Source organism: Strix uralensis, chromosome 3 (assembly GCF_047716275.1).
Source record: "Strix uralensis isolate ZFMK-TIS-50842 chromosome 3, bStrUra1, whole genome shotgun sequence".
In the NCBI taxonomy this organism is placed as follows: Eukaryota; Metazoa; Chordata; class Aves; order Strigiformes; family Strigidae; genus Strix; species Strix uralensis.
In genome coordinates, this window is record NC_133974.1 from 64055193 (window position 1) to 64126538 (window position 71346).

General features: G+C 42.0%; 2 protein-coding genes and 1 long non-coding RNA gene across 8 annotated transcripts in view; 1 reads left to right on the forward strand and 2 right to left on the reverse strand.

Moving 5' to 3' along the window:
• Window positions 1-6163: 6163 nt before the first annotated feature.
• Window positions 6164-20825, forward strand: TBPL1 (TATA-box binding protein like 1). 4 transcript variants are annotated; one of them, XM_074862555.1, is made up of 7 exons: window positions 6164-6356; window positions 12787-12973; window positions 13629-13711; window positions 14611-14674; window positions 16386-16489; window positions 16590-16684; window positions 19574-20825. In XM_074862555.1, the coding sequence occupies exons 2-7, from the start codon at window positions 12839-12841 to the stop codon at window positions 19642-19644; spliced, it is 552 nt and encodes a 183-aa protein (XP_074718656.1). In that variant the 5' UTR covers window positions 6164-6356; window positions 12787-12838; the 3' UTR covers window positions 19645-20825. The 4 variants fall into 4 exon arrangements, with proteins under 4 accessions (XP_074718656.1, XP_074718657.1, XP_074718658.1 ...); XM_074862556.1 differs by lacking the exon at window positions 6164-6356 and adding an exon at window positions 6550-7061; XM_074862557.1 differs by lacking the exon at window positions 6164-6356 and adding an exon at window positions 7094-11952.
• Window positions 20826-26743: 5918 nt separating this feature from the next.
• Window positions 26744-57049, reverse strand: SLC2A12 (solute carrier family 2 member 12). 3 transcript variants are annotated; one of them, XM_074864779.1, is made up of 5 exons: window positions 56809-57049; window positions 47758-49080; window positions 31315-31395; window positions 28888-29020; window positions 26744-27040 (listed from the first exon to the last, which is right to left on the reverse strand). In XM_074864779.1, the coding sequence occupies exons 1-5, from the start codon at window positions 56939-56941 to the stop codon at window positions 26944-26946; spliced, it is 1767 nt and encodes a 588-aa protein (XP_074720880.1). In that variant the 5' UTR covers window positions 56942-57049; the 3' UTR covers window positions 26744-26943. The 3 variants fall into 3 exon arrangements, with proteins under 3 accessions (XP_074720880.1, XP_074720879.1, XP_074720881.1); XM_074864778.1 differs by having other exon boundaries at window positions 31273-31395; XM_074864780.1 differs by lacking the exon at window positions 31315-31395.
• Window positions 57050-69346: 12297 nt separating this feature from the next.
• LOC141940874 (uncharacterized) overlaps window positions 69347-71346 on the reverse strand; it is an 8849-nt gene continuing 6849 nt past the window's right edge. Inside the window, exon 2 of the long non-coding RNA XR_012628151.1 lies at window positions 69347-70625. This is a non-coding gene — a long non-coding RNA (uncharacterized LOC141940874). The remainder of the gene's footprint in view (window positions 70626-71346) is intronic.

The window sequence follows — 71346 nt, forward strand, 5'->3', positions numbered from 1 at the left end:
GTATATACACACGTAGAAAAGCCTCCATAAGAATTTCTCCCTACAGCCAGCGATTCAAATTGGCCATGTTCATTGCTGGCCCATGTAGCACTGACTATTCCCGCGTTAAGGCTGCGCTGCTAAATGCAGGCCCACAGGGTAGATACAACTTTGTGCTCACTATTCAGCTGTGGATTGCTTCATGCTCTTCAGCCCAGTGTGCTTTATGGATGGGAAGTGGCACAACCAGTAATAATGGCTTTTTTTGTCTCTAGTGCTGCAAAGCTACTGGTGTGTTATGGCTTGGTGAATTTCTGCAACCCTGAGAAGATAACTCTGACCTAAATTCCTCCGGGAGGAATGGGGAGAAAAATCATGAATTACCTTTGCAAGGACTGCTGCCGGCAGACTCCAAACCCAGTAAAGTTCTGCAAGTAACTGATTTGTCTTCAGTTCACTTCAGACACGGGTGTATCTGAGCTAGCTGTATAAAAACAACTTTGAGTAGGCCTAGGCATGCAGTCATCGCATTTCCCAAATGCGGCGTGGACATACCCTAGGGTCACAAGAATCCCAAGATGACGCATTTTCTTGCCTTAGGGTTTTGCCCTTAAACTGAAACTTGTAAACAGATGAAATGCATTTTTAAGCTGATGCGCATGCGTGCACACAGCTACACCGTCCTTGCATGGGGAGTGGAGAGATCCAAACCCCCCTGCAAGGAAAAAAAAAGATCATAACAAAAGTAGGAGAATAAAAACCAATGTAAATCATTCCTTCACTTTAAATTCTAAGAGGCCAATTTCCTTAAGCAAGGAGAAAAACACCAACACTTATTTACATCTCAGACTGCTGTGTAAACTATAAGACCATATCTGACTGTAAATATGGATTATCCACACATTCGAGTTTTCTCTCCGTTGTTTACACACTGTTTAAGAAACGGAGATCAGAAACACTAGGGAAAAAAGGGAAAGGGACAGCTACACATCCAGGAGACAAAAGGAAAGGGGGGAAAAGGCATAGAATAATTCCTCTTCCTCTGACTACTACTGCTCAGTGCTTGTGAAAGGATGGGCTGGGGAAGGGACAAACTATCAGCAGCTCCATCACGGCTGGGTGGAGCCAGACCACCGGGGAGATGGAAACCAGGAGGTTGAAAGCTGCAGCTGCCTTCTCTGGGAGGAACATCTGCGAAATCCTGCACAGCAGCAGCAGGGGAGGCGGAGTGGGCACAGGCAGCAAGCGTTCCCAGGGATGTGCTCACACAGATAACTGTCCCACCGGATGGCTTCCCAGGCTGCTGCGGCAGCACTTCCCTCCCCCGTCAGGGATGAGGCAAAGACCATCGGGTGCGACAAGCAATCCAAGTGTCAGTGCGGCCTCTTGCTTCAGCATCCTATTTCTTGTGATGCTTTCTGACGGCCCGGCTGACCAGAATGGGAACAGTTCTTCCTCACCAATAACACGTTGTTTTTTTCTTACATAGGGACTTTTGTATCACTGGCACCTCAGAGTCAACGCAGAAATTAAACAGGACAGCAGTTACCTTGGAGCACTTGCCGCCACCTCATGACCAAATGTTTTTCTATAGGAGGTTGTTATCATTATACAGATGGGAAGAAAAAGAGGCTCAGAGCAGACGGCTGTCTGGCTGAAGGGTCACACATAAGCTTGGTGTAGGTTTAGGGCACCAGCTCTTCTGCTGCACAAACTTATGAGCTGTTCTAGGCACGCTGAAATCGCCAGGGCTCTTTGCTCTTTGGATTCAGTGTAAAGATAGGAATGAGAAGGGTGTAGGGAATGATCCTCTCTCTCAGGCTGTATATCTATATCTACACTTGCTCGTATAGCTAAAACAGGCTGTGGACCATTATCTGGCTCTGAGAGCCAGTGCTGTGGCCGGGGTCACATCCACACATACCTGCGTTTTATTCTACTCTCACCAAAGGGTAAGAACAGTCCCTGGCACATGCTATTCCCAAACTGTGCTTGGACACTTTGTGGGAGAAAGTTAGTCAGACAGGCCAAAGGCATGCTAAGGACCCTGCTAACAACCAAGCACTATGAGAAATAAGCCTTGACCCTCTTTTATTTATCAGTGTCACTGCAGCCTTAGAAGCTAGAGCGATAAAGGTACTTGATGCCTTTGTCTCACCCCACCCTTGTTCTCGTTTTCTCGGTCAACCTGCTATCTTGTTTTATGGGTCAAAAATTTTTAGTGGGGACCCCCTTTCCTTTTGTATCTCATAACTTAATATATTAAGACTAGAGGTCACTAGAAGCAAGAGGCCAAGTTCAAGAACAAACATAACATGAGATTTAAACAACATTATATTCTAAATTATGACACTGAAAACCCCTATTCATTTGTTGCCCAACTCTACTAGGCTCTGCAGTTCCCCTTTTACCTGAGTTCTGAGCTCCCTGATGCCAAAATTTGATATATGCTCTCAGAGTATCTCTTTCTCACCATTGCCAAGCAGCTCCATGTTACTAGTATCTTTTTTAATATAAATACAAATATAGAAAATAATATATATTATAAAATTAAGCAGAATGTTTGAATATTGTGGAGCTGGTTGAAGTACCACTTACGGCAGGGAGATAACAGTTTAACAGTGCTGGCATGAGTTATCATACTGTACATCATCAGAGAAGTGCGAGAAGGCACATCTGAGTTCAGTTTCACCTTATAAACTAAGACCTGGAGCAAAGGGTTCCCCCCCGACTGATCTCCTGCCACAGGTTTAAGTTTGTTCCCTGCTGGCTGCCAGCTTGGGAGATGTCTCATAATTAACCTGCAGTATTATACACATGTAGCTGTTGACCATTCCACAAAATGTCATTTCTATGGAATGTGAGAGATACAGCTTGCTCCTAGGTACCTCCTCTTCAAAGACAAATACTTCAGTACAGTCCTCTGCACAGAGCCCACAGTACTTAAGATGCAGCTGTATAAAACTCCTCATCTAGTCTTCACTGTGGGCTGCCTCAAGGGGCCATCCAGCTTTCTTCTCTCACCCCTACACTTTCCCACAGTCTACCTTGCAACTGGACCTTACACGACTGAAAATGAATCATGTGAAAATGCAAAAATCCAGATAAGCAAGCATTTGCTTCAGTTTGATGAGTGATTTTTTGACAGAACCCTGCAGTCAAGAGCTGAATAACATAATGAAATTACATCTTTGTTCACTCTCACTGATATAATTACAGAACAAAAATATATGCAGTGTCCTAAACTTTGGATATCCTTATTTTTACTGTACTAGTACTGATGGTCGCAAGCAGCCCACAAATCCACTCTGCAGAATGTCCAAGCACAGGAAACAGCCTCCCCACACCTCCATCTCCTCTTTACTTCCCAAACAATGGATTTGAGAAACAAAGGCATAGGAAAATGAAATCACATAGTAAGGAAGCAACAGTGTCAGAAATGGCCTCTGTGCCTTCCCTGTTTGATGTCAGCACAGCATCTGGTAAGTTAGAACAAGCAATAGCGAGAGGCAGATGAGGACACAGTTCCTGCAGGTGGGAAATCCTTAGCATTTCAGTCATACTAGTGGTGGAAGCCACGGAGAAGAGAGTTGCACAGAGAGATTCAGACCGGGAGGGGGAGAACATAAGGACAGGATAACCAGTTTTGTAACTAGATAGGTGTGGAATAAAATTGCACACACAACTGATAAACTTACACGTCAAATTAAGTAGGTGCCCAATCACCTTATTTGCATTCCATGTTAATGTGATCATAACTACTTGCATACATTTTCACATTTTGCAAATATATATTTAAAGAGGCAATCTTCAGAACATGTCCTAGACTAAACAGGAAAAGCTTGGATTGACAAAGCAGTCAAAACTTTGAAATGGTAAGGGTTCATCCCTCCATCAGTAAAAAAATTTTCTTTATGTCCAGTGATGACTGCACATTTCTGTGGAACACCTGCTAGAAAAAGTTATATCCTGAAAAGAGCAAACATGTGGAGATAGACAATGGATGTGTATTTGCTAGAAGACATTTTGTGTTGAATTTATGTAGACCTTTATGAGCATGATATAAATACAGAAGCTCAGAATTCAAGCAAAATCAGGGTTTTCTTCATAGATAATCAGAAAAAAAAATCAGCATCAGTTGTGATACAGCTATATAGCTCCTCGAAAGAACTGTCAGGGAGAAGACATCATAACAATCTACCCATATTAGCAGTGTTAATTGTAATGACTCAGAGCCTTTAGGCTGAAGCGCATACAGAATTAAAACAGCCTTAAGGCACTCCATAAAAATGCTGGAGATCCCGTGCAGAGTTACTTAACTGTGGTAACAGTTGCTCTAAATCCAGACTCCCTGTTTCCAGAGGCTTGCCTCACTTGACCACCTTCACCAAGCTGCGGTGGATGCGTTTCTGTACGAAGGCGCCGGGTGGCAGCGCTGCCGCACGCTGCTGCGAGGCCGGCCTAACAGGGAAGCAAAACCGGCGTTAACCAGCGATGCTGCCGATTTGAAGTGAGAACCTGAAATAATTATTCTTGATAAGTGAACCTGGTAATGCATTTCAAGGATTAAATTGAATCTAGCAGAGGAAAACATCCCAACTCTGAAGACTTCAAAATTTAAATTTCATATTGTTTCCCCTATCATAATTAACGCTATTCTGCTATCACTTCACACACAGAAAGTACATAATGACAGAACCTCAATTTCAGGTCAATACAGTGAATACTCTACACTACACACATATAAATATACATATGATATACTTCTTCTCTAAAGATTGATGTGTCTTTATAAACCTAAAATCTACCTGGAAACTTTATTTCATTCTTCAGTCTGGGTGGTGGGTCTTTAATTGGCCACACCGCAGCCACACTCATTTGCTCCTGGGTTCCCAAGTGAAGCACAACAAACAGCTCTTCCAACAGAAAATGTAAGTATAGCTGAAAGATATCAGAAGCTCTATTCCCTACCGACAGCATACGTGGGACAGTGCCACATTTGGAGGACTGTCCTGGACAGAGAGAACCAGTGCCATCCCAGCCACTCTGTGTCCTCGTGTCCCTTTCTGCTCTCCTCAAAGTGTGCACCATGTACTCTTTTTTCAAATATTAAACAAGCTGCATATTGGAAGAGTGCACAGTCTTACTTTAGTCATTTTAACATTAAAATCACAAAAAACTGCTGAGGGCCATACAGTCCTCAGGGGACTTGGGAATATTTGAGGCTTCTCAGACACCTGCTTCTACCTTTGTTTTACTTGGCGTCAGTACTCTGCTCACACACAAGGTACCACAGTTTAGTGCTGTGGACTATCCCTTCAGCACCAAACAACGTTGCTTTAAATTAAATTTAAAAAAAAAATCATTAAAGCATTTGTAAGAGGCAGTGACCAGAATCCTGCTGCAGTGCAACACACATATACACAGCAGCAACAGTGGCAGCATGTTGCTGCTGAGTCCTAGGTAACGATTGCTGGATTGTGTCAGACCAGCACTGACCGCTCGGTTCGGTCAGAGCGCGCACGGAGCTGCCCAGCCAGCCATCGAGTGTGTGCCGCAAGCTAAAGAGGTCTGAGGGCAAGTGGCCTCACAGAAACGCCAGATATGTGGAATGAGCGTTCACACCGTCTGATTTGCAAACTGGATCCGATCTCCTGCCGGTTTGCAGAGAAAGGTGCTCCCTCAGACAACGCGGTTGGGATCAAGCCTGTATCAGTCGGCCAAAAGCCGCGTACCACGGGCCCACCGGCAGCAGGCGTGCAGGCAGGGGCTTCCAGGGTGGCCCACACCCAGCCCTCCTGCTGCACAGCCGGAAAAAGTCCACCAGAAAAATTCCCCGCCTGCTACGCGGCCTCCGAAGCTCCCTGGGCGGCTCTGAGGCAACGCGGCTGCTAAGGGGGAGCCTCACGACGGGCGCCGCGGCAGGTAAAGGCCTAGCTGCGCCCGGCCTGGGCCGCTGAGGCAGCGCCGGCACTACAACAGGCGGCAGGGAGCAGCGGGCCCCAGCGCCGGGGAACGAGGGCCGGCGCCGTAACTGCCCGATTATGCCACTGCGGGGCGGCCCGGAGCCGCCACCCGCCCCAGGCGGTGCCACCGCCCGCCGCGCCTGGGGGGCGGCAGACGAAAGCGGAAGTGCGCTGCTAGCGCGGCCCCTTCCCCCCTCCACCCTCCCGTCGCCGTGACTTCCGGCGGCCGCTCTAGCCGGCGCCGCGTCTATGCCCGCGGCGCTGGGGGATGTTTATTGTCGCGGGGAGTCGGCCCAGGACCCGGAACGCCGCCGGGCGCCAGCGGCGGGGCGCCTAGCAACCGGCACCCCGCTCCGCCCCGCCCCGACCGCCGCCGCCAACCGCCCAGCCGCCCGCCCGCCCGCCCGCACGGTAACGGCTGCTGTCCGCCGACGGGCCGCGCTCCTCTTCTTTCTCGCCGCCGCCTCGGGGGGCCGCGGCCCGGTGGACCCCGCAGCCCCTGCCCCGGGGGGACGCGGCCCCGCCGCCCGCGCGCGCGCGCCGGGGGGTGGGGGTGGGTGGGCGCGGGCCCCCCCCCCGCGTCCCTTCCCGGCTGAGGTGAGGGAGGCGGCGCGGAGCCTCCCCCGCCTCGCCGCGGGCCCGACGGCACCTCCCGTCGCGGTGCCGTACCCCCCCTCCTTCCTCCCCGGGACGGGCGGTGCGTGGCTGGGGCCGCCGTGTCCGGGAGGGGAAGGCGGCAGAGCATCCTCCAGGGGAAACGGCCCGTTCCCCGGCAACCGGCGAGGCTTCCTAGGGGGCACCGGCTGCCCCGCGCCCGAGTCCCCGAAATTGCGTGCCCGGCCCCGGGGGGATTGTAACGGCCGGGGCCGCTTCGGGCATAACCCAGCGCTGCCGAGCGGCGGAGACCGGCGTGTCTAGGCCGCCTTCTGCCTGCGCTTTGTTTCTGATGTGCTGGCCGGAGAAGTTTTTGGCAAAGGGGCTGAAGGCGGGTGGGAAAAAAAAAATTATTTGTTAACCCGAGTGTTGTGACGCTGGTGCATGTAGGGCTTTGAGTGAGATTCCCATCTGCATGAGTAGGAAGAGTACTTCTGTTTCCTCAGTCGAGTCACAGAAATGGTAAATGTTTGACTGGGGGGGTGGTGAGAGGCTTACCTGTTGTGTTAAAGTATTTTGTAACAGCAAAACAGATTTCAGTTTTTCTTACAATGTTTTATCAAGTTGGAATGTCCACCTAACCTGTCTACCAAGACTTTGTCATACTTAACAACAATTTTCTACGTATCATAATGACCTAACGGATTGTTCTTAATGCTTGGCATTCCACTATTACTGAATCTTATAAGGGAAAGATGGCACAAAATTGGATGCAAGTTAATCTTGCTTTAAATACAAATGGACCTTTCTGATGAGGAAGATTTGAGGAAAATGGCCTATCTTGAAATACTTAAAAATATGCTTCCTGGTCTTGTTCCATAAACCGTTTGGCTTTATTCCTGCAACTGGATTTGTGCTGGAAGACCCCAGGTCCATGGGGACGCAGTATGCTTAGCCAAGAGATTAGACAGCAGGATCGGGCATTTGTGTCCTTGTTTATGGTATAGCTGGTATAATCATTCTGTGCATTGGTCTAATTGGACAGATCCTTACTTTGGCACTGGTTTTATGCATATTTGGAAATTTTCTCCCTCTCCCAAATATATTTGTTTCATTCTGTCAGAAATAGTCATTACTGTGCAAGTCTTGAAAGGTGAGAATATTGGCTTCAAGATGGTCTTTTGCTTTAGGGACAATTTAACTTGCCACTAGAGACAAGAAAAAGTAAAAGCATGCCCCACTGGCTGGGTGGCTGTAACTGAGAAAGTTGTTCAGACCAGAGGATTTTCTATACAGACAGTAGTAGCTATGTTGCTCTTAGTTCTGGGGAGTCATTCATCTGCCACTGTACTGTGTCGTATCTAAGAATTCAAGCAGATTTCAGAGGTCTGTCACCTCCAGTGTTTTCATACGAACCTGCCTCCTGAGGGGCTGAACACAAATCTAAAAAAATGCACCTTCAGCGCAAGGATGTAGTTGACTCTCCTCATTCCTGATGGGCTTTATTTTGCACATTCTCTTCTCTCATATGGAGGTTCCTGTTAATTTCTTCAAAAATGCTTTTCAAGCATTAGTTTGACGAATGTCTACTGGCGCAGTAGTGGCAGATATCCCTTCAGCTGGGCTGTTGGAACTGTTTGTGGTGTGGGTCAGTTGGTGAACTGCTTTGGAGCAAGGTTAAAAATAACCGAAGTTGCTTATACTTAGGCTGCTGGTGAAAAAGGTGTTTATTAAACTGTTCTGACATTAACGTAACCTTTGTTAGATGCCCCCCATCTACCTTTATAGCTCTGAGTTTCTTGGATCAAAGGTAGCCAAAAGCTTAAAATAATACTTTGTTTATATACCCCATCCCAAGTGCCTTTCCTTCCTCTTTGATGATGATGGTGTGGTTGGTTTGGAACTTTTTGAAGACAGCACTGGCTTTTTTTAGATTGTAAGATTTCAGCACAGGGTGTTTGTCTTCATGTGTGTTTATATAGTATCTAAAATAGTATGGCCGTGGTCCTAACTGGGGATGTATGGGTAATGCTTTGTTTAAGAATTTGAGCGCTCATTCCTTCCTCCTAAGTATTTCTTATTCTGGGAAGTTTCTCTAGTTTCAGTGTAGAATGCATTACTTTACAGTGTCAAATATCCTTGAGTTAGCTTTTGTTGTTGTTTTGCTGTTCATTATCATGCTTTACCTATCTACTTTTTTCCTCCTTCCTCTTTTTTTCCTCTCAGTGTAATATTCCAGTTGTACCCTGAAATCTATGTTGAAAAGAAAGAACAAACTTTTAAAATTTCCTTGATAAAATGAAATAATACAAACTTCTGCAGAGATGTATTGAAGCTTTTCTTTGTCTGTGAGGGTAGATTGTGTACACTGGTGCAAGAGAACTTGAAATCAAAGGCAGCTAGCTTCTTGCGCTGGAGAAAGCTGAATGACTTACATAATTTTAAAGAAATACTGCATATATAGACAAGTAAATGATTTTATTTTCAATTTTATCCTATTATTAAATTAGCATTAACTGGCAAAACATAATTTAGAAATGAGATTTAAGCTGCTGAAGTTCTAAGGTTCAGATGAGAGAACCTTTGGGCAAAATTAATCAACAAAAGCTGAGCTGAACTCAGTAAAATCAACTTAGGCATTTGCAGATCCAGAACTGGAAAGAACCAGATGTTTGGTTTCTACTCAGTCCCTCTCTTCTGCAAGTGTAACTGCATAAATATGGAATAGTAACAGGCTTGTAAGTAAGGCTGTTGCTTGATCTCAAAATGTATTTGTAAAAGCATGGAAGCATCATTTCCCCCATTTTGCAGATATGAGACAGAAATGCAGAAATTCGGGTTTTGAGAAAATACATAATGGGTCAGGGCTACACCACGTGGATACAGTAGTATGTATCAATATCACAGGAAACAAGAGAAAACTGGGAAAGAGGAGGATCATAATGTTGTTTGGGACTCGTGTTCCAGCTGGTTCTGCTACTGTAGATATATATAAATAAGAATAACATAATCTTTTTTCTTTTTTTAATTTTTTAGAGAACATTGTTACACCTTTTTTATAAACCTTCAGAATTTTTTTTGTATAGTGTATCTAGTACTTTATTAAAAAAAACCGTTTAACTTGCTTGTGTTCACATGGTTCCTATGAATTTGGATTTCTTTGAGGCATCCCAAAGAAAGGTAGCAGGATGTCTTTTCTCAAGATTTTTTTTTTCTTTGTTGTCAGTTCAGCATGAGAGGTTAAAATGAATGCTAAGGCAGAGGTTGTAATAGATTATGCGTACCCACTGCTTGGACAGAAGTATCCAAGCCTAGAAACATTTTGGTTTACCCAATATTTCTAAACCACTCCTTGGAAGAGGTTAACATTATATTTGTATATTAAATGGGAATGGGTGTATTCAAAATTGTTGATATTTTGATTCAGGTTCTCAATTTGGGTAGTATTTAGGAGCAGCAAATAGAGTTTTCCCAACACAAATGAGAAAAACTTGTCAATATTTTAATGTTCAATGTTTGAGTGAAAAGTTTAACAGTGAAATGCCTCTGTTAGATCAAGTAACATTAAAGCAGAATAAAGGCAGTTTTCAGTATTTTTACACTGTATTCAGATACTGCTTCTGTAACAAATTATGTCCCTTTTTAACTGAATGTCACAAAAAATTGTTTAGAATATTAGCTACAGCTCTAAATTTCAAATCAAAAAGCTTCTCCCTAAATATCTGTTGTCTTGAACTTTCAGAACATGGCTAATGAAAATGGGGCACACTAATGTTGTGTAATTTTTCTCCCATTACAATCTCTGCAACTAGATTGTACTTCTAACCAAGATAGACCATAATTGCTGAAAACATCCTTACTGTGACAGCTCCACAGCATATTAATGTTCTTTTCTTCCTGTAGATCCTGCTTTAATAATAGATCTTTTCCTTTTAAATTGTAATTTTTCTTTCTTTCAACCACTTTTTCCTTTGTTCTGAATGAACATGTGACTTTTCTCCCAGGATCTGTTTAAGACAAGACATCAGGGTTTTATGGGGACATTATCATTCAGTATTATGGTTTGCTTAGAGGTTAACAACCTTTCAAGGGTGTTATGCATGACGGTGTTATTCTTTCAGAATGTAGAGACTGAGGGTGCCAGTAGAAACTTGCTGATAATTGGGAGACGCTGCTGATTGGAGGTACCTTGTTTTCTTACACAGCAATTGTTCCTGGGTTCCAGTAAGTGAACCCAGCGAGAGACAGGAGTTGGGAGCCAGAGTGGAAAACAAATGCCTCTCTGAAGATGCCACGGGTTCCAGTTCCTTGCTCTGTGCTGGCCCAGCCTGCATGCCATTCAAAATCTGCACATGTGCTATCTTTGGATCTGGTGCCATAAATTGCTAACCCAATCTGTAGTAGTCCATCAAAACCAGATGGGATAAGTCATTTCTAACTTTGAGGATTCATATAATTTTTGGTTCAAAAAAAAAAAAAAAAAAAAGGATCCGGGAATACTAATTAGTTACTGTTTGTTCTCTTCTTTGCCTGCTTTCCCCCCTACCCCCACACAGCGCCTTTGATCTGTTTTTTTCTTGCGGTTTCTTAATCTCTTTTCTGTGTTATCTCTCTTCTTGCCTCGTCTTATATTGGACAAGCCAGCAATTACGGAATAATTCTTTCATCCAGGAACAAGCTGCACAGTAGAAGCAGCAACCGTCACAGCAGTTGACCTAGTACATTATGCACATCTGCCTTGTAGTTTATTACTTCTGTATTGTCAGTGAGTTGTAGTCAAAGATGCACCCTGAGTGAGCTCTTGATTAGAGACTATGACATGATGTTTAAGAAGTCATGGTCAGATGAAAATACTGATAATAACGTTAATTTTTTATCTTGATGATTTCCAATATAGAATGTAAGGCCAAAACACTTAAAGTGATATAAATGCATTACATTCTGTTATGTATATTGTTGTTCTTGATGCATAGTCTCCTGCTTCTTCCATGGCAGTGACCGTGTAGAGCGTTTCATATGTCTGACTATTTTTCTTTGATTTTGCTCTTTGCTTTCTGTTGTATTCATTTTGGATGAAATAATACTAAAATTTTAGATGAATGGATCAAGATAATATTGCCTCTATCTCTTAGGCTGTGCTCTACTTAAACTGATTCTGCTGGAGTAAAATTAAGATTTTTATATTCTTCTACAAAGAAAAGTTCCTTAACAAACTACAGTATATTGATATAAGTCCTTTTCACTATATACCAATGTTCTTTCTCTTTTCCCCTCGCCTTTCCCCAAATACTTCACCTGAGATTTGAGATGTCTGCTGTCTTGGCTTTGGTACACGTACAGAAGAGGTGTCGGGCAGTCTCGGGCTGAGTGGTAGCCCAGCTCCCTGTCTTACGATCCTCCTCACTGAGTTGAGGTGTGTGTTAGGAGGGTCAGCTTCAACATGCATGGGCAGACTGGACCCTTCCTGGCTGCCTTAGGTTTGCTGTGCTTGCATTGGGCGGCCATCCTGTGCCTTCACAGTTACTCGTGCTTTCCCTCAGAAACACTTGATTTCACACTGCACGTACAACATGTTCATTCTATGCAGTTCCTGTGGGCGCTGCAGAAGGGGGTGAGAGGCCACTGCGGCTCAGCCCAGGCTGCTGCTGCCACCTGGGCATTTTACATAGTTCACGTTATCCTATTATATTGGGAGAGATAGGCCAAGAGTGCTGGGTGAAGATGGGAAAGCTGTGGTAGCAGGCCGTCTACAGACAGCAGTTGGTGTAACCGCTGTTAGTTCAAAGTTATTCAGCAGGCTCATCCATTCACAAACGTCAAGCTGTTCAGAATTATCAACTTCAGTCAGAGAAGTGCATTTTCCTGAGGTGTCTAATGACATCCTCAAATGAGCTGAGGAAAGATTATCCACTGGAGCTATGGAAAAAGTTTCAGTAATCTTTACTGTGTCCTAATATAGTTGGTAAGAGTTGTAACATATTTAACTGGCAAGTTTAAATATTATCTCTCTATATATATATGTATATACACTTTATTTCTGTTAAGTCTGGCAACATGGCTTCAAACAAGTAACCTATTTTCTATCATACAGGATGCAGACACCTCCCCTCCCCACACACAGTTAACTTAAATGAGTCAGAGTGTAGTCACTTCTGCTTCTTGTCTCATTTAAGGGACGGATGTATACAATGGCATTAATAGGCAATTTTCTACTAGTATGTTTAATTTTATCATTTTCGTTTCTCAGGATGTGATCTTCATGGTGAGCTGGTGGGAAAACTGAGTTTTAAATCACCCCAATGGATGCAGACAGTGATGTTGCATTGGACATTTTAATCACAAATGTAGTGTGTGTTTTTAGAACAAGATGTCATTTAAACTTGAGGAAGATCGCATTAGAGGGAGCAAATGTGATATACAAGCGTGATGTTGGGGTAAGAGATTCAACATACCTTGGTTATCTGGATTTATGAATGTTCCTTAAGCTAAACATTCTTGTGTCTGATATCTGTGTGTGATGGATAGAGAAAAGCATAGTTTTATTTCTGTCTTGATAGGCATTTAGTCTGTCATACACTAAACATACAGTAAGGGGAGTAAACAAAAAAAGTAGTAGAGGGGTAAATATTGTCTCAGAAGACACCAACTAGTGAGGTGAATACTGGGTATAAGGTATGTGGTGAGACCTCTTACACCTCAGGGTCTATTTTACCTCTCAAAATTTGATGGTTTTGTCAAGAAAATATATCCTGATAAGGTGTCAGCAACATGGGAGTCACTATATAATAAGAAAAAAATTAGAACAATGCTTGTGGCTTTCAGCTTTTTATTCAGAGGAAAATACCTTCATTTAATCTGTTTTGTAAACACTGAATCACTGGCTGACATATTCCATGCTTATTTTGCTCTTCTCCAGAGCTGTTTTTTTTTTAACTACTGAAAGAGATGAAAGAACAGTTCAAGGCTATAAAAAATAAAGGAAGTACTAGTGTAACAGTTGAGTTGTCTAACAGTTGATTTATTTTTTTTCCAGTATGAAATGGAACTATCACTAATTCCCAATTCTTCCATTTTTATTTTTCTTTTTAGAAAGTATTAATGAAGCTTAGGAAACCTAGGATTACGGCCACAATTTGGTCCTCAGGAAAAGTTATTTGCACAGGAGCCACAAGGTAAGTTCATGAAGATTCTTTCTCTAGCTGTAAATTCTTGTGTCTTTTAAAACATAAAGTTGTAAGTGAAGATGGCAAGAGGCAGTACTTGCCACTGTCAAGATTCACTCACACTGGATCACATGTAGATCCTTGCCAAGCTGTGTATTTGGGAGGAAGTTTCCTATGTGAAGTGGCTGCCTCAGACTGAGTTGAAATCTTAAGCAACATCAGTTCAGCCTTCTGGGAGAGCAGCAGGGAAAACTACTTTATGAAGAAAATCCTAGAGATTTTGTTTGAGAACTCTTTTAAGAATTCTGTATTTTTAGCCAGAACTTGAAACTTGGGAAGGGGTGACCTTTTCTGAGGAATATCTCTTACTCTTTCATGAAAACCCACCTGAATTTAATCAAGTTGTACAGTGTTGAGGGACTAGGAAGAAGCAAAAGCAGACTCGCAGTTCAGATACATCTGAGACTTGCTAAACTCTTAACAGCTGAATTCCTTTAAGATATGTCTGCATTGTGGAGTAAGAATAAGTTACAACAGTAAATTTGCATACTTTCTGTATATGATCTCTGTCTCAAAATGGAAAATTATTAACTCCGGACTACCATGATCATATTTGTCTCTTAAGAGTATTTAGTATCATGAATGATCAGAATATGTCTCCTGCTTCACCTGGAGCCAAGTGCCAAGGTATTCTTCAAACAGGGCATAAAGGACTCCATTTTAACTATCTAGATATTCAAATGTAATACATACAGTAGGATAAAATGAAGGCTGTCCATGTGATCATGGTTCATGTGCTACATGATGAAATGGTTTGTTTTGTAGTCTGAGTAGCTATTGTGGTATGTGTGCACACAAATATATACTCTGTTTCTGTTAATGCTAGATTCTTTTCTTTCTCCTTATAGTGAAGAAGAAGCTAAATTTGGTGCCAGACGATTAGCTCGTAGTCTACAGAAACTAGGTTTTCAGGTAATTCTGATGAAAAAGGACTTGTATGACTCAAGCAATGCCTGGTAGTCCCTTTTTTTGAAAGAAACAAAAATGAGAGAGCATAACAATTTAGCAGTGAGCATGTTTTCACTTGGATGCCCCTTTTGTGTTGGCATACGCTTTCCAGATGCTGGTTAAAGAGAAGCTGGTTTATTTTGTGGATTTGAGTTTCGTTTGGCAGCTGACAGTTGTGCTTCTTCACTGGCTAATGAACAACAAAATTTGTTTAATAAATGAACCACCCACAGATGTTTCTTGGATAGAATTTACAATATCTTGAAAGATTTATTTGGAAGGAGTGCTGAAGAGTATGAACATAACTCTCATTTCAACATAAGTTTTCCTCATTTCTGATGGAATAGCAGATACATATCCATCTTGTTAAGGGCAAGTTTGAGCCTCTTTAAAGAGGGGGTAAAAAAGTGCTTCTGAGCTGTTAGGTTGCCCAGTGGGAAATAAGCCAAATGAAATACTTAGGACATGACACCTCTCGTTTTTTCTGGGTTAACGTTACCAGTCAAAAACACCACTTGCATTTCATAGCAAAGGTTGAAAAGCAGCAATGTGAATGACTTAAAATGACATGTCTTAGTACTCCAAAACTTCCTGGTAGTCAGTTGCACTGTTTGCCCACAGTTTCAGTTTACAGATAGACACAGTGGCTACCCTTTGGCAGGGAAAGGCTACCTTTGATTGTAGTACATAAAGGCAGTGGTGACAGGCTATCCCGGTAATGCTGCATCAGACACAAGCAGAAATTAAACACTCTTACTGTTAGGAATGCATACATTAGACCTAGCCTCTTAAACCTGGACTGGAACATTAGATTAGTGAGGTGAACAGTGCTTCCACGGTGGATGCACCAAGTTTTGTAATAAAAGTGAGCAGTTTAAGTGGAATGTATTTTGAAGGTTAAATTGATAGTTGACCTTTTATAAGGATAAGTTGCTTCTACTGGTAGTATCCTTCTAAAAAGTTTTGACTGAGGAATGGTCATTTAAGTTTAGGCAATCTCGGAAAATGATGTAAAGTTTCTTCAGTGATATTGCCAACACTGACTTCTCAGCAGGGCATTTGTTTGTTTAGGAATTGTCTGTTGGCTATTTTGTTGTCATCTAAAATGACTGTGGTAAAGAATAACTGAAAGCCAGTAGTTTCAGCTGGGTTTCAGAAAGTGACGGAGTAGAAAAACAGCTTGCCATACTGGCCACTGGAGATTCGAAACAAAACAAGCTTTGCCTTTTTTTTAGTCTTATCTTTAATAAAAATGGTGTATAGCAGCAAGGCATTAAAGAAGTTTTCAAATTGTGTAAGATTCTTGTAACAATGAAATTTAAGCTTTTTCTCTGTTTATGTTCCATGAGCTATTTAATTTAGTCTAATTTCAATTTGGTGGTGTTTAGTACGGCAATATGAGTTGTTTCTGTGTCTCACTCCTAAACTGTACTATAGCCATGTAATACTACTGTGAAGTATTTAGTTCAACAGTTACTGTACCATAGAAGGATAAAGTGAGTCCTTTAAGTACTGTTTAGATTCCTATTAGAAATGCATGAATCCCAAGGTTTTCATTTTGAAATCTCATCAAAATATTCTAATTAATATTCTTCTAACTTTTTTTTTTCAACCCATACATCTGCCTTGCTGTAAACTGAATTTCTAATGGATTTTTTCCCTCTCTTTTGAAAAGGTAATTTTCACAGATTTTAAAGTTGTGAATGTTTTAGCAGTGTGCAACATGCCCTTTGAGATCAGATTGCCAGAATTTACGAAGAATAACAGACCTCATGCGAGGTATGGTAGAACTTTAAAGAATTATAGTCTTGGTATACTTCTTAAGATTTTCTTTTTCAGTTCTAGATCTGTCTTTTTTACCTTTTATTTTGTTTTCTAGTTATGAACCAGAACTTCATCCTGCCGTGTGTTACAGAATAAAAACTCTCAGAGCTACCTTACAGATTTTTTCCACAGGCAGTATCACAGTTACAGGTATTTTGATGTCAAAAATAAATATTTAACTTGTTGGGAATATTTAACTTTAGGGCCAGTAGGTTTAGGAAAGGAAGATGGTTAAAACAGTCAAAAGATATGTTGAAGGGATTTTGTTTACCACTGCTAGCACCTAGTTTGTTTTTGAGTGAAAGTGCCAGAAGAATTGTAGAGAAAGTGTTATTATTGGTAAGCTCAAAAATTACTTTGAATGTACATAGTCTGTTTTTTTTATAAAAACAAAAGTAATATAGGACTTGAGAATACAGGTATTTATTGTTTATTTAAATATTTGGATTTTGTTCCTTTTTTTCGTTTTCATAGTCCTGTGAACTACACTGCATGTAACGTTAACGTCCCTTTCATAAATACATGTTTCCAAACTGGAGATTTATGGAAACGTGTAGGATAGTACAGCATTTTGTCATAACTGAAGTTGACCAATACTTGCAGTTCTTCATACTTGTGCCCTCTTCTCTTAAAGCTCAACTGAGAGAGAACCACCACCTGAATCAGAGGCATCAGTGATTTTTCCCATGTAATCAGAGACTTGATTGTCCTGGGTCTTGGAGATGCTATGCCATGTTTTTTCCCCCTCTCTTCCTAATTTTCATTTTCCATTCTTTGTTATGTTAGCTTGTGAGGTGTCCACCACAGGTTTCCAGATATGAGAAGTCCGTTTTTCTTAGAGAATACCTGCTAAATGGTACAGAACCTAAAAACATCACTTTATATCACATCAGTGGGAGTTCTGTCGTGCAGTTGTTAGAGCTTAGCTACTGGTTCAGATCTTTCACATCTTAAAGCCTAGGTATTTGTTAAGGAATTATGGGGAACTTTTCTCACAAGATATCAGAAGTGTTTTTTAAAGAAGACAAACTCCATCAGATTTAGTAATCTGAAAATATAGGGCTAAAAAGTATTTCAAGATTGCAGTATATGTTCTGAACAGAGCAACTCGTCTAGCCAAAACTAGAAACTAAATTTAAAATAAAGAAGAAGTTTGAGTATCACTGCAATAATAAAAGGCTCTCAGAGTATCTTGTCAGCCTCCTAATGAGATTGAGCCTTTCTTTGAGATTCTTAATACCCCATATATGGGACAAAATCACTTTCATAGTTCCAGAATTGTCCTTTCAAATACAAAGGCAAATATGGTAAACATCAAACTTTTACTTCCTTCTGGTTTACTTGTTACAGTGCTTTTGAAATATTTCAGACCTGTTTGTTTCAAAGGCTTCTGTTTTGCCTAGGCCTTTCTTCTAGGGGAAAAAAGTGTTCACTGTCTTACACTTCTTGTTCTAAAAATGTTTTAAATTACTTTTCAACCTTACTGTACTCCCTCTCAAGTGCGTTCAGATGAGGTTACTTTTGACCATTCATGTTTCTGTAGTACTAGTACCTGACGTGCCACTAACTCAATTTTATTTGAGATACATAATTAGAAATGTTACTAAAAAAAGAAAGGGTTTTTTTAATGGGACAAGTCTAAAAAGATTTAGAGTTACACTGAGAAAAGAAAATAAAAATAACTGATACATGATAGGAAGAAGTATTAATTTTTTTCCTCCAAAATGAGCGATGAGGGGGTTGTTTGGGGTGGGGGGTGTGTGTGTGTGTTTTGTTTTTCTTTTGTTTTTCTTCTCTTATACTCCCTACAATGATGATCCGCTTTCTTACATCTCTTCAACCCTACAGGGAGTAGCATTTTTTTACAACAATTATTTGTCTACTCATATTCTCACTTTCCGAAGGCTTTCTCTAGAACTTGCATTTCTATAATAGCAGACAAATTTAAGGAAGGTGCAGTATCTGCCCCGAAGGCAGGTATCTCACCAGGCTTGTTTTAGGTGAGTGCTTAACTCAACTTGAAAAGTTTGAAAATACAAGAAGAATCCATTTCATTTTCTTTCTGACTGAGCGTGTAAATTAAAACAGTATTTCCATAATTACTCAATGAAGTAATTTGTAACAAGTTATTTATGATTTTTGGGAACCATTTTGAACAGTTCTTTAGACTTTAAAAGTTTCTTCCAAGTATAAAGTGAGGTAAAAAAACCCCCTGAGTTCACAGTCATTAAAGCACATGAGAAATTGCTGTTTTCATTTATCTGCATCACCAAACTTCTATACAGGATAAATTTCTTCTGGCATGTTCCTGCTTGCTTATTTGCAGTCTTAATTGTTCATTACATAAAATGATCTAGTACCATTAGAAGGCATTGCTAGTTCATCCTACCTTTTTCCCCAATGCTCATAGATCATGTTAGATAACCTTCATATTCTTCATCCTGAGACAATAAGCATTCCTTGGCTTGCAGGTTGTGTCCTGAGATCAGTGGTAGAACTATTTGCAAATTCCAGACTGGAAAGTAATAATCTATAATTCTCAAATATAAAATAACTTTGCTTGAAACATACTTCGGTTAAATCCAGCATTATTTAGCAGTAGTTTTTGTTGGTAGGTTTTTAAACAAAGAGATAAAAATGGCTAGGCTTTGAGTAATAAAGATTCCTAGAAGATTAGCATAATTAGAAGTATTTCTTTTACCTCTGCCACTGAGCCTCTGACTTCTTCTCTGGGCTGACTGCTTAAGCCAGTAAATCAAAAAGCACTCCAGTTGTTATGAAATTAAATTACAGTATTATTTATTTGTAGTCTAGCTATTGACCAGTGTAGAACATCCTGCAGATTTCATGTGAGAGTGTCTTCTTGTAAGTAAAAGTGATCAGAGTAACAGCTTCTTAAGTTGGGAGAAATTATTTTTGTCTGCAGTATAAAGTTGTGGTAGCTAAAAATTCTATTAAGGTTATTTTACAGATACTACTGTTGTTTTAATTTCTGATTTTTCTCTTCCTACCACTTTTTTTTTTTTTAATATGTCTCAGGGCCAAACGTAAAGGCTGTTGCCAGTGCTGTGGAACAGATTTACCCATTCGTGTTTGAAAGCAGGAAATAAATTTTATAATTCACCACTTGATGGTTAGCTTCCCTAACCAAGCACCTTTAAAGACTGCTGCACATTGGACTAAAAGCAAAAAGGAAAACTGGACCAACCATAGCAGAAGAATACAGACTCTTTTACTTGCTCATGGCGACAGTATAAACTCCAGTTCTTTTGGATTTTACTCTTAACAGTGCTGTATTGTAAAAACGGAAGTTTACAAGATATGAAATTGCTGCTTTTAAAAAGACATTCTATTTATTTTTGCAGTAATTTCTGTGTATTCATAAGCAAAGCTGTCACGATGTGCACTACCTTTAAAACATTATTTTTCTTTTTTTAAGTTTGAGCTTGTGTTTTATTTGTCTTTTACATTTTTGTATGCTGAATATTGGGCACCAAAGAAGCTGTAAAAGTTATCTTTTTCACCTGATGAATGTGCACAAATAAAAGTTTGGAAAATATTTCTCTTCATACCTGTTCTGTTATATTCCTTTCCCTTTTTCTATTACAGTTAAAATTGTATAGTTGCAAATTAATTTGAAACAATGTAAGAATAGTCTTTTGCTGATACCTTCTGTTTCTATTTGTAGTATGTGTAAAACTTTGTGCGTGGGTTAGACTGAAATCTATGGTAGTTACAGATGTTTATCTGAGGGTGAAATTTGGTTTGTTCCCATTTCTCTTAACTACATGCCAGACTTCAAGTATTTTCTTGCTGTTACATGAAGAGAAGACATGTTTAAATGTAAAGGTCTACAGCAAGTGCTTTCCTGTAGATGATGAGGAAATCTTATCAACTAAAGAAGCTGCTGTAGAAAAACCAACTGCCTTGTCCACCTACTGGATGCAAAAGGAAAAAAGTTACTATGTGAGCTTCAGTGTTCAGGAAAGTGGTGTTGTGCTTCAACTTAAGAAGATGGTATGGTCACGCTAATCCAGCCCCAGCCTATTGCTGAATGATTAACACAGACCTTCTCTACACTCTTCTTACTGTATAATAGTTTCATGACAGAAGCTGCCAACAAGCAATGAAGCTTGATTCGGGCATGTGTTATTATTGGTATTAATCTTGGACTTGGAAGCCAGTAGATGTTTCTCTCAATAAGTGCACATTTGAAGCAGAAGAGAGGTGAATGCTTAAAAGTAATGCAAATGCTACTTTTAAAAAGATACAATAAATATGTATAAATGTATGTATGTCTTTTTTCCCTATCTCACTGAAGAGAAATGTAACGCTACTATTGTGTGCTGCAGGTAATACGCAGTCTTAGTGGGTGCTAAAAATAGTAAACCATGAGCTGTTACTGCACCAGAAGTCACAGCTGCAAAAGAAAGGTGGAAGAACGTCCTGAAAAAACAAAGGCCTAGCATAATGTATTTAATCTGAGGGGATGCTTTAGAAGTTGGGGCTGCCTCTATTGACTTTAATTGTGGAAAGGAAGGAGTAGTCTGGGAAATGCTCAACCAAACCCCTCAGAACAAAAAGAAAGAAGCAACAACTTGCCACAAGCCTTATGCAATACATTCATAGAAGCCCTTTTAAGCTCAGTGTAGGTAGGAAAGAGGATTTATAGTCATGAAGTTCCTAAGTTGAGTTCAACAGTCATGGAATTTATGATAAAGAGCAGAGAAAGATATTTATATGCAAGAAAAAGCTGTTATATATGCAAGCTTCCCAGTTTGTGTAGAAGATAGTGTGGACCTCAGCACTCCTGACACGAATGAGGATTTTGTGAAAAGTCATAGGGAGCAATGGACAAACCACCATTGGGGAACACTAGTGTATTACTATTACAATTTTAAAAAGAAAAAGCAGAAGGTAACAACAATGAACAAAATTGTAATGGGTTTTCCAGGAACAAAGTGTAGTCCTAAACTGATGAATGAGGATTTGGCCATTATAACTACAATAGCTCTCTTAGATGAGGATTGCCTCTTTTTTTCTGTTGGATCAAATTGCAAAGCACTTGAATGCTACTGGTGAACTTCTGGAGCTTTTATGAAGCATATGTGTCTCCTAAATTTATCTATGGAGAAAGAGGAATGTTTTGCTTTTTTGTTAGCACTGTCACATAGTATGAAATCTGCCTGTTAGAACAAAAATGAAAGGTAATAATAAGCTGCAATGTATTAAAATGGGAACTGTTTCTTCTGAAGCTCGGCTTATATCCATGCTAGTGGTTTGAGGCCTGTGTTAACAATTCGTAAGGGAGGCGAAGAGCACACTGCTAAACTCGCAGGGTAGTATTGAGAAGGAGAGCAATAGCAAATAAAAGGTTCCTTGAAATGTATGCTCACCTATCCTTCTAGCTCCAAAGGAACCTCAAACTGTGACAAGTACCTTTTAAAAGCTCTGATGATGAAGGGCATTTGGCAGTGTACGCATATACTCGGGGATATCGCTCTATTTCCCATCACTGCTCTAAATCAGTGGGTCCCCGCCTCAGTCTGGACTAAGCCTTGCTGCTGCTGCTCATTTTTATGTGCGTGCATGTACACACATCCCTCTTCCCCATCCTCACAGGTTAGTCTTTGTTTCCTTTGCCATGTTGTGCTGTCTCCACCGAGGCTCTCACTATCAACTCCGTCAGTCATGATGTGGACCCTAGGCCAGACAGCATGCCCCAGCATCCTAGCTCTGGCCTCTGGTGTGAGGAGCAGTGCTTTGGATTAAATTCACCTGTTAATCAATCAGCTCTTCCTCAATGGCTGTGTTTTCTAGAGCGCTGTTCATCTATCCCTGGATTCTCTGGGTGGATCCCATGCAAAACTCTGCACAGTGCTCAGCTGTGGCAGTAGCAGTGCCATAAAAAGTTTAATTCATATTCCTTAGAGAGAAGGGTTGATTCTATTTATACAACCTACTAAAGGCTCCTTTTTTCAGTAGAATGATAACTCTGACTCATTGCTAGCTTGAGAGCTGTCATAGCCACTAGATCTTTTCCTGCATTTTCTAGTTCCATTTTACCATTCTCTGACTTGCAATTAGCGTTGCCAGAGAAACTTGCACTTATACTTTCAGAATTGTATCCTGCTTTTTTCAGACCCTTGTCACAAATTTCTGAAGCTCTGAATTCCAACCCAGTCTCTCCCAGTTTAGTATTGCCTGCAAATTTAATAAGCATATTCTATTCTGTAATCCAGTCCATTAATGAATAATTTTAGATCTGTGGCAATTTTTTTTGTGGAGTGCTTCAGAGATCCAGGGATGTGATTTCTAAGACATGTCCCTTTTTTCCCTTGTATTTTCATAGTTGATGAGGTTGTGAGAGCCAGTTCTGCGTCATCAGATGTGCAGGCTTTGTTATAAAAGATGAGTACAATTAGGGTTACATTTATAGGGCTATACAGGGCTAAGTCTGTACGACTACAATTAAGATTGTTATCATGACTTTAAAAGCCCTTGACTACAGCATCATCACCTTTTGGAGGTATTTGAAGCTATTACGGTCTCTGTAGTTAAACCAGTGTGGAAACTATGCGTTCTTCAGAAAGATGGTATTTTTACTTACTTGTTTCTGCACTAGATGTGCATGGAGAAAATTTAGAAGAGCTTGCAATGAACCCAAAACCTGTACGGTGGGGAGACAATTTCTATGGTATTTTCTGAGTTAAATTTATTTTTGTAAGAACTCTCACAAAATGTATTACAGCAGAGGTTTTTTTGGGGAAGATGCAGTGCTGAGAAAGATTTTGCAGAAGCCCCTTTCACTAAATGTGATGTAGTAAAAATTGGAAGCTGGTATGGGCTTGGATTCCATGTGCAAAGGTCTGCTATCTAGGGACAACCAGAGCCAATGGGGATGCTACTGGAAATGCCGGTAATCCACTGCCTGGTAAAGTCATGGATCAGGAAATGGATGAATTTTCTGCTATATAGTCTTTCTAAAAATACATTATATTACTTGATTTAATCTCAGGCACTTTTTAGTATAATAATGATGTTGATAACAGCATATTTGGAAGACTACCCAGAGTCACCTTAATATTTCTTCTTCTAGAGCTGATTTAGTAGAATGCATGATACTGGTAACTCTCCTCCAGCCTAAACATGAAGCAAGTTGAGAGATTTCAGTAAAAATCAATGCTAAAAAACTGAGGAAGGTACTAACATGCAGAAACCCAGAAAATGGTGGATTCAGACTTTGGTTTTTGACAAGATCATTTCACAAGTGTTCAGAACTGATAGTAAAATTTGTAGGTTTTATAAAAAGAAAATATGACTGTTGATTTAAGAAAAAAGCTTTACAGTATTAGCAGGTCCAGCCTGCAGCCCTTTGCTGGCACTTAAGTTCTTCTAGATCTTTTTCTTTACTTCAACAAATGCTTGCTAGGCTTCCAGGCTTGACCCATACTCATTAGGCAACACATGTCACTAACCATGTATCCCATATCTTATTATTCTTTCCATTTCAGTAATAGAAAGTGGTGTTTTCTCTAGCAAGAAAGCATTGATATTTTTTCAAAACTATTATTTGCTTGAGCATACTATGGTTAAAAAAAATGAAATTCAGGCCGTGTATCACAATGTGAACTGTTCCCAAACTGCAAAAATCAGGATGCTGAACTGAGCATTCCAACTTTAAAACAAACAAACAAAAAAAAAAAAACAAAACAAACAAAACCACCAAATCTTGTAGGTTTTGGCCACATTCTGGTTCTTGAATTCCTCACACCTCTAAGTTAAATGTGAAAATTTAAGTTAAAAAAATTCAATCTTCCATGCATGAAACATCTATGCTTATAAACTTCATTTGTCCCTTTCCCCCCACCGCCAGAGTCAATCTCTGACTTCACCTCCCCTTGCATTTCATGTGCCCTCTTCATCCATGGCTTCTCTCTCACTGCTCCAAACCCAGCTCTCCAGCTCACTCCGTTTCACACTGCTATGAAACTTTTATGTGTCTGAGCTCTAATGCATTTTGTGTCCTTTTTCTGACTATTTGTAGAAGTTACAGGAATACTCTTTGCCAATTCCTGCTGCTGCAGCACAGAGTAAACTGTTACCGCTCAGGTCAGGGAAGCGCAAGAAGACTGCTATGGGCTCTCTCCCATGCAGAGGCAAGGGGACCTCTTCTAGTCTCTTGTGGCCGATACTGGAACTGTAGACCTCAAAATTCTAATCAGATCTTCAATTTTTAGGGGAAAATTCCAAGTAATAGAAAACAAAGTTTTCCATGTCTGTGGAACAGTTGGAAGCACCTGAGATCCACAGTGAAATTTTAGCTTGGGATGGGAACCTGTTGATTCCCCGTAGGGAATGAGAGCAAAAGGCTTTTAAGCTTACTGCTTCTGATGGGGCCTTTGGTCTGAGTCACCTACATCTCAAGTGCACAGCCCCACTGTCTGTCCATGTGTGCTGGGTGTGCTTGGTCTCTTGTTGTTTACAGACTATGTCAAAAAGGCTCACGTGGACCCTTATAAGAGGATTTTACTTATCTTTGGTACATTGTGTATGCCGAAAACTGCATCTTGCTGAGCCTTATGCATCCCTGAAAGCTTTGTGGCACCCATGAGGTTATTAGGAGGACTGCTGGCTCGGATCAGGACAGAAAAAATAAGGCAGCCATAAGGTGACCATCTAGCCAGTGGCCTAGCAATTCAGAATTTCACTTGGTTTAGATGACATGGGATATGCATATTTAAAAATCCTGCATTTTGATAACTACTTACCTGACCTTTGTACCAAAAGTCCAACAGGGTTTTGATATTGGTTCCCTTAAAGCTTATGATGCAGGAAAGTCGTGGTACAGATACGGCCAGTAGGTTCCCATCCTGAGGTAGATAAATTTCCAGTGACTTCTGGCAAATCATGTCCTTGGCTTCAATAGTTTTTTTTCAGGTTTTGAGCACATGCTCACTGTCTGAACAGATATGCTTCTATTAAGTTTACAATGTCAGTATCTAGAAGTGTGACCATGCAAGAATCTGATCAGAACTGATCTGCTCTGCTCAGAAGTAAAATGTTACCTAAATCACTAAGTCACTGTTCCTTCAGTGCAGGACACAGTCAGGTGGTTTTAATGCTATGAGACAGCAAATAAAGTGGGATCATGTGCTTAGTTCGAAGTAGTATCTGCACTCCAGCTGACAGTGTCAGTCATGCTTCCTCAGTTAAATGCTGGAAGAAATGCTGCTGTGTGGCTGCTGAGACAGCCAGCATCCTTTAAAGCATGCTTTTTTCTTTAAACAAAGAACCATTTATTTATCTGCTAATAAACACTTATCTACTGGTCATTCTAACAAAATCTATTAACCTTCGTTCTTTTATGGGAGCCATATAGATATCCCTTTGAAGAGGCTTGTTGAGTATTTCAAGATACACTTGCCAAGCAATAACCAAGAAATTGATGTAATTTATGATTGCAGTTTCTGAACTCCCTTTGTGCTGCCCTGTACCACAAAATTCTCACTTTCTGAATCCAAAAGTCAAAGTCTAGTGTGCCCTGTGTTGAGAAATAAAATTACTTTGGCATCAACTCTGGTATCTCCAGCTTCCAACTTTCCTGGGACTGGGAAGCCAAAGAAATCCTATCTCCTCTTCTGTAAATCCATCCTCAACCTAGAGTAATTATTTATGCAAATATTCCCTTATTAAACAATTTGACTCTGTTTCCTGAGGAGCATTTCACTGCATCCTGGCCCTCTCAGGAAACTGTATGTAAAGTTCCTCTTATAAGCTGAGCATGCTCTGTGTTATAAATAATTAAGTTCTGATAAACAAGATCCTTTCACAAGTCTTGTTAAGCTGAAGCCTAAATTAATTTGTACAGAGTTCATACACAGTTGTTCTGCAGTAACATCACCCTTTATACTCCATAGTTGTCCATTTTCGCTCTATAGTGTTGTCTTCCCTAATGTACTGACAAAGAGTTGTTAACCCTTTTCAGCCCCTTTTTTGCTAGGCTAAACAGGTCTGTCTTTGGTGGACACCTCTCGTGAGACTCTTCCTTTGCACCAAAGTCATTCTTTGCACCTCTTCCAGGCCGAACTCTTGTTGAATATGGATAACTAGAATTGTGCACAATATTCCAATTTCCCTCCTGTATGTAAGAGGTGAGTAACCCCAGGGGAGGGGAAGGATGGTGGTTTGAAACAGACAGTGCCTAGATTTCCAGTAAATTATAAACTACAACAATCTTTAATGTTGGCTGTGAACTGCCACTGAAAGAAGCTCTACTAAGAAATTAAAGAGATAATATCTTGTGGATAATAAAGATACCATGTGTCCCATCAGCGTGTGAGCATCGCTGAATGTTTTTTTTCTTTTTAATCAGTCTTTTCGTGAAGGGTGCTTTGATTGCCCCGGGTCTAGTAGAGCTGCTCTTTCCCTCTCTTGGCAAGTTCCACCGGCACCAGTTTCTCTCTGCGCTGGGTCACCCAGCACAAGGGAGTCTTCGCGTATTTCCTGGAGAAGCAAAAAAAAAAAAACCAAACCACAAAGGTTTTGCCATCGAAGACAGCCGGCACACCGCCCTCCCGGCTACATGCGCTGCCACTAAGAGCCCGGCTGCCCAGCAGGACAGCTGCGGGGGCCGAGCGCACCCCGGTAACAACCCCAACGCCCCGGAGATGCTCCGCGGCGCTCCCGCGACGGCCCGCGCGGGGGCGGCCCCGCCGCACGCTCCGCCCGGGGCTCCCCCCGGGGCGGCCATCCCCGGTTCCCTCCCCCTCCGCCTCCCGCGGGGATTTATGTCTTTCTTTAAAGAGGAGGGAGGGGAGGGCAGCGCAAACTGGACCAGAAACGCCAATTTCTCATCCCGCGAAGCAGTGACCGCCGCGAGGGAGAGCCCGGGGGCTCCGGCAGCACAATTAGCTCCGGGCTTTCTGCAGTGGGATAATTGCTCTTAATTAGCCCATAAGAAACCTCCTTCAAACCCGGCTGAGTTGCAGCATACCCTTTAGAAAAAATATTCTCTGGTAATCCTAAAAACCCAAATACAGGATGACCCATCATGGCACTAGGCTGTTCACACGTTAACTACTTCCATTGTCAAAAAGGATGTGTCTTATTTTCAGTTGGAATATTTCTACCTGTGCCTTCAAGCCTCTTTCTCTGGGCATCATTTGTCTTGCCGGCAGGCAGTGGGGAGAGAGGGAAGGAGTCTGCCTTGCCCCGCCAAGCCCAGGTGTGCGGATGAACTGGTGGGTGCTGCCTCGCCTGTAGCAGTGTGCCACCAGCTGTGGTGAGGCCTGACTCTCCCCCCAAGCAATCAACCCTGCAAAAACATTGTCTGCTACATTGTTTCCCCTATAATTTCTTTAACCTGTTATTCACTATGCTGATAACTTCTGAGATGAGTCCAAAAAAGCAAACAGCTGCTGTAGAGCAGCTCTTTGAACAGATCAGGAGAGTGCTGCATTTAAAAAAAAAAAAAAAAAAAAAAAAAAAAAAGGGCTGCTTAGTTTTTTCTATAGCCAAAAACAACTGAAAAGAATGGGGGCAGTAGCAAATGGATAGTCATTTATGGTCAGTGACACCTGCCTTTGGAGATTGTAAGTAAACAGCATGCATATCAGCAGACTGTTTAATTCTGTTCTCCAAACTGATGTGCTACTTTTGTTGAACATATGCAATTCCAAGGCCCACTCTCCTTCTGAAGGATGCGAAAAGACAGGTAGAGTCAAAAGACACAAAACCAGTCAGAATGGGTCATATTAAAGGAGCAGGCACATGGCATTCATGTCACCAACACTCTCCCTTTCATTGCTCCTGTACCTTTTTTATGTGGTGAGGTGGGAACACAAAGCTTACACTGGAAGAACCTTTTTTTGGGTATGAGCTCATAGAGTCTACAGAGCCACAGGACTCAGTAAATGCACCAAAAAATGCACCAAAAAATGCCCATCTAGAAGAGCTATCAAAACTCACATGAAGCCTTGAAGTATTTGAGATAGGGCCTCTCCCCTTCCCTTTTTCTGCATGCAAGCCAAGTCAAACAGCTCTAAGTGTGAGAACATAGTTGACCTGCTCTCGGGGAGTGCCAGTCAGAAAAAGTCCTGGGGAGCCAGGCCTGGCTGCAGGCGTTCTTCACAGGAGTGTTGGAAACCACCATTCCTTTAGGACCAGTCCTTCAGCACCAACAAAATGTTTGCTTGGCCACCGAGATCAATATGTACAAGCTCAAGCCTTGAGAGAATCTGATTTTTCCAGGAAAAAAACAACGCGGTTTCCTTTTTTTTAGCATGTGGCACTGAAAGGCTTTGTCCCTTTGCCACCTGTGGGATGTGATCACACCCTTGCTTGGTACTTACTGTTTAGCTAATTCCATGGATATTTGCTCCAAAGAGCATCCTTTTGTCTCTGGTATAAACACAATAACAAAAGCCAGGGATGCTAGGCTCATTACTGTGTAAATGAAGCACACCGAGGACAAGCCAATGAGCTCTACAAAGGAAAAAAACATGTATTTTTAAATTTTCAAATACTATTTTTTTTTCTGTGGCTGTATTTTTCTAGTATACAGCCCCTAATGCACAGGAGAAGTTAGAAGGAAGCTAGGCTGTTATTGTTGGCTCATATTTTTGTGCCTGGGCACAATTTGAAGAAGAAGAGAGGTTTTGCTTTTTCTAATACTCCTTATGAATGAAAACTGATGAGACCATATTGACCCATTTAGCATGAACCTACTGATTTATTTTGCTTGCGGTCACTCTGGATGAAAACAGTAGTAGCCATTATTACTGGTTTGTGCAAAGGCACCAGAGGTCGCAAGTGCCTTGAATTTCCACCCGTGTCTGGTTTTATTGCACATTCTTTCACGGAGCAAAACCACACATTTTTCACACTGTTGCAGTTGTCTCCAGCAGATCCATCCCATCTGTCAGTTCCTAGCACTTCCACTGCAACTCATGGGTCCTGCACCAGAAAGGATCCAAGAGTGAACTCCTAATGGGGCCAGCCAAGAATCACAGAATCATAGAATGGTTTGGGTTGGAAGGCACCTTAAAGATCATCTAGTTCCACACCCCCTGCCATGGGCAGGGACACCTTCCACTAGACCAGTTTGCTCAAAGCCCCATCCAACCTGACCTTGAACACTTCCAGGGAGGGGACAGCTTCTCTGGCCAACCTATCGCAGTGTCTCACCACCCTCACAGGAAAGAATTTCTTCCTTACATCTAATCTGAATCTACCCTCTTTCAGTTTAAAGCTGTTACCTCTTGTCCTATCACTACATGCTTATAACAAGTCCCTCTCCGGCTTTCTTGGAGGCCCCCTTTAGGTACTGGAAGGCCACTATAAGGTCTCCCCGGAGCTTTCTCTTCTCCAGGGTGAACAACCCCAACTCTCTCAGCCTGTCTTCATGGTAGAGGTGCTTCAGCTCCCTGATCATCCTCGTGGCCCTACTCTGGACTCGCCCCAATGCTAGTGGTTTTCTGAGCCTACAGTCCAGGGGCAGGTAGGTCCTCAGGCTGAAGCATGCACTCTGCAGCCTCTGGAAAGCAAAGCATGTACAAACCCCACAGGCTGCTGCAACCTCCTTAGCCTTTTTCCATGCTAAAACTAAGCCAGACAGTTGAGACATTTCTCAGTTGTGTCGTGAACTAAAAATTGCAGCTGAAGCTGCTAATCCAGCTGGTATCTTCTTCTTCAGACACCTAAGTGTAGGTATTGCTGTCCACCATGACTTCCACATGCATCCATCTGAAGACAGAATTTCCAATTCTGCCTTTCTGCCATAGACTAGGAACACACATTTGCTTGTAGTTACACTTTCATAAATCCAGATTAGACCCAGCTAAGCCAACAGAGTTACTGTGACTTTACATTCATGGACGCTGAGACCACAATAATGGCTAGGTGTGCATTAACAAATAATGTTGCACGATAGGAGGGGACCTTGAGTTGAAACAGTTGATGCTGAGGACCTGAGGTCTGCACTATCTGTTTTTGGGGACATTTCCTTAGAAACAGGTCTAGTCTGGTCCAAGGACTAAGCAAATGTTGGCAGCTGGAATGCATTCACTGTATTTTCAGCACATATTCTCCTCAGAATGAGACTGGAAACTAAAATTTGCAAAACTTCTTGTGAAATAAAATTAGAAAAAAAGTATTTGCCAATCAATTAATTTCAACATCAGCATTTAACCTTTTCCATTGTTTATTATCACATTATAAGTTACTATATGGTAGTCTACTTTCTCACATTAAAACTTGAAACATTTTTACCGTACAAAGACACCTCTTTCTAAAGGAAATTTTCTTGAAGCCAAGATATTCCTGTTAAAAGGAATTATTTCAATGGGATTGTCTTTAAAATGTTTGATCAGAAAAGCTGAGGTCTGATCTAGAGCAGAACTTCCATTGACTTCAGAAGATGCAGGACTAAATCCTAAATATTATGTATTTTCAAGTTACTAAGGCAATGGCTTTTTTAAGAGCTAGGCTTCACAGCCTATAAAATTGATGTGCAAGGTGCTCTGATAGCCAGCAACATGAGGCTGTAATTACTAGCACAAACTTAGAAAGATAGAGTGGAAACGGTGAAGTTACACTAACAAACAGCATCTAAATGGAGATCTAAATTTGGCTCCTGGGGCATCACAGCTGCAATTTTAGCCATGTTGTTTGTATGGGGAAGATTTGTTTTGCCCAGTAGGAGAATATCAGCTTGGGAGGACACAGAGAAATCTTACCAGTTACAGTCAAAAATGTCAAGGAGATGAGGAGATTTATACCCCAGTTCATGCTAGATGTCAAAGCCATGGCCCGTCCTCTGATCCCACCAGGGAAAATTTCACTCAGGACCAGCCAGGACACTGAAATAGAAGGAAAAAAAAAAAATGTTGTCTTCAAAAGGATGGCTTTCCATGCTGTAAATTTAGATAGTCCATGAATTCAGGTGAGGCCACCTGAAAGAATAAGGTGATTTTTAGAGACGTTGTTAGGTTTGTGTGGGCCAAAGCCCCAGAGGACTGCCCATGCTCTACAAGGAGCATGGACAGCAGTCAGCATCACCCTGGGTCATCATCCCTGCCTGGCACCTGAGAGAGGGACGGGTGGCCCCAGTGGCACCAGGGCAGTGCCAGCGCACACAGAACCAACCGGGGAAGTGAGCTCTGACTGCACGTCTGTGTATGAAAGGGAGCTCTGACTAAATAACTCTCAAGTGACATAGCACTAATGGAAGTGGGGCAGCAAACCAAAGTAATCTTCAGCCTCGGAGCAGCACTGTGTGTTTATGCCACCTTATAAATCAACATGCCACACTGAAGCGGGTTTGCTATTCCAGCTCTCCACTCCATATAAATCATATTGCTGAGGTATAAATGAAGAGAGAGGGCCTGGTTTTTGCCTCCCTCATATGACACCACACCACAGGTGATCTAAATGCTGGTGTTGCTAGCCCACAAAAACAAATTCATACACAAAGACCTGGCTGTGTAACCACCTTGATAGCAAGAGAAAAAAAGAAAAAAAGGAAAAAAAAAGACACCACATTTCTGTACCATTCCTGGTTATTAGAAAGCAAAAAAAAAACCCAACAAAAAAAAGCCCTCTTTTTGTTCATGAGCAAGATGTATGAGCAAGAGGTTGCTGCATGGAGAGGTTATGGGTTAGCAGATGACCAGCACAAGAGCAGAGAGGAACATGTGGGTGAATTGTGTTTTCAGACCCTTGGACGTGGCCATTATAAATTACTCCTCTGTGATATTGTTTCTGCAAAATGACAGATGCGAGTATCCTCAGGACACTTGCAGTGGGCAGCCTTAAAGTTGCATTTTAAAAATAGGCTCCTGTAAATGTGAATGTGTGTCATGCTGCAATATCCCTTCGGATACTTGTAGGATTCCTGTGTGACAGTGCTGGCAAAGGTAGAAAAGAAAAAAGTGCTGTGGAAGGAGAACATAAAGGACCAACTGAAAGGGGAAAGAAAAACCCCGAGCCTTGAGTCCACAGAGCAGATTTGAGCAAACTCTAGATTTCTTTGTACCACAGATTTGAATTCAATAATGTTCCCTGGAGCTGGCCCAGCTATTTTTTTTAAGGAAAAATATAAAGTGCTCCAGTTCCACAGTGGGAGTGACCTGGCAGAGTGGTGATTTGATTCCAGAGAATCAAGACCACACTGCGTAATGGCCTAACAAATGGCCTAACACTGTTACGCATAGTCAAGTGGCACACAGTCATAACACAGCCACCGCGCCTAACAGCAGCTGTAGAGAGGCTTTTTTTCTTTTTTTTCTGGCTTGGATCACAGCAAAGTTTAATACACTTGCTGCTGACAAGACAAACGTGGCTGCACAAATGATTATAAACTAAGACTGGCAAGGGGGATATTCATAGCCACGTTAGACAGGATTAAAATAAAGTTTGAAAGAGTTCAAACCCACTTTCTGCTGGGCATAAACCAGCATCCAGGAATAAACTTTTTCTGTGGGTACTTTGGTCTGTGTTTGCTTCTTCTAGAATCTTCTTTTGTTCAAGCAACTTTCAGTGGCTGCTCAGAGAGGCACCGAGCAAGGACGATCGAGTCCCGTGTCCTGACATGGCAGCCCTGCCAGGCTGGGTGAGCCCTGAGCTGGGTGAGCCCTGAGCTAGATGACCCTCAGCAGTGTTACAGGCACTGGGGGACAGCTCATGCCACAGCTGAAGTGTGTGACACTGCAGCAGCTCCAATACCACGTATTTTTCCAGGCTAACTACAATTTGCCTGGAGGTTTGAAACATTGTTTTCCTGTTAAGAAACCAAAATACTTGAGGATCTGCATCGGTCATGATAGTGGTTTGCTGCTCTTATTTCAACCAGTTATTTAGTTCAGACAGATCCCGCCAACGCACCAGATATGTTCATGTTTGCTAATGGTAGCTACTTCCTCTGGCATAGCCCTGACCTCTCTTTAGCTAGCGAGGAGTGGATAGGCTTATTCCCTGCGGACAAAGAACAGTTGTAGAAATCTGACACTTTCTACAGTCTGTTTATTCCTTTCCCCAAGCTGAGGCAGCGATAACAATCGATTCTTTGCTTTTAGCACTTCTCTGGGATTGTTTTTACTATTTGTACCTTTGCCAAAAAGCAGCAGCCACTGTAGGTACGGTGGGGATGGAGCTGGCTCCTGGGAAGCCAGTAACTAGGTTGAGGCTCCCATTCATAATGACTGCTGCTACCTTGTGCACTGTGTGCACACAGCGCTGCAGAAATTTAACCTGCACGCTCCCAAAGTCACCCCAAAGTCACCTATGAGCTCTGCCTTCACCGGCCTAAGCAGTGCCATTTTGTTTCAAAAAGAGAACAATATTAGAATAAGCCTGTTTTCTATAAAGAAATTAAAAGGACAATCAGGGTGTTTCAGTGGTGTTATGGAGAATGTTTAAATTACCTGATTAGAGGCTTAAAGTACGCATACAATCAAATAAAATAGAAAAGAAATAGCTCAGCACAGATAAAAAACTGAATGAAGAAAGCTGTTAGAAATAGAAATATGCCTTCCATAAACATGTACCCTGCGTCCAAACAAAGAAAACACAGTATAATTGCTGAAAAGTTACTTGCAATACAATCATCAGGCAGCCAAGTATTTTCAGAGTCTGCTGGCTGAGAGAACAAGAGGCCAGGGATGGAGGAAGTGACACATGCCAGCACTGAATAAAATGTTCCATGGGGATGCAGGAAGGGGTCACCCAGATAGACTTCTGTACCGAGCTGCTGGCTGGAGCTAGGATAAAGCTAAGTAAGCTGGAAGAAGGAAAGGAGGGTATGTACAGTGTTTTGAGGCAGAGTTGTGCAGTTTTTGCTGAGGAAAGCCATGTCTCTTTGAAAGAGTTAAGGAAAGCCATGTCTCTTTGAAAGAGTTAAGGAACAGGGGGATTGAAACAAATGAGCCACTGTGCTTTTCAGTTTCAGAGAGCTTTGGTGAACTGTCATGGTATAGAAGAGAGGGTATTCATATACATCAATAACTACTTGTAATAGGAAACAAAGGACAAGGCCAGTTTTCACAGTGGAAGATTACTAGATCTGCTCAGTATATTTCCAGATCTCTCAGAAAAGGGAGGTGAATGCCTGTGCAAAATTTACTGATCGTACAAAATTATTTGGGATGATAAAAATGCAGAAGGATCATAAATCACAACAGGATCTCAAAATATTAAGTAATTTGAAAAAATGACCCATAAAATTCCTTATCAACACATGCAAAGTAACACATAAGGAGAAAACCAGCCACCAGTACCCACACCAGCATGCCAGCACTGCTTGGGGCAGAAGTGCTGGAGACTCCCTGGGCAGTTCAGGGACAGCATCAACTCCCGCGAGGCAGAGGTCGTGGATGCAAACAGAGGCTTGGCAATTATTAGGGAGGAAACACTGAATGTACCACTGACATGCCTGTTGAGACTCTGTATTTGTCACGCTGCATGCAGATTTGGTCAACTCAGAACTAGATGAGCCACAAAGAAAGGTGTGCAATGGGTTTTGCAAAGAGCAATTAAACAGACAAGGATTCTTCAGTTTAGACAAGGTACAGCAGAGGGAAACAGGGATGAAGTGGAGATGAACAAAGGAGAGGTTTTCCTTACATTTTTAAAGACACAAACCAAGAGAATCCAAGTGAAGTTACCAGGGACAGCTGTTAGGCGAGGCGGGAGGATGTGCTTTTTCAGACAATGTGTATTTCAGCTACGGAACTCACTTTCACAAGATGCTTCAGATGTGAAAAAATATTAGTGAGTTAAAATGATTAAATGCTGGGTGTTAAAACATTATTTCTCTGAATATGTGGAAAAAGATTCATCAAGAACTGTTGTTCACAGTAGTACAAATAAATCCCCACCATTTTTCTTGAAGTTCTACAGATAGGCAGAAGGACATGCTGTGCATGCTGCATGGGCCTTTTCTTATGTATTTTCCCTCAGCATCTGTTACTGGCTATTGTTGGAGTCAGGGTAACAGATTGATTGAGTGGCCCTTTTATTTGAGGCAACCTGGCCAACTTAATGAGCTTTATATTTGGGCCATAAACAAAGAGTTGTGTCAAACCCTCATGTGATTTCTTCCTTACTTCCTTACTTTATAGCTATGCGGTAAATAAAAAAATAATTTAAAAAAAGTAACAGACACCAGAGAAGCAGAGAAATCTGAGAATATCTGAGAAATACTGTGAGCTTGAGGGTATTCAACATTCAAGTGAGGTACATGAATTAAAAATGTCCTTGTTTTGACCTTATTCCTGCCAGGAGGCAGAAGCAAATTGGAAGCTGCTCAGCAGCTCTCATTAATGAAATATTAGATTCCCTTGGTATTCATTTGCTGCTTAGCATTTTTTTCTTTTCTATACCTGTATTGCGTGAGATCAAGTTCTTTATGGTGTGATTTAGAAAGCAGCTGTTGCAATACTTGAAAGAATTCAAGTTTCTGAAGTATAAACTCTGGAAAAAGATTAAGTGGACTTACAGCTTAGGAGGGAAGTAGGCAGAAGTATGTAAGACTTTGAAAGGGAGGACTGAGTTGTTAGCAACACGAGGTCCAAGGGAAGATAAAGAAGGGATTATCCCACCAGTAATGCAGGCCGACCATCTAAGAACATGTAACAAATTATCAACGTCGGGTAAGGATGCAAGCAGGCCACTGCAAAACTGCCATGAGAGGAAGGAAGTCAAAGGACCTGACTAATGACTGGCTTTGTCAAGACCAGATTCTTTTCCTGGCTTATGAAACCCCACAGGTTTTTCATTTACCTGATTTCTGGCTCTGCAGGTTATTAACACGAATAGCCAGATGGCCAACTACTTCTCACAAAAGTCCAGCTTCAGTACTGGTTTGCCTTAATTTCAAAGGGCATGTTGCAGGGGATGGCACAAACCTTCACGGTGTGCATGGTGATGAGGTGTGTACCAGTGAGGGCGCGCAGCACTGGGGCAGAGCTGGGATTTGGCGAGGGGGGTACCTGCTGCTGTAATGCACCAGCACTGTCCTGTCACTGCTTCCAGTACCCACAGAATGCAGTCCCTGTAGAGGCTCTCACAGCAGCTCTAGTGAAGGAAATCTGGGGGGCTGGCAAAAGTGAGGGATGCTTAGACTGGAAAGAAGAGAGGATGAGAGGGAGTTTGTCCTTTTCCAAAGTAGGTAAAAGAGTTATGACGCATTAAAAGTGAACTGAAACTCTGTCCACGGTTTTGTGCAAGAGGCCAAAGCAAAGGATCGCCACTGGTTAAATCAATGACTCTGCTTAATGAGAGCCATTTGTCTCTCTGGCTCTGCCCCATAACGTGAGACTGAAGTGACTGCTCAAAATTAATAACTGGCAAATACGGAGGAAAAGAGCAGCTATATTGCTTTGGAGAGCGTGTAAGCCTCCAGCAGAGTGCCAACCTGCCAAGGGTCAAGACAAACCCTGTGTGTGCACATTAAAAAGAGTGGAATTGCTCTATTGTCGAGAGATAGGGGAGTCAGGAGAAGCCTCAGCTAATCTAACGCCCCTGGCTGCATCCTGATCTCTGCAGGCAAAGGCCATATATACCTCATTCTACTGCTTCCAAGGCACTTCTCTCAGAGCAGCTTTATGACTACTGGTTGAAAGATACCTGATAACCACTGATGATCCAAAAGGAGCTGATGTGGTGTGGCAAATCTTAAATTATTTTTCTTTCGTTCTGGTATACTACATTTAAGTTTCTAATGGTTAATCCTTTAGGCCGACTCCTTGAAGTAACATATGTTAGGACAAGTGGGATTTAATACTTTTATCTCTGAGGCTGTATCAGAGTACACAAAAATTGTTGTCCAGTGTTTGTACTATTTGCATCACTATCAGATAGACAGGCTGAACACTCACATGCGCTTCTTTAAAGAAGCTTACAGTGGGCCATGGAAATCACCCTTCACTCACGTCTTCTCCAGTTCACGTTAGAGTGGCAGGAGGGTTTTGGGAGAAGAGACTGTGAGACCAACACATTACCTCTTTCCCCTGTTTTCTGGGCCACTTGAGAATGAAGGCAGTGAGATATACTTCACCTCTGATTTTCCCCAGCCATCCTTCTTCCCCTAACCTTCTTCCCCCAACCTTCTCACCACTGTGAGCCTGAATTTTAACGCTTTTTTTTTTTTTTTTTTTACTATTGAATTTTTCGTCTCCGTGAACTTGGAAAAAGTGTAATGCCTGGTATGGATTTTCCTGTTTCAGGCAAGCTGTTCAATATATTCTTAAATCTGTTTTCAGTGATCTTCAATTACTGTCCATTTTCAGCTGCAAAGAATAGTCACAAACAAGAAGAACTTTCTTACAGACATTGACTCCCATCTGAAGGATTACTGGGCAAGAAGTGATAAATATATAAGGATCTAGGAATGGTAGAATTGTCTTAGTTAATGTGATTTGTGGCCCATCTTGCCCAATAACAGTACTCTGCAGCAAACATATCAGTAGAATGCATCATAGCTTTATGTAGGCAGATATGTAATAGTCTGTACCTCTTTTCAGGTCCCCTAATAGAAGTTGATTTGAACTTACGTATGAGATAACAATTCTGTTAGCAACTGGATTTCTTATCCACTGTGTCTCTCTCTCATCCTTTGTTATATAGACACTCAAACTGTCCCATCAAGACAGAACAACTTGCAGGGCAAGCAGAAAGGAAAAAAGAGAGAAAAAGAAAAAATTAAAATGAACTTTCAAGGGAGAATGTGCTTATTATAATAAATCTCATATTGCCATCCAAAAAAGGCCTTTTAATTAAAACCTGAAATGTGTACTCCTGTTTGTAGGTGTTTATTTGTTCAGAATATTGAATCCAGGATAATCCTCTGAGGCATTTGCAGAGGAATGACTACAGAAGCCAGAGGCTCTTATTCACGAGGAAGTTGTGTTTGAATTAGTTCAGATTATTACATATTTCACTTCTAAAGAGATGGAGAGGAGAAATTACCCAGCTGAGTGGGGTAAATGAACCTATTTTTCCAGTATCCAAGGGCTAATGTTGGTCCTTGAGGGGATGCATGAGAAAAAAACTGTTGGGACACAGCAGTTGGGGACAATTTAAGCCTTTGCTCTTGCAAAATAGAGATCTGTGCATATGTTTTACAAAACTCCCAGTGGAAAGGATAAGCAACCTTTTACAACAGTGACTTATGTAGTGAGAGGCCTGCTCTGATCCATTTTTTTAGGTAAGTCCCTTGCTGGTCACTGTGGTTCATGCTTTGCTTTGGTTGCTGCTGGAGGGAGGCAGCCAGGATGAAGGTGTGAAGGCTCTGGGTCCGCCCGCCACAAAGTGTCTTTTAGTTCTCATTCTTTCATATGAATTTTCTGCACTTAGGGTTGATTTTCAATGGCAACAGAAGCTGGGTGCCCTCCTGTGTCCCCTTTCTCTTTGAGAAAATCTTCCTGGCTTTCCTTCCAGAGCTCAATGTGACACAGAAACTGAGATGCCATGGGGAGAAACAGTCTTCACGCACTGCCTTGCCATCCGGCCATGCTCTCTGCACTTTGGCTGCCAGTCTGCACCTTCCTCAGCAGTGGCAGTAAGTTGCGTGATTGCACATTTTTACCTTCTGCCATAATTATTTTCTCATACTTTATAATACATGTTTTAGTTTGATGATGTTTACCAATGAAATAAAATACTGTCTTTGCAAGTCCTACTGACAGTTCTAGCTTTTGCACAAAGCTGGCTCGGGATCAGTATGCCTCTAAAAAATTACTCCCAGCCCTCTCTCCCAAAGGAAAATGACATATGCCCTATAAACTTTTCACAGATTTCAGTGTCACAATGATCTTCTCACCCAGAACTTGGTCAAGGAAACAAATGCAAAATCTTTCACTGTCTTTGATATGATTATCAGAGGCCACTATTATTTACTGAATGCTTTAATGCAACACTTGACCTACAAAGTGAGAAGGGCAAATTTGGCTAATGATAGGCAACCTTGATTATCATATGAAAGCTTGTACAAGATGGTATGCTAGACTCACTTGACAGCGCACCACTTTACAGAAGATAATGTCCCTGTGGAACAAAGGAGGATTGTTAGGCCCGATTACTAGTTAGAATCACAGCGATATTCATTCTCTAGATTTTTTAATAATGTGAGTTTGGAGGTAAAATGCTTTATTTTAGCCAGTGGCTACTAACTAATCTGAGACGAACTTTAAAACTATGACTAACTTTAAGCACACATATTCCTCTCAAGCAGCATCTTTGTGTCAATAGGTTTATTAACATACACCTATTAGTAGAGAGATTATATAATCCAGAGCACCAAATTCAGAATATTGACTCAAATTGCTGTTTAAATGGAGCATAGTATGCCAAAACACAGGTAGTCCTCTACCTTTTCTAGGTAGTTCTTGAAGGGCAAATTTTGTGCTCAGCAACAGCAGCTTGAACCACCATCGTTGCAGAGACACAGAAATATTGGCTGGGGCATGGTGTTGTCACTCCCTCTTTTCACAGTACCAAGGGCTCTGTCTTTCAGAAGGCAAAGAAAGCCCTTGGCCTCATCTGCCAAGACTTTCCCTCATTCACACACTTAAAAGTAAAGTTATGAACAGAAACACAGATGACAGCGAAAATGACATCCCAGATTTCAGGTGTGCACCTCAGTTTAAACCATAGTTTAAATTCAGTCTCACAGTTGAACAAGGATATTCTGCTCTTTGCAAAATTGTGTCCTAAAATAATTAAGGAGACGCTCCCACTGATGTTGCCATGTCTTACTACTAGATCAGCATTTTTTTCCATATTATGACTTTTTTAACACCTAAAAAGCCTCCTAAACTTGTAGGTTCTATCAAGTTAGATAAGATTAACTTGTTTGGCTGGTATTTTAGTGAACACCTCCTGCAATTGGAAATCCTGTAACTCATCATCCAACTATCCAAAAATATCTTAAATTTGCTTGCACTTCACTACTACCAATCAGCCTGTGAAAAGGCAAACCGATTCTTGGGTTAGTTGACGTGTTAACAAGGGGCTTCAGATAAACTTTGTCTGGGGCAAGGAAATAGGGAGAAGTGGGCAATTCACAATCCTTGCTTTATTTTTCATTTTGGCATGCCTTGTCTTTCTACTGCAGCTTGGTAGTACAAAGAGAGTCTGAAATAAAGGCCACATGAGGCACCATTTGCATAGCACAGGAATAATGAGCTAGATAAATACTAGAAGTGTCATATTCAAATCACATGAATGCATGCATTAAAAGATGATTCAGTACACATGAACAGTGCTAGGAATCTTGTAATAAAATAAAGAATCCAAGATAATTTTTTAATTAAATAAAATAGGACTTTCTGTACTGATCCTCAGTGCAACATGCACATTTCCAAGGTTTATTATCCTGGTTCAGATCCAACAAAGCATTTAAGCACTTGCTTATTTTTGAGCACTTGATTTAATCCCCACCACTATCTCCTTTTCCAGACTAAACCACAAAACAATATAAAATTGATGCCGCTCATTTCTGTGAAATTTAAGTCCAGGCCACAGCTGCTCTGCAAAATGTAGAAGCTCAAATATCAAAAAAAAAAAAAAAAAAGCACTGCAAACAAATGTCATGCAAGGCAATGCTGAGCATGAATGCCTGTTAACATCAAATTCATGTGCACTATAAATTAATACAATAACTGCATGCTTTGTAAAAGCCTGAAATACTGCTCTAATGTCAAAGATATTGATGTGAATTCTAGACAGACCTATCTTTTACCAGTATTTTTCAAGCTAGTGCAAGGTCATACAGTTTACAATATTTCAAAACACAGGAACAACCAACTAAAACTATGGGAGGGTCAGAATTTCCACACTGACAGTGTGCTATTTCCCCCAAGATTTTTCAGTTTCAGGTAGAACATTTGATGGCCAAGATTAAGTCCAAAAGCATTTTGGGTCAGAGAATAAGCAGTCTGATGTAATCTGGATCATAATGGTGGCAAGAAGTATGACCACTGTAATCGAGTCCCTGGGCTGTTCAGTGCAACATGTGAAACCAGCTGTTCTGGGTTTTGTTACAGATGCATTTAGTGACTGAGGTGAAAGACACAGAAAGGGTTCTGCATTTAACTGTGCTAATGAATCATACTTTAACTCAGGTAGGCAGTTAATCTAAGAATCACAGGAGCAAAGTCAAGGAGACTAAATTTGTCTCCAGTGTAATTCTCTGGGCTTTAGGGAAATGTTCCAGATCTGGGTTTTAGCTTGCTTAATCTGATGTAATACATAAAGACAGACCACCACAGACCCCATAAAGTTCCATAAGAAGGACAAAGATGGACTGAAAGAGGGATTTATTTCCTTCCTCACCTCCATGGATTTCATTTTTCTTGTGAACCCTTGAGCTTTCTTCCATCCTCCTTGATCCTTCTTGCCTGATCCTTGTTCCATCTTCCCCACTGTCCCCAACATGGGTTTAAGACTGCATTTGAACTACTTCAACAACTTACAATAAGATGTAGACAAAACAAGTGGGCTTTTACATGGGAATAGAATAGAATAGAATAGAATAGAATAGAATAGAATAGAATAGAATAGAATAGAATAGAATAGAATAGAATAGAATAGAATAGAATAGAATAGAATAGAATAGAATAGAATAGAATAGAATAGAATAGCTCAGTTGGAAAGGACCTGCAATGATCATATAGTCCTAAACCATGTTACATGTGGAATGCTATCACACAGTCTAATTTAGCTTCCTGATCACCCTAAACTCCCTCAACAGCTAGTGAGGAAAGGAGGGCTGCACCAAAGGAGAGGTCAAAGAGCAGGAGTCTGAAAGCCACCCTTAGGTGGGGAGAATATTCCTCTTTGTGGATTATCTGAGGAATCTGGCTCCCGCATCAGTTAAATTTCCACACTTGTTGAAACATCTGTTCCATTTTAGGTATAAAATAGCTCAGTTTTAAAACAACCATTCAATCTGATATAAATTTAACTCCAGTAGAGTCAATATGGCAAATCTGCCCAGGTTTAAATTAGAAATGGACATCTCTCATCCCAAAGTAGTCTTTCATCAGTAGAAACTTGCTCCTAAGATTTGCCCTCACTAGAGGCTTGCCTTCACTGACTTCCCTGCATGGGTTTTGCTCCTCACAGGGCCAACAATGCACACAGAGAGCTCCCACAGCAGCCAGATGGTGCATCACAGCAGGGCTTGTTGGAGAGTGTAGTCACTGCATCTTCTTGGGGGTACCCAGGCTGAGGGACACGAAGCCACAAACCCAGGTCCCTCATGTGGGAGGAATTTCATCAGTGTGAAGCTAGTAACCCAAGGGCAGTCAGAGAAGACTTTCCATGGGTATTTAATTCCACTATTTAACAGGTTTTAATCAATACCAAAGTACTGCCAGTCCTACAAGCACCCACTCACAGGAACTGTGCTTCGATGGGACTATAACAGCTATTTGGAAAAGCAGGATTTGCAGTAAGTTCTAAATACCTCCTCCAAGACCATGTTATGCACTTATCTGTCGACCACAAATATGTTAAAATACTTTTTAGACTTTGTATCTGCATGGATTGGTATATGTGGTATTTTTTGTGCCAAGCCCTGAAACAGAAGACATTTCTCCAACTGCAGACACTGATCTGCCCTGGGTGTGTTGTGGCCACAGCTGTGTGTGTGCAAAGCGGGCTCTGAGTGCTTGCGGACGGGGTGTCCCTGCAGCTCCAAGAAGTCCCCTGGAAGAGGAGCCTGTGATGGTCTCCAAGAGAAGAGCTCTGAGAGTTTGGCCATTGGCTTTGGAGAGCTGCACAAAGCTGGTGGCTGCTCTAGGACATGCAGTAATAGGTTGGCCTAAACACCTTCAAACTTTATGCATCTAAATGGTTTTGAGGATGATTCATGTCATGAAACTGCCCCTCAGTCCCACTTGTAGGTGCTTTTGTTGATTTGCATCCCCACACTCAGTATGAACTGCTGTGATGTCAGTGTAGCTGATGTGATTTGCACCAGCAGATTATGCTGAAATTTATTGGTCAACTGCCTAAATGCCTTTGCAGTTACACAGAAACATGGTTAAAGGACTGACAGAGGAGGAAGAGCTCTTTTGTGCAAGGCACCAATGCCATACATGCAGTCCAAATGCAGGCATTCGACCCCCCCCCCCCCCCGCCCCAATAAAAATGTTACCCATTCCACAGCAAAACATCCCCCTGATGTGCATGGATCCCCTTGAACTGCACTCCCACAGTATGTGTAAAGAGGTACTGCTCAAGTCCTGTTTTGCTCACTTGCTTTTTACTTGCTAATACAAATTCAGACTGGGAAAACATTATGTTCTGTTGGGTCCAGACTGGATTTGCATTACTTTCTTCTCAGCCTTGGACTTGTTGGACTCCCTCTGATTTTACTTTGATAAACAGGATTGCTTCCAGGCCACACTGCAACCCTGTATTAATGTGTATGGTGCTACTGCCTCTCTTTTGGCTACTTCTTGTTGAGATCACCCAGTGAGACCTCCTCACTCAGGGGATATATAAGAAAATATGGAGGGAAGTTGTCCCTATTTAGTCTTTGATCTTAAATGGTGCAAAAGGAGATGATCAGGGCAGAGAAGCATATCTTTGGTAATGGGTGCCATCTGACATCTGAATCTGAATTTTGTTCGTCAGGTCCATGAGGAAAGCAGCAGGTCTCTGGGCACCCACTCTGTTTCAGAAAGGCTAGAGATGCCTCACAGTTGTTAATCAAGAGAACTCTCTTGCACATGCTCCATCCAACCCCAAGAGTCCCACATTTACAGCCTTATTTTGGAAAATAAGTCTGATACTCCAGGAGTTTGGCTTTCCTGGTTCAAACATCTCAAAATGTTGTACCACACAACAGTGATGAGTGAAGGAGATGACACCTCTTTACAAGAAAGGACAACAATTTTTTGCCTCTCAAGTGGTTTGAACAAAGCATCTGGCAAATGACATGCTCTGCAACTCTTTCAGTTAGCTCTGTGTCATTTAATAAGTGGTCATGCATGGTCATGACCCTGACTGGAATTTCTCTGTGTGTCCTTTGTGTTAAATTAATTTTCAGGGTCACACTGAGCTTTTAGCTTGGGTGATGAATTGGTGATCTACCTCCACACTGCACTCATCTCATTAGCCTGCACTCACTGCTCCCTGTGTAAGACATAGCAGCATTTCTGCGAGGCTCAGATTTCTCCTGTCCCCACCTCCCCATACAGCAGGTTTGAATGCCTCTCCTTGCAAACATGCACTGAAAACAATGAAGAGCCCCTCTCGCACTTCTCACCCTTCACATGGCAGCCAGAGAGAAGCTCCTCTTGGACTCTGCAGGCATCTTTCCCTGGTGAGAACAGTTGATCCTTGTTTGACCTTTCTGATATACAGGCAAAGGTAACTCAAAACAAGGATGGGTGTTAAGTCCCCTTGGCTAATAACTGCCTTGAAACGCCTCTGCAAACACCGCTGGAGAGATGGCATGTGCTGTTCTGTGACGTGATGCAATGCTGATTTGTTGCACCTACAAAACATCCTCATAATTGTGTGAAATTGAGTGTGAAGAAGCAGTTGAATTGCAGTTCATCAAACATAATTAATCTGAAACAGAGCAACAGAAATACTCCTTTTATCTTGCCTAAGGGTTGATGATATGGATACAGAGCACCTCAGAATCAAAAAAGTGACTAAGCAGATGCTTGCTAGTCTGATGAATTCTTTTATCATGCAAAAATGGCTTTTATCTCTGTCTGTTTTTGAGTGCTCATCACTGTGCTGCCTGGGTGCTTTGATAAACAGCAATAAATATATTTAGCATATGTTTAGTTCATTAAAAAATCCATCTACTTCATGTAATTTGGAGACAAAAGAGAAACAATGAAAAAATACAACATTTATTAATGTCTGCTATGCAAATCTAGACTGTAACTAGCTCTTTGACCAGAATCCCAAAAAAAGGACAAAGAAATTTTTAAAAAAGATGATAGAGCTCAGGTTGCATGATCTCCCCTATAGAGAGTGTGCCATTTTCCTAATGCTGCTACATAGACTCTCCTTTATCCCCACAGAATATAATGCAGCATGGACTCAAAATGAAGTGGGTAAAATAAATAAAGGGAAATAGAGCAATGGAAATAAAACGAAATAGACCAAAATAAAGGGAAAAGAGCAAGATCCTTTCCCCTCTTTGTCCAACAGACACATCTCGAGCACCACCTTCACCTTAGCCAGCAGGACAGGCAGATATTGCACAGAGTATGAGAATTTTAAGTTGAAAATATAGTGGTGTGGGGGTTACAGTGCTTCTGTCCCCAGGTGCCTGGGCATAACCTGGTCACAGCAACCAGTGGGTGCAGCCTCGATGCCTCCCTCCTGTTGCAGAGTAGACAGTGACTAACGGTCTGGTCCAGACCACAGACAGATTTAGAGATGAATAACATAAACATGTTAAAACTGTTTATTTTATATAAGGAGAGGGGCCCAAGTTTTATCTTTACACTAAGAAAGGTACACTGAGGATAAGAAAGCTAGGCTTTTAAAATACATTCAAGGATTTGGACTCCAAGAAGCAGATGTTGAAGGCTGCATATGAGACACAAATCATAACCTTGCATCCAAGACTATTTAACCACAACAGAACCTTCGAAGATTCCAACACTCTCTTGGTTCTCTGACCCTTGCATTTTCTATACATTGCCAATTTTAACTGAATAGTGTACTTTTAAAGGCATGGAACTGTCTTGAAAGTACCTACCTGCAATTTGAAATACCTGTATCTGTCCTAGACCTGGCCTTCACATGCTGCGCAAGCTCATCTGTCAGTTTAAATTGCCTCACCATGGCTTTATAGTACATGACTGGAGCTGAGATGGTGCCTGTTCTTTCCATTTGCTGTTTAAGAGCATTTGTGCTCTTAGTCAAGAAAGAGGTCAGAAAACAAGCGCAGGCCTCAAAGACTTCTTAAATTAGCCGGCAATCACACCTCAGTTTCTGTAGCCCTCCAGTAAGTAGACATCATTATCATTAACTTCACATTAGGCCAACTCAAATGACCAGGAACCCATTTACAGTCAGGTCAACAAGAAAGCAGCTTTCAACAGGAGACCAAGCCTGAATGCGTGCCCCTGCCTTGAGGGTCATTAAATGTGTGTTTGAAACACCCAAGTAAAAGCTCAAGTAATATTTTCTTTTCAGGGCTGAACCCCTGGTTTTGAACCTATGTCATCGAAAGCAGAATTCAGCCCCAAGATGGTCTGCGAGGGAGGGAGCAATGCTGCAATAACACAGTCAAGCTTGCTGCCCTGGCAATGAATGCTTATCTCACGCCGCTCTCCCAGTGAGTAATGTTTAAAATAAATAAATACTGCAGGGGACTTGCTGTTAGTGCAATTGTTGTGTTGTATTCTTGTGGCAAGCTTTTTATCATAATAGTGCAGCAGGAGCACAGTGTGTTTGCAAGGCAAGTTTGAGCCAGGGCACAAAAGCATATAAAGACTGTTAATAAATAATGGACTCTGTGCGTGTGGGTTTTGCAGTGTGGCTTTAAAATATCAACGCCTTCAAAGTACAATAATATTTAAGTGCTATTGAAACAAAACAAAACAAAACAAAACAAAATGGAGAGATTTAATTGCTAGGCCCTGGGAATGGCAGACAAGTTCTCCTCTGGAGACAGCGGGAACCATGCAAGTGTGATGGCAGGTAGTGGCAATAATACTACAGTTTGCTCATGAACTATGATACCTTGAATGTCTTTCTTATATCTGAAGACTGTTATATAATCAGGGGGCCAGATCTTCAGTGAGACCCAGGCATGCTAGCATTTCATGGATTTGTTGGTGTCATACCATACAGAGGTCTAGAGCTTATAATTATCTTGAGTTTATGAGTTAGTAGCAACAAATGCCTACATCTTAACCTTCACAATGTAAGGACACAAAAGACTACAAATAGGAAAGATATCCAGGGGCCCTATAATTTTGCTGTACAAAGCTCACAGCAGTTCTTAACTTCACTGAAGAGGAGCAGCTAATTTCACTGAATTGAAGGGAGATTAGGCCATCAAAAAAAGTACGCCCCAGGCTCTCCAGGACTGTCTAGAACAATACCAGCACATATTAGGAGAACACACTGCTTTGCCCAACTTGGGAACTGCCAGATGCCAAGCTGGGCATGTCATCCCAGCACTTAATCCACTTGTAAAAAATCATTACAAAGAGTTAGAAAAATGAAACACTTACTTGGTCCAAGACCTATGGAAAATGCAGCAACATAAACAAGCAGGCTGCCCAGTGAGAGCCATTTCAGGACAACAGGAACCTCCCCACTTTCCATGTGAGACCCTGTTGTGCTTTTGCCTCCTGCCAGGGCAGTCCTGTTCAGTTCTTCTGTCCTGGCAACATGTGGGCTTTTCTGCGCACCAAATGACAATCTTTCTGGCGAAGCCTTGCTAGAAAAGAGGTCCTTGAGACTCCCATTGGTGACGCCAGTGAGGTTTCCTGGTCTCTGGAGAAAGAAATCCTCTGGAGATTGGCTTCTACAGACGTTGGTGAAATTCACATGTATGTTACGGTTCACTAAACCCATAGTGACCAGCGATACTGCCATAACAGAAGAGCCAATACACAGAAAAGTTTTACTTCCAACTTGATCCACAAAAACCGTGGCTGGGACTGTGCTGACCACTTTAACCAGTCCAACTCCAGTAGAAGCCAAGCTGGCAGCTTCATTGCTCTGGAACCCAACTGACTTCAGAACAGTTGATGCATAAAATAAAATGTTGGGTTGCCCAGTTGTTTGCACAAAAAAGACTAGAGTGAGTCCTACCAACATTCGGGCCCTCATGTTGTTTTTTGAACGAAACAGGTCCAGGAAACTATACTGATGTTCATCTTTCAGAGAAGACTTGATCACAGTAAGTTCTTTAGTAGCATCCGATGTCTCCCGTAGCTTCTCCAGTACTTTTCGTGCAGCTTCATCGTTATTTTTCATTACAAGAAACCGAGGACTTGGAGGAAGGAAATACATGGCAACAGCCTGCAAAGCACCTAATGGAATCACAAGGCCAAACATGTACTTCCATCCATGAGATATGCTGGCAAATGCATAATTTGAAATATAGGCAAAGAGAATGCCTATCACAATCATGAGTTCATTTAATGATACGAGGAGGCCTCTTCTGTGCTGTGGGGCAATCTCAGCAATATACACACATGTTGCAATTGATGATAATGATATGGAAATACCTATGGCAATCCGTCCCACAATAAGTATTCCATATGATTCATAGGGCAGTAAAATCAGACTCCCCAACACAAGTAAAGAAGATGCAATTATAATAGCAGGTCTCCTTCCAAATCGGTCTATCAGGAATCCACCAGTAAGTGATGCAAATAAGGCCCCAAAAAGCAAGGAACTTACAACGATTTCCTGCTCTTTGCAAGACAGTACTAATATGCTGCTCATCTGAAGAAGAGCTCCAGAGATAAGGCCCAACTCATAACCCATCAGAAGTCCACTTACAGCAGCAACAGCAGAAGATAAAAAAGTAAATGTTCCACAGCCTGAAATAAGAGAAAAAGCACAAAAAATTGAAAGTGTGACTTCTGCAACATTCTGACAATTAAGAATAACTTTATTTGATATCCCAGCCCAAAAAATCTTTTTGTAACTTTCAGGCAAAGCAGTTAGGTGCATACAAACCCAGCAGCAGTGGTGAAATAAAAGGCTATTTTTTGAAAAGAAAAAACTAATTAAATATTTTTTAATTCATATAAAACCTTCTTTAATTTTAATGCTTTTGGGTTCCTTGTCTTCCTGATCAGAAGTCAATAAGGTTTTGATTACACCCTAAATAATTAAACCTTCTGCCTGAGAATATCTTTGCAAAAGGCAACACTGACAATACAACCTTTTGGTAAGAAAGCAATTTTTGCCTTGAGATGTTCTCAGTGTTTTTCCTGTACTGAACTGAGGAACTTTATTGTCCACCCAACTAGCGTACCATGGGCAAGGAGAGAAGTCATTTCCCAACCAAATTGCTTTAACCTTGACTTGAATAAGTATCAAGTTTTCCCTTGCTAGTTATTAATTCCTTTGCTTCACCTGAGAATGCCATGAAGGTTGCTGGTACCGGTGTTTTTATTTTGCCAAATGGAAACTTATCCAGTGAGCACCAGGCTGCTTCAGATAGCTGGGATATTCTAGGAAAATCAATCTTTGAGGTACAAATTCATGAACTTTCCGGGCTTTGCTCATCACTAATCTCAGATCAGGATCAAATATTTTGCATAGTTTATGACAGCCACAATGTCAGGAATAAAAAACAGATGGTGAAAACATAAACCAAATGGAGATTATATGCCTTTGAATGTTCACTTTAAAACAAACTCATTTTATACAACTGTGATTCATTGTTTATTGTTACAAGATAGATTTGACTGATCCTATTCTGCTAACTGTGAAGCCTTTTGCACCCTAAACCTTGAGGAATATATCAGTTTGTTATTGTTGGTCTTGTTCTTTCTCCCAGCATGATTTTCCTCTCATCATGATGTTGGCTGCCACACAACTAGGAAAAGAGTAAATTGACTTCTGATTTTCCAGTTAGTAGAAGAGATAGGACGTGTCTGAGGAGAGGTAGCTTTTGCAGCATAACACAGTCCGTATTTCAGTTAATTCTCCTGGCACAAGTACCTTCCAGCTTGGCTGGAAAGTGGTATATGGTCTAATTGAAAATGATACATAGACTTTGTTTATTTTTAGCTTATTTTTCTAAGGCATTAAGGCTCTTTGATCACTCTGACTGCCTGGAGTTCATTGCCAATAATTTTGAGCACATTAGCAAGGATCAGTCCCATTTGACAGAGAATATTACATTACTAAAGCAAATCGTGAAAAGAGAGGAGGAGGAGGACAGACCTAGCAGTATGTCTGTACTACTAAAATAAACAGTGCCAGAGCCCAGAGCTGGACCCTGGCACATGGCCACGTATCCTACTAAATTGCTGGCATGGTCCCTGGCATGGTTGTGCCCCAAGCCACTGCGTGCTCCCCTAACAATTCCTGGAGGCAGCTTGGCTCATGGTCTGAGCCCACCATCAGGCCCTACAGCCACTCCACTGGAGGCCTAGTTCTTTTGGAGGATAACAGAGTACAACTGTATGAATATAAGTTGTGCCTCCAGTGTCAGGGGAGATGTGTAAGCCCATTAAGTCTATTAAGATAAGTATCACCTATCCGCTCTCCTACCTGGCTTTCAGCTCACTCCATCTGAGCCAAGCGGCAGCAACCCCAAGCTACTGAGTGCACCCAGCACTCCTCAGCCCACTCTGCCTCTGGGCTCGGGTGGCTGGCAAACCAGAGATAGACAAGGGATGGGTGAAAAATGCATGGTTTTGTTATGATGGGCCATAAGGGCATGGGGGAAATGGGAGTATTGTGAGAAGTCTTTCAGAAGGTGGGGTTGGATGGTAGATTTGTTGTGATGGAGGTGGAACAGCTTGAGGAAAATGTCAGAAACAAATCTGCGAAATGCTCTGGTGATAGAACAATTTTTTTTATATTATTGTTGTCCATGTCTGTATGATGTCTAAAGCTTTTTCTTCCTTTAGGTCCACAGTATCCAAGATCATTGCACTTATTTTAAACATATGTTAGCGTGTGGGTTAGGGTAAGGACCTGCTGTACATCCTTCACACTTTGAACAGCACTTCAGTGGAGGTACTACTGACTCCAGTTAAGCTGCTTTCTGCTACGTGTGTTCCATTCTCCAATGCATGCATGCAATATACATTTTATCATGGCAAAATCTAATTCCTCCCTCCCCTTTATAATTTTGACTTGTCCGCTTGCTGTATAGATCTGGAAAATAGACATAGATTCCAATGAATCTGCTGGAAATCAGGGCTGATAACAACACAGTGTTGTGCTGAATGAATGAGATTGGGTATCAGAAGCTACACTGCTGATTTGATCACAGTGCTCTTCCCAAACTACTGTTCAGTGCTGATATTTGTGCTTTCTTGGATATCTCTGTATTTTATGTCATTGGGCCACGTAGAATTTAACCTAAGATTTTGCCTTAATTTATATATTCTGAAGCCAAAAGAGACCACTGCGGTCATCTAGTCGGACACTCATGAACAGCACAACATAACCCTTCAGACATGTTTAAATGACATTTTACTTGAACTAGGCCATTTAAAATATTCAGCTTTGATTTAAAAATTGCTAGTAGTTGAAAGCCAATGACTAAGTCATAAGTTGTCCTAATGGCTAATTGCTTTCACTGTAAATAATCTGTAAATTATTTCTAGACTTAATTTCTGCAACTTCAGCTTCCAGCCATCAGATCCCATTCTCCATTTGCTTGCATTTAGCTGTGTTCACTATAACCTGTCATCGAGCCATCCCACAGATCTCTCCTTGATAAGCTACTTAGCCTGTGAGGCTTTACAAGTTTACCAGTTCCTTAATTATTCAAAGCCCTGTTCTCTGAACATTATTCAGACGCTCAACTTTTTCCATAAGTTATGAGCCGGACCCAGTGCTTCCGAAGAGGTTGCCCAGTGCCAGATAGGAACTTGACATAATCGTCCCACTCCTGGTGGACATCTCCCCCTCTACTCATCTAAGGATTGTCACAGATGCATAAAAGACTCATCTTCTGCTGGTTATCCTCCAGGATAACCAACTTCTTTTCTAACTGGGTTCTTTCCAAGGCACTGCCTTTCCTTTAAATATGGCCTGTCTTCTTGCACCCTAGCTAGGAATGCAAACTTTATGTTTGTCTGCATTAAAATATATAGAATGGGTTCAACTTACCTAACTGTGAGAAATCTACAACATTCCTAGATTTTGCCTGTAACTACTTGTGAAAAATAGGCACTTCTATATGTGTGAAGTAGGTCAGATGCCTATTTCTCTCCATTGTCTATAAAAGGAATCTGTGCGGCTTGCTCAGATGCAGATGTCTAAAGTTAGCCAAGAGGAACCCCAGACAGCACATTCACTTGCAGTCAGCAGGCCAAGACATCCAAATTGCATTGAGTCAGTGACATATTCCGCTTATTAATCACCCATCACCTTTATCACCCACAAGTAATCTATTATCTTCTTCCAGGCAATTGAGAAAAAATGTTAAGTAACAGAGTGACAAAAGTTGAGTTTAAGCTAAACTACATACAGGGCAGTATGGGCAGTGTCTCCTATTGATACTTTGAGGTCTGTGTCCTGCACAGCTTTTAATTCTTTAAATGTGTGACTGTCAGTTTTGTATGGTTCCAGTTTCTGATTCAAAATTACAGTACCAAGTCAAATATCTTGATGGAGTCCATCAACAGCACTGTTCTTTACAATCCAGACTGTGCTCTCCTCAGCCTGTGGTCCTCAGATCAGAGCAACCAAGGTGATTGTTTGTTTTTAACCCGAGAGGCTGTACAAGCTGGGTGTGGAGCTTGGACACCTGGGAAGTTGCTAGGGAAGCACTCAAGCCCATATATTTCTTGTTTCCCCAAGTGCAGCAGCTTGACCAATGTCTTAATGTTTCCTTGGTTTGTTTTTACTTGTTCATGTGTCCAGTGACACATGCCCATGGTCATATAGAAATAGTGGAGGGCTGTAGCTAAAGCAGACCCCTGAATGAAAAGCAGATTCTGATGTGATGCAGAGGGAGACACATTGTCTTTCTGCATTAGCAACAAAAACCCCAGCAGTTAACTCAGTGTCTCTTGTCCCTCACAGGCACTATTCTGGTAGGAAACGTCCTGATATCACTATGAAGTTTTGTTGTAACTGGTGTACCTAAAACTTGCCTGCTCAGAACTGCCTGCTGACTTAAACCCTGAAATCTCTGCTCAGTTTTCCTTCGTGGTCTTTCTCCAGACAAAATTCGCCCTGACTTCAGCATATGTTTTGCTTTAACATTTCCAGATAAAGCATGTTGTAGTAGTTGTACTCACAATCCTTTTAAGTGTCACTTTTAATGATGTTGCTGGCAGTTCTTAGGCATTCCTTTTTTTAAAAAAAAGCTTCTTAAAATGGATATTCCTCTTTTTATGAGATGCCTACAAAATACATGGCAGTGTGCAGCCCAAGGGAATAACATATTTTAATGATGGCTTCCAGAGAAATTCTCCTGCCTGCAACAAACACTATGGCTAACGAGTGTGTGGCTGGTATGTAACAAGTGATTGGAAAGTCTATTCTCCAGTTTCCCCGTGTAAACAAAATGGTTTCTCACAACTGTTACTCAGGTCAAAAGCAGCACTACTTGCCAAACAAACTTATGTTTAAGAACATTTGCTAGAGATGTTTACGCTTGGTTCCTGAAAAGGAGACGAAGCACAGTTGTAGTATAGCACAGTGTACTGCTGATGAGAATGGATGGGGCCAAGTAGTAAGGATGTGCCCCTTTATTTATTTTCAAGCACCTATTTGAGAAAATACATTCCTTCCAAAGGCAAAATAAATATTTGGTCTGTGCACATATTTTATGGGCATTACAGATAAATGATCTGTGCCAGGGAAGATCTGCAAGCAGGCTAAGCTGGGGAACACCACTTTTCCCCCGTTTCATGTGCAGGAGAGCTGTGGGAAAGGTGTCTGGGAGCCCTTTCCAGCTCATCTTGGCAGAACCACGCTCCACATTAGTCCAGACACTGAGATTTCTGAGATGTAGTTTTTCTTTCCTTTCTCTCAAGAGAACATGCAGTGTGCATACAGAAAACTAGTGGGATGGAGTGTGGGGGGGAGATTACTTCTTTATGTGACCTGTGCAACTACATCTATTTTGATAGGCGGGGACTTGACAGTCTCTTCCAACATGGTGCTTTCTTCTGTTGACTTTGATTTAACCTGAGGTGACAAACGTCTCAATTTGGGAGGGAAAGTATTTTCCTGGAAGGTCAAATATCTGTTCTTCAAATCCTTGGGGATTCTTTGATCTATTTAGACATTTGGAAGGTGAAATCAAGCTCTGTAAACCCTTGGTTAACAAGCACAGGTTAGAAAATCATGATGAGTTGAATGCATTGCATAGATATGAATCCAGAGCATAGAATCTCCCTTTCTCAATAGAACAAGGTATCTACTTTTGTTCATGATACATATTAAAACTACAGCATCTGTACCTGAAAATTTTAAGCTATCTTTCATAACATATTTCCCCTCTATCTGAGTGCTGTCTGACATACAAAATGTTTGCCTTTACAGGGAAATAGTGTTTAAAATTCCCCAAACTGTCTTTAGAGGAGCATTTAGCTAAGGTGTGTAGCTTGTGGATCACATGGTTTTGTAGGATAAATATTTAATGGCATGTGTGGGAATTGTTGCATAATTAAATCATCGTTTTGCTTCTTGTAAAAGGTGATTATCCCATTTTCATGTCATCATGATCTTTGCTGCACTGTCACAGTCACTTTCGCTGTCTCAACCAGCTGTCTGATTGTCTGGTGTAAAGAGATATATGTTACCCTGTTGATCTATTCTAACACCTGAGGCTTCTTTAGATCCAGTAGCTGCTCAATGGGTTCATTTCTCTTGTTAGCTAGGATACATCTGATCTAACTGTCCATCTAGAAGTCTGGCATGGGATCTAAAATGGTTACCCAACAAGACCCTATGAGATGAAACACATGGTGGCTTTGGAACAAAGTTATGTTGCAAGCAGAGTGGAAAATCTCAGAAAATATTAAATTTACCCAAAAATAGTCAGGGCCATGTAGAATCATGACCATTTGACAAATGTGACTCCTCCCACCCAGGTGTAAAAGTCAAAACCAAACCAAATATTTTTTAAATAGAACTAAAAGGGCAGAAGGAAGCTAATGTATTGCACATTTTCACACATCTAAATTCCTGCGATGGTGGGAAGTATTGTATACCTTGTACAGTCTAAGCCTGATGAATGCATTATATGAGTAATATCTGAATATCACAAACAAAAGATCCCTGGCACTGATGGAAAGACAGGGAACTCAGATCCTGGACAGATCCACCCTGAACATCTCTCCATCTCTCTTAGCGCTCTGCCGTGTATTTTCGTTACGTCAACAGGCAGCCTGGCTCTTCATTATATTAAATGGGATTTGGGTTTTGTTTTGTTATTTTCCAGTAAGAATCACCAAGTTCTTTTAATTCCCAATTATAATTATAAATTCTTCAGGTTACTGCTTTGATTTCTCAGGGTAAGGCCAAGCCTGTAATTTGCACGTACTCTTCTAACTGTAGCCCTTGTGCTGCAGTAACTTTGCTGTCTGTTTATTGTAACTGCTGTGCTTCCCTTTGATAATGCTATCGTATAACCATCTGCATTGCTCCCCCCATACCCTAAGGTAATGTTAAATATATCTGCGCACCGACTGGCTTTCTGTTCTTGATTAACCTCTGCTTTCAGGTATCAGTAGATGTTGCTGGACTGATCACTATTGCACTCCAACAAGACATTTGTGCCTGTGGTAGCTGAACATTCACGGGTTAATCAGTTAATCCATTTTTAAGTGAAAAAAACCTGCTTAAGACATAGTCATTTCTGGCTTACAACCGTGCTTTCCTGTTTGGGTACAGCTGTCTTGTGGGTGAGAAAAGTCATGATTGTGGGTCATTTTCCCCTTGATCTTACCACCAGTGAAAGAAAGTCAAGATGCAAAACCACATTGTAACTTAGAAAAACTGGCTGGGTAGGACAGCAAAGATGAACAGCTACAAAATTCTGCTTCAGCACTCAAAAATCTTTTGCAGAAGAAATTCTACAGTTGATTTTTCAAGGTGTCAGCACAGAAACTCTGCCTCTTCTTGAAATTCTAGGGGAGAAAAGACGGGAGGGAGTCCCCGTCCCCTGACCCCATACCTTCCCCCTGCATGAGCAGGTGTAATGCTTGCCTGGCCTCCCTCCACCTCAGTGAAAAGGGCTCCGTTCCTCCTGAGCATGCAAGGACCGGAGAACCGTTCTTATCTTAGAGCACCATTCTTATCTTAGACGACAGAGGCTTCTCTGATTTTTCAGGTGACTGATCTTCATAAAGGAAAAGGATTTACACAACAGATAGCACATGCATGAACAGTAGGACTGAGGCCTTTTGGGAAAAGTATCACATAAACCTTCATTCAAAATTCAAGACATCATTTCCCTTCCTTACTCACATTTTCCCCTCTTGTACTTTTAGAAATCCAGACAGCGTGCCCTGAGAGTCCGTTGGCTTTGCAGGGCTGTTTTCCCCCAGCCCCAAGCATTAGCTAAGCGGGCACGCTGCTGCTGGCTAAGAGCTGGCATTCAGCTCCCGCCACTTTACCTGCTGCAGCCGGGAGCTTGCGGAGGTGGCGGCGGCTGCTGCGGCGGCTGCCCCCCCTGCTCTCCTCATCCTCCCCTGCTCTCATCGTCGGGCTCTGCTGGCTGAGGTCCTCCGTGCTCTGCCCAGGTACCATTGCCACCCCCTTTGCACCTTGGGACAGGAACACTTCACAGGGCAGCGGTCCTTCCCCGGCCGCCGAGGAGAGCGCAGGTTATTTTCCTCATGGCAACAAGTTGCTGGAGCTGGCTGAAACCAAATGCAAGCCACAAAGTGGTTTGTGAACAACTTTGTTGCTATTTCAGAAGGCTTTGCCCTTTGCAGTGACACAGGCTGTTGCTATTCTTGGGAGCCTATTGCAGGCGAGGGGAGGGCCGTCTGTCGGAAGTATTGCTTTTGCCGTTTAACAAATAGTTGGAGACATCAGACATCCACACACAGCTCGATGCATATTCCTTACCCATTAGCTTAAAGGGTCTTTCTCTCCCCCTCTCTCTCTTTTCCTTCTCTCTCTGGTGTTCATATGCACAGATTTTTAACAGAAAAGTCACACTAAAGGGGAGGATTTGAAGTGTTTGCTGTGTCAGCTAAAGTTAGGGCAACGAGCACACACACGTGGCATTGCTTCATTCTTGTAAATTGTGAGAAAGTTGTGGTGAGAAATAGTGGAGAGGAAAAAAAGCCATGGCATCCCTTTGCAGTCTGCAATGGTAGGAGCCGGGATTTTTCGTGGCACAGATTCATGTGCTATTCTACAAGCAAATAAAAGACAAGCCAACCTTTCTCCCGTGACAATTATTTGTGGGAAAACTGAGACTGTCGCAGTTGAGAGCTTCTAGGAGTCACTCCATCCCTACTAGCTTTGGTGGAAGCAGTGTCCAGAGGCTGGACTGCAGCAGCTGGGAAAGCTACAGAGGGTGCAGGTGAGCTGCCTGCAGGGGCTGCCTGCCCTGTCCTGGTGTGGTCCTGGTCCTGGTCCTGGTGCAGGAGCCTCCCAGTGCTCTCAGCAGACCCGCTGGCCTCAGTGAGGCAAGTTGTCCAAGCTATCCCCAGTGGGAATTGCTGTTGTATAATCTGGCAGTGTTGCAGGCTTCTTGTTTGTGCTCTTTTTCATTACTTGCTGTTTTGTCTTGGTTGTTTGTGTTTTAATACACTAATGCCTGCAGATATCGTAGGAGGGAAGGCAGAGGTGAAAAGTTGGTAGCTTTTGCAACATTTTCAGGAAGGAGAATTCCTAAACACTTTTTCCTGAAGTAGAGCAGGCATGATACACCCTTTATCAGTGTCTGCTTAACAAGAAAATTTGACAAAAGACACTGTAACTGCCCCGTCTGACAGCTGCCTCACTGTCAGCTTCAGAAGCTGGAGCGCCAGGGGCACTGGCTCCAGCAGGGAGTTTGGTTTTGGCAGTGCCTTTGGTGTGGAGTTAAGTCAGCCTAGCTCTGCTCTCATGTGTAACATATTTTCCATGTAAAATGTCCACCTGTCAGGCGGTCCAGGACACTAACAATTTGTTGCCGCATCCCAAGAGGTCGTGTCTCCTCATGGGGTATGTGCAAAAAGTAATGTCAACTTTTATAGAAATTATTCTGATATTTTGGTGAAAAATGAGAGGCTGTTTAGGCTGGGGAAGGAGAGGAAATCTTTTCAAAGATTAAACTCATCTGTGACAAGATTCCTCTGTTATAATGTGGTGTGTAAGCGACCTCCTCTAACAGAGTCCACGCCTCATATAACCCACAGCTCTGTTCAAGGGCCTGCCTGCTCTCTGTAAACTCAGCTAGCTCCATAACTACACACTTGTTCCCACCTCCTAAATGTCTTTATATTTGATAATCCTGGAGAAGTCAGAAAGCTGCCGAGACACCTGCGGCAGCTCATCATGTGTGGCCCTGGAAGATGCTCTGGGGTTCATTCCTCCTGCCCAGACCTGACCTCAGGGCAGTGACACCACTGACTGCGGAGGAGCCGAGAGAAAAACAGAGTTCAGTTCAGTCTTCAGCTGAATGGGAGGTTGAGCTTCACAGAGAATTGATGAGAAGCTCTCCAGGCTCACAGCGAGGTCTGGCAGAAAGGGGGAATGTTTTTAAGGGGGAATGTCCAGTGGGAAGTGAAGCATCCTGAACAGCCTGAACTGATGATGGACTTCCTCCATCTCGTGCTCTCTTTGCACCAGGGTTATTCAGATATTCGCAACCATTAAGTTTGTACATGTGGAATTACAGAAGATTCCACATAGAAAATCTGTCCCATCTTTAGGTAATCAGATATGCAAGAATTGACTACTTATTTGCCATCCAGCTGACAGGAGGCTGCTTTGTTGAAATAGGGACTGCTGAAAATTATCGACAAGTTTGCAGCACAGCATTGGTGGGACTGGAAGTATCCATCACTCCTTCTTACATTTGTGAAGAACTTTTTCAGCCTTTCTTCATCCCCTCATTCCCCCAGTTCCACCCAAAACTCATTCTGAAAATCTCTATGGAGGCAGCCTAGGCAGATGTCTCCACTCCTGTCTCACTTGTAAAGTGTCCTTCTTCAACCTGTGAGGTGAATTGAACTCACTAGCTATAGGATATTACTAATTTTGATGGAAGTAAGAGTTGTAATGCAACTGTAGCCCTTTCTGTTCAAAAACTCCCCTCTAAATGTAGTCCTCTAACTAAATATACTGATGGTATATAGCTGCTGTCACCCATATACTTTGGGAGAACTTAAAAGCTTGTCAGGAACTGCACCTTCCTCTGAACAAGAAGCATACTACCCCCAGGAGTAAGTAATAAAAAGAAAAGGCTGCTTTTCATGGAGATCCCAAATCTTGTGATGAACAGATTTTAAGTGATAAATATTAAGCTAATTCACCAGTGAATTTCATTCTTTTTTTTAATAGGAAAAAAAGATATTTTAGACAAACAGTGGGATTTCTCTTAACTGTCTTTAAACCTGGAGTTCAGTGCTACCTACATTCCCCTCAGAAGCCAGAGCCTAGACTGGTTTTTAAATGTTTACCTACTGTTTACTCAGAAATCCAGCAGACTAATCTTCTCCTGAAAATAAAGGCCAAATAACCCATTTTTCCTCCCTAGTTCTGCCTCTATTTCACAGTATCTATGCCAGCTCCAACACAGCAATGGATTAACTTTGCCCCCTGTGGTAACCTCAGGAGGTACCTAGCTTTCATGGATGGTAAAGCAGCCAGTACACAGCACAAACTGTAGTGGCCAGACAAAAAGTGAAGGAAGACATCATTATTCTGGGGACTTATGTTTGGGCTGTCCGGAGGGCAGTGCATCCTTGATATGCTGAGCTGCAGGTGCTGCAGCGGTACCAGGGAGCATCCCAGGCTTTGACCTGCTCCCTAAGTTACACCCCATGCCAAAACCACTGTATCAGGGTGATAAGGTCTTAGGAAAAAATGTTCCCAATAAGTGGAAATATGAAATATTTTATCCTGAGATCTGCTGCTTGGCATGGCATTGGTATAAGAGGTGTTTTGTGGCATCATCGGTTAGCCAGCTGATAGTGAAAAGCCAAAGCTTAGGAGGTGTGCTAATCAGTTTTCACAATTGTGGCTGAAAAGCTGAGGCATCAATGTTGTTGGTGTTAACTGGCATCCCATAAAAGGAAGGAACTGGAAAAAGGCTGGTTCCAGCCAATGAAAGCAAACGGGGGGAAAGAAAACAGCCTGTGCCAGTTCTGCAGCCAAGGCAATTGTAAAGGGATCTCATGAAACGCAGCAACTGTGAAACCCTTGGTGGTGGCCACAGGGTCCTGGTCCCACAGCCCTGTACCCCTCTGTTTCCCAGCAGAAATAAACAGGCAAGGAAACAAGCAAATCTCCAGTACAACAAACATGAACAGGATAAGGAGGAAGAAAAGGGAGTGTGCTTTGCTACTTTTCAATTCTCTGTTCTTTTCTTGTTACTGCCTTGCCTGTGTATGCTGTTAACAACTGCTTGGCTCGGGCTGTGTGCCCCAGAGTGAGGGGTGTCAGTCAGAGCAGGGGCAGGGGGGCTGCCAGAGGCTTTGCAAGGTGGGAAAAGATTGCACCCGCTCTGCCTCACTCACTGCTGCCTGGGAAGGGAGTCCTGCTGAAACAGTGGGGAGAAATGTTCCAGAAGGCAAAAAAATCCCAAATGGCAGGATAAGCAAACAACTTAATGACGCTCCGAAGAGCACGAGCCCCAGCTCCACAACTGTGCTGTTCGAGGCTGAGTCACGCGCCTTAGGAGAAAGAAGAGTGGAAAAGATAAAAAGCCAAAAGCAGAAGAGGGTCAGGAGACAAGCCAGGGGTATGAGTGTAACACTGTCATGAGATTCCCTTGCCAGTTTTGTCCATGTGCAGTTGGCAAGAAATAATATTTTCTGATATTTTCTCAATTCCTTGCTTTTAAAACTGACCAAAGAGTTTATAATTAGAGGCATGATTAGGCTAGAAAAAGAAAATAAGTTATTCACATTAAATCGCTGAATAATCTGCCTGCAAAATCTGTGAGGCTGAAGTGGGCATTCCTTCTAAAATCTCTGGTCATGATTTGTATTTGCCTGCATTTCCAGTGATCTAATAACTCAAATTTATGACTGTGAAGAGACGGGGGAAGCTGGCATTAAGCCAATAAGAATGAAGAGCTGAAGGGCTTTCTGAATCAGTTTTCTTAGGCCATTTTTATCAGAGTTGGAGTAAAGAAGGTCATCTTATTTCCCTGTGGATTTTGACTCTCAGAAAGAAGATAGTGGAACTCTCCCAATTAATTTATTCTAAAATATGGAAATAAAGCTTTTCAGCAAAACTATGGAGAGGATTTTCTTGACATATCAGCTGAAGTTATGTTGCCTGCATCTGTGATCGCTGAGCTTTGCTCTCAGAACTAATAGTTCACTGTTTGCAGAAGAGGTTCATAAGATAGCCAGCACGGGACAACATGAGGGAGTCTGGGTGGATGAGAGAAGGAGCGACATAGAGAGACAATAGAGAAATGGAGCAAAAGTCCCAAGAAAAACATACCATTTATTCCAGGAAAAAAAAAAAAGTATCAATCTAAAAAAGCACAAGTAGCCTTTCCCATTAGTGTTGACACATTGTCACCACACATAAGGGGGGAAATGTGCCAAAATTCCAATCACAGAGCAATGAAATCTAGATTAAAAAGATAGAGAGCACTATCTCAAGAAAGTGAAATGATCCATCCTTGAGAAACTGTGACTATAGAGAAGATAATTGTTATTACTGTTGTGCAGCAAATGAATTGTAATTTAGGAGTCAGCTTTGCAAAGATGCTTTTTACAAATGCAAGATAAATTTTATAAATGCAATATTTAGGCTATGCCATTTGTGTCTTTTTGCAAATGAATAAACTCTAAATACATCAATAAATGGATAATACTAAGTAAATAAATAATATAGTCTGATGTCCTGTAGCAAATTCATGACAAAACTGAGAACATAAGTTTCTTCATTCTGCATCCTGTGGTTTCTTACTAAGTCATTCTATTTGCGTTTTGTTCTTACTCTTTGAGAGGCACTGATTTATACCAATGTATTTTTATCTGACTTTAAAAAAGTCTTTTAGAAAAGTTCTTGACCTCTTTTGATAGAACAAATAATAGATACAGTCCAGAGCTCATCACACTTCACAACTCCCTCCAGGGTCTGAAAAACACCTGCTGATTCACTGCACAACTATTTATTCCTGCTGTTCTTCTGTTAGCATCTCCTTTAAAAGCACAATGTGGCCGGGGTCAGCAACTTTAAGAGTTATGTTTTGGCAAAAACTTAAAATCAAACTGAAGGTAAGAATTGGAGTTTGGAAAGTACAATAAAAAAAGAATTGAGCTGAGAAAACAAAATAAAACCTCAATTTTACTTCAGGTTTCTACTTTCATGGCAGTGTAGCCTTTCCATCAAATAAAAGGAAAGATCTTTAGATTCTGAGTAACCTGAAGGGCCACTTGTAATGGTTACTGAATAACGTGGCTATGGCTTGCCATCACACACTGTTCTTTCCTGTTTGCTTCAGATATTTCACACGTACCTTTTTTTTAACAAGCCGTAGAAACAGCAGTCTCATATATTTTAAAGTTGTCCATCTGATATAAAATCGGGAGGCAGTAGTAAATGAATGTCAGAAAGTGTAGTAAAAATGCCTGTACAAATTTTATCCATGTAATTATCTTCTGGGAAGTGGTAAACTAGTTTCTCTACTCAGGCTGAAATTTTGATGGGCTTGATTTCTTTCTTACCTTCTTTTGATATAACTTTTTGGAATCAGTGGAGGAAACCCAGTATGAAACAATACGAGGTGTATCAGAGCTACATTTCAAAAGTCTTTATTAGTATCCAGGACACTGCTTTGTGTGATTAGAGTAATTGCAACCAGCTACTTCACTGTCAGAGGATGAATTCAGAGGAAGCGTCTCAGAAAGATGGAGAGGGGGGAACAGCGAGGATGAGGCCCTGATTTCTCGTTTTGCTTCCACCATAAGTGTGCTGTCACCTACATGGTGCAGCGCCTGCCGGTGCGCAGTCCCAGGACAAGGGCTGGGCCTGGAGCAGCCAGTTAGTAATGTCACCCACTGCCTGAAATCAGGCAATTTTTAGGAATTTCCAAACAAGGTGCCAAAAATGGAAGCCCTTTAGATCACTGTGCAGTGGAAAAAGGGTTTTGCTCTTTCCTCGTGTGATGAATTGTTAAAAATGTGTAAGCTGAAATTCCCTTTGCCTGTTCCAATTAAGGAAAGGGATGTACATTGCTAAGGAAAATGTGAGCTGCTGAAATGTATTTTCTTTTATTGCTGGGAAACATTTTATCCTGCATGGAATATGTCAGTCATACAGGAAATGCAGTCATTTTCATGGTTTTAATTATTTCCACTGAGAAAGTGTTTTGTTTTCTCCTGAAAATCTTGTGGTTGCAAAAATAAACAACTAAATGTCATTAATGCTGTGCTTTGACTTCTTGCTGGTTTTTGACCACAGTTGGCAACCTGAAAGGAGGTTTACATGCATTCATTAGTACCAAATGTCTGGGTAAAGCTTTCCAAAGTCCATCAAAATTTTCAAATTGTTGAAGGCAAGCAGGAAACGAAACCAGCCTCCAATACACCAGTCATTTGGTGTTCACCCAGTGTGCTTGAAGAAATAAGCAGCATACAATCCTGAGATGTGATGAAAGTTTTGACTCATCCATTCACCAGAATGCTCCTCACCTGGGTTCATTAACAAGTAACAAAGACAGTCTTCAATAGGCAGTATACATCCGAAGGTGCCCAGGGGATATTGGGTTTGAGACCGTCATTTCGCTTCACAGGAGGAGACACTGAAAGCTCAGGAAGGTAGAGTGACAAGTCTGATACCACCCAGGACAACATAGAAGAGGTTGTTTGGAAGAAACAGAGGGTTTCTGTCCCAGAATCCTTCCCTGCCTCTGTACTCACCAAAATCCCATCCTTTGGAATACAGGTAGGGGAAATACTACGCTGGCAGCACTTCAACAGGGAGGTGCCAGTAAGCTTTCCTTCCGCACAAAAAGATGGTTTCTCCTGGTCACTACGAGAAGGGAGTGAAGCTCATTTGGCCAACATCTCTCCAGCTCCTCGCACTGTCAGGTGTAGCTCCCAAAGGCAGGCTGTGCCTGTATGGGTATTAGTCGCTTTGTTATCCAACACAGATTGGTTTTGTCTGCACGTGTGGGACCCTGGGGACCTCCTCAGGGAGGACACCTTTGTGAGGCCATGGCATCAGAGCAGATCCCTGACATGCACCCTCCAAAAGCACTTGGTGCTGGTTACATCCAACTGCAGTTCAGGGGCTGGCATTTGCTCTTCAGTCATTTGCGCTTTTATTTGCTTTTTTAAAATCCCAAGATACATATCACCTCTGGCAAAACTGGTTTAGTGATCTCCAGGGTAGAAGCAAACTCTCCCCTGTAATTTTCTGTTTAGTTTACCAGCATGATTTTTACAAAGGACTTCCCCAAGCCACTGAGGACTGCAGCAGCCTGGGGGCTGATGCTGCCTCCCTCCCCACTGCCGGCACAGGAGGACACAGCCTTGCAACAAGGCAGCTGCAGCCCATCACCAAGATCCCTGCCATCCTGGCGTGGCTGCTTGGCTGAGTTACGTCTGTGAAACAAGAGACCTTAGCATCAGGACTTGGACGTCTCTGAAGACTACAGAATTCCTGGTGCACTCATTTGGCTTCTCCATGGCGTGGGCTGCCAGCCTATGAGCAACTCCATTCAGCAGACACCCTCCTCCCTCCCTTCTCATTCAGATTCAGACTCCGTGCTGTTCAGTTTGGCTTAAGCCTCTCTGTTTCAGACTAATCACTGAAGCATTAGTTTAAATTCACACTGATGAAATAGGCATTGGCAAAGGCCAAGGGGCTGTCAGTGGTGCAGCCATGTGCTGTGTGGGAGACACGGTGCCCTGAAGAGCCACTGCACTGCCTCTGAGCAGGAATGCCCCCAAGGAAGGGATCTCTAAGATTGGGTTCACAGCAAACAGGGGGTACACAATGCTTTAGCCTTCCAGTACATCTTCTAACTTCACCAAGCCCTGTCAAAGAAGTGTGGACAAAGCACAGTTTTGTAGTTAGCTGTCATTTTAGCTCTTGGTAAGGACTTTCCTACTGTGGACATAGCACATGAGAAAGCTTTTTGTGCATGTGGAGTCAATAGGCAGGAGTTACTGACTTGGCGGAAGCTTATTTTCATACCACAAAAAATAATCAGAAACTCCAGAGCAGTACTAGGGTGGCTGATTAGTTGCAGATACTTTTATGAGAGAAAGGGAACTTGCCAGTCTCTTCATGGCTTCTTTGGGAAAGTGAAAGACCCATTTTCCTTCTCCAACTTCATCACAGAGAGCTCACACCAATCTCACTGTCTTTCAGGGAAGCTGGTGAGGAGTTTTGGCACTGCCTTCAACTTCTCCCCCCTCCAGACAAGGAACTTCGAATATTTCCCTGATGCTCCACATTCTTCTCCAGATCTTACCCTTTCCTAGGTAGTGACCAATACTCACTTCACCACCCAAAAGTCTCTTCTTTCCTGTCTGTGACTCTTCTGAATCACACCTTGGTTTTTTGCAGTGGGTGTCTGCCCTGTCCTGATGGACAGCCCTGAAATTTCAGTTGTACTCAGTGATCATGTCTTCACACCCACCACCACATACACACCCATGCTTTCTTACTCCCAGCTCTCTGACCGTGTCGTCTCCTCTCCCTCAGCTCACTGAGGGGGTCAGAGCAGCCACATCACAGAATCACAGAATCGTCTACGTTGGAAAGGACCTTGTAGATCATCTAGTCCAACCGTTAACCATCAGCAAGGGGGGAAACTCAGACTTTCTGGTCCCTTCTGAAGAAAGTCCCAGTTTGCTGCAAGACATCTGACTTTGAAGCAGCTCTCCCTGTGGTTCAGAGTTTTTTGTGACTAACAACATGTTTAGACATATATATCCGTATTTATCATTGTAGGGTTTGGCTCCCTTGCCAATTCTAAAATCGAATACACTTGAGCCAGCTCTCAAACTCTTGGACATGTGCCACTGAAATCAGAGGCAACATGTTAAAGCGCCTAATTGCTGGAGTCTTATGATTATCACATCTACACAACCCAACCTCTCAGTTGTAAAAACCTGAAAGCCTGAGTTCATTGAGCTTCATTCATAAAAATTCAAGAATTAGAATATGAATGTAAATAATTCAGCATTTTTTATTTTTAAAAGACATGTTTTCTAAGCCAGTCTTTTGATTTTGATTTTTCTGAAAGGTATATGAAGTGTTTAACATATCACCTTCAGTTTGAACATCCATGACATTAAAATTGAGGAGGAGAAGCAATTTTATGGATAGAAGAGTTTTAATCATTCAGGATTATGACCACAGGACAGTTGGAACAGTCCAGCCCTTGCACCATTGACACAGATGGGGCAGCAGTGGACACATACCTGAGACAGTGCTCAGATGATGTGCAGCGCCTTTGAAACACACTCTTGAAAGTTAGGTTTTCAATTTGCTAGTGAGAAGTGAGGGCCTGAGCACAGCCTGAAACTGCTGCATTCACCTGAAAACCTCCCTGCCAAGTGAAACCCATGCTGGTGGCAAGCTAGAGCAGTGAGAGCTGGGGGACACAGCTGCAACAGTGTTCCCCTGAGTTGATCTCCAGCCTGTGTCTCTTTGGAGGTGTTGGGAGCTCAGGGCAAGAGCAGAGCCACCATCAAAGTCTCAGCCTCTTCTTTGTCAGATCCTGCTTCCTCCCAGATAAAGGGTGACATGGAGCAAATGGAATTTGGAGAAATTTGGGCTTCTTGGAGAAAAAGTAGAGAAACTCCACTGCACTGCGTTGCTCTGCATGGTAACTGCAGATGGCCAGGTGCAACACATGGGCTTGCACTCAACACATAGACTCTGCAGCCTGCGGGAGCTGCACAGGCTGCAGTTGTAGCATTACAGCAGTGATTTACTCTCAGATTTGGAATGGCTGCTTTCAGAGACCCCCTGTGTCATTCCATCCCTTTGGCTTCATTTCCAAGTGACTGGTGGACCAAATTGAGGTTTGATCACTGTAGGTTGCCGTTAGTTCAGAGAGGAGAGATCTTTGGACAGCCTGCTGGGCCAGGGGCCACCCTGAGTCCCCGTGGACGTGGTTCCTGCCTGGACTGCACCACCCTGGGAAAGAGGAGGGTGGGGAGCAACTCACAGCTGTCTCAGCAACAGCTTGTGCTGTGCACCCCACTTCAGCCCCTTTAACTGAGCAAAGAAAGGAAGCAAACAGCTTCTCCTGTTTAGGCTGAGTCTCCTCATGATAAGACAGGTTTGTCTCAATTAATCTTATATACATGTCTATGTTTGAGTACCACATAAGTTTATTTCATGCACAAAGGCACCTGGAAACACTATTACAAAAGGCAGTTATGCAGAAGTTGAGAAATCCCAGAAACAGAGTATTCATGCCTCTGTAACTCAGCTCTTTTGTGCATATGCACAATACATTGTTTAATATCTTTATTGCATACAGTTTCTTTCACACGCCCTCACTTTGTTCAGTACACAAAGCAGATAAAGTGTAGTTAATAATAATTTGGAGGTCTGTGTTACATCAGAGCTCAGACTGCAAAACCACAGTGATTGCTGCTGTCCTTATAACCTGCAGTGCTAGTCAGTATTTTGATTCGGTTTGGTTTGTTCCAGCCTATGATCCTAACCTTGGAAATGGAGATAATCTGTCATGGAGATATGGTTAACAATTTCCCTATAAAATGCTAGATGGTACTGTAATATATAAAAATTTCATAAGCCTGAATTAATCCATCTTCATAACATGCCAATCAGATGAGTGGGTAGCATTATCTCTGTGCTGGGGTTGAGGAACTGGGATGTATCATTTTAAGTCTAAAAACATCCCTTAAATTTGGATGTCCGGTCTGAGAAACCTAGGATCTGTCCTTGTCATTTAATATTAAGCAAGTCTTAATACATATAAAGGCAGTTACTATCAACTTTGTTCGCACTTGGGAGTCTTGAACACAGCTGAAAATAACGCTTGTATGATCACAGATCATACAAAGAGAAAAAATGTCTGACAGCATCCTCTGTAGGCCATCTAGACCATCTTCCTGCCCTAAGAAAAGGTCAGCTATATCAGTCTTCCCTGGGTATCCCTATTGCTAAATTGTTCCGGTCTAACCTGTTCTTAAAAATTCCTAAAAAAAAGATATTTCGCTGTCTTCTGAGACAGCTTTCCTCCAGTGCCTAATTACACCCCTTGTTAGATCGGTGTTTAGACTAAACCCTCTGTACGACTAGTCCATCTTTCCTTGCTTTGTCCACAGGGGACATGAAGAACTGTATATTCCTCTGCTCTTTGAAAATGCTGAATATCTGCTGCTGGACCCTGGAGTCCTCACTGGCTCACACCTTTTTGGGGAATACTGCCCAGAATGGGGCACGAAACGCCAACAGAGGCCTCAGGGGTGCTGATTAATGCAGAAAAATTTCTCTGTGCCTCTTATGTGTTACTTTTCTGCTTGTATGTCCCAGATGTGATCCTCACATTTCCTCACGAAGGTGTCAGTGTTATTGCTCATTAATAACTTGGGGTTAACCCCAGTTCCTTTTCTGTAGAACTATTATGTGTCCTGCCGGGTCCCATTTCATAATTTTGGAATCAATTACTCTTTTTATACTAAATATAGACCTTTGTGGTCTTCCTTACTGAATTATTTCCCACATCTTTCCAACTTATTACACCAATTTGTTAGTCTTCTGCCCTTCTGTGTGCCTGCAGCTCCCCCCACAAACAGGTGTTGTTTGTGGTCTCCCACAAAAATTTAATATGTACATCTGCTAATGACATGAGTGATGGAGCAGAAAGCACAAAAGAGAAGCAGATGTAGGACAGACCACTTTGGAAACAACAGTAGATTTTTTTCTATTTTAACAGTGATCTGTAAATAATTACTTAAGTAGAGTTCCCATTGTTATCCAAAAAACGGATTCATCACCTGGTGTGCAATAGGTCAATAATCACACCCTCAGGAGAGACGTTGCTTATTTATTTTAGGGTTGTGCAAACCTAGGTGCTTGGTGGTTTCTCACAAATCGAGCACCCCAAAGAGACTCTTTGCATCATATTTATACACAAAAACTGCAGAGTTAGTAATTTTCCAAGTCCATCTGCTCTTTGATGATTGGTTAATAATTTACATATAATTATAATACTGCTGACACAATAATTCTACCACTATGCATGCTCAGGGGAAGGGTCTTTACCTGGGCACGGGTCTTCTTGACATATAGGTGTGATTTTTACTGTTATAATGAGGGTAGTTCAGCTAAGGATAGATGGACCTTGGGTTTGCTTGCCAAGTTGGCCATGTAGCCTCTTCAAGGTCAGGTCTAATTGCTCTGGGATGTCCTTGCTCAAAGAAGGCTATCTACTCGTTCTTCTGATTAGGGATGCCTTTGGCTTTAACATATACAAAGAACATCTTTCTAGACCTAAGCATAATATTGCTACATTGTTCTAAAAGTTTAACCTTCAACACCATCATAATTATTTTCCAAGCATTTAAGAAACAAGGTGTCTGCAAATTAACAAACTACCACAGAAAGTCTGGTGTAAGTGACTTTGCCAGCATCAGGTATCAACCCTTATGTCACAAGGCTGGGGTTGGAGCTCAGCTTTCACCTGCCTCCAGGATGGGGCAATTCTTGGGCCCCCACTCAGTTCAGAGATGTCTGGGGTGTCTGACTGGGGGCAGCTCTCTCCTTCTATGGAAAGAGAAGGACAAGGTGCCACCTCTTGGACACCAGGAGCTGGGAAGGAAGGACATGGTCACTGAGGACAGCACCTCTAGAGACTTCAGCTTTTAAGCTCTAGCATAACTGTATATGTTTTAACTCCTGATTTAACCAAACCTAGACAGGTTTTCGCAGGAACAGGAAAGCGTACATTCTTGGCACAAAGGTTAGCCTTGCTAAATTTCAAGCAATTGGTATGAGGCAGGATAGGGGAGTAATTACAACAGTAACATTTTTGCAAGTAAAGAAATTTTTGGGCACTGGCAAAAGCAGATTTTTCTCTCAGCATTGTTTGTGGAAAGAACACTGTTTGTATGAGCTTTGCTGCAAGAAGATCTTAAATGCAGTGGACCTGCTGATCACAATGGCTGTGGCTGAAGCGAGGTTTTCAAAGGCAGGGCGAAGGGAGGTCAGGGACTGGACAAGTTGGGTGTTGTACCAGGCTGTCATTCTGTCCAGGAAACATGAAGAGGACCTGGGCAGGCAACCAGAGAGCCCAGGACAGGATGCTCAGCTAGAAGGAAAGATGGCAGGAATTAGTCCATGCTCAAAGTGTCTCAAAAAAGCAAGGCACAGTTGTACAGTTACAGCCAAGCAGCATTTTTTACAACGATGGGCAGCTACGGAGATTGCCTCATACATTTATGAATGGAAGGAAAAAGACAATTCCTAACTCTTCTGTTAAGTATATTAACTGGGTTGCTATGTATTTAGTCATCAGGGACCCTGCCTGTGGCCAGCTATGGCCTGGGTACTCACAGCAGCTACTGATGTTCACCTCAGGACAGCTCTTCTTTTACTTTTTTTTCCCCTTAATTTCAACCAAAGCTATTGAAATTAGTAAGACGGTAAGCACCCCGAAACAAGGGTTGCTACCTAGCACAACGCAGTGGGCAACTTTATAAATACCCAGTGCCACTTACTGGGTGTCCATTGAGGGTCTACCTTTGCAAGACCATCTGACGTCAAGTTCTCTACCCTGTGGTAACAGGGATGAACAACAGCAGACCCGGCGTGGGATTCAAAAGAGGAGTGGGGGGAATTACCCATGATGGGCTCTTCCCTTTCATTCGGACTCCACAGTTAAACCTCTACACCGATGTCACGTACCTCCTTTATGTCAACAATAATATTATAATCTTCACTATAACATAAATCCATCAGAACTATGAGCTCACAGAAGCAGGTTTTGTATTGTTGACTTGGGTTTCTTGAGCACAGACAAGCAAATTAAG

Excerpts from the sequence above, each read along its gene's own strand:
- TBPL1 (XM_074862555.1), top strand. The coding sequence starts at position 12,839 with ATGGATGCAGACAGTGATGTTGCATTGGACATTTTAATCACAAATGTA. Across the intron at positions 12,974-13,628 it reads TATACAAGCGTGATGTTGGG|AAAGTATTAATGAAGCTTAG; the intron begins GTAAGAGATTCA and ends TTTTCTTTTTAG. Across the intron at positions 13,712-14,610 it reads ATTTGCACAGGAGCCACAAG|TGAAGAAGAAGCTAAATTTG; the intron begins GTAAGTTCATGA and ends TTCTCCTTATAG.
- SLC2A12 (XM_074864778.1), bottom strand. The coding sequence starts at position 56,941 with ATGGTACCTGGGCAGAGCACGGAGGACCTCAGCCAGCAGAGCCCGACG. Across the intron at positions 49,081-56,808 it reads CAAGCTCCCGGCTGCAGCAG|GCTGTGGAACATTTACTTTT; the intron begins GTAAAGTGGCGG and ends CTCTTATTTCAG. Across the intron at positions 29,021-31,272 it reads GACATTTTTGACTGTAACTG|AGCTCATTGGCTTGTCCTCG; the intron begins GTAAGATTTCTC and ends TTTCCTTTGTAG.